Source organism: Drosophila suzukii, chromosome 2L (assembly GCF_043229965.1).
Source record: "Drosophila suzukii chromosome 2L, CBGP_Dsuzu_IsoJpt1.0, whole genome shotgun sequence".
In the NCBI taxonomy this organism is placed as follows: Eukaryota; Metazoa; Arthropoda; class Insecta; order Diptera; family Drosophilidae; genus Drosophila; species Drosophila suzukii.
In genome coordinates this window covers 21,779,650-21,847,114 of record NC_092080.1, presented here as the reverse complement: position 1 = coordinate 21,847,114, position 67,465 = coordinate 21,779,650, and the positions used below count along the sequence as shown (strand labels likewise).

The window sequence follows — 67,465 nt, the reverse complement described above, 5'->3', positions numbered from 1 at the left end:
AGATGTACCTTACCGGAAAATCAAGGTCGCCTTAGCACACAACACCGATGCCAGCGCTATGGCACCTAGCGGTCAGTAGCGGTACTGCTCACCGTTCCAAAGTTTGTTTAACTTAGTTATAACTTTAAAAAACATTGCGATTCTCAGCATTTAGATGGGTATTGTTCAGTAAAATCGATTTCAACTTACACTGAAAGAAAATTTTCAAACATGTGGGCGCCAGACTTTAGCGTTATCAAACAAGAATCTGTAGAATCTACACGCAAAATCCCAACTTTGTAGTTTCTATAGATTTCGAGATCTCAGAGCTAATACGGATACATGGACATGGCTAGATCGACTCGGCTAGTGTTCCTGATCCAAAATACAACCTTTCTTCTGCCTGTTACATACTTTTCGACTAGTCGTATATACTCTTTTACCCTACGAGTAACGGGTATAAAAATGAATTTGCTTAAAGGGAAAGCTTTCTTATGCCAAAGCTTTGGGGATTCCCAACTAGGGATTTACATCTGATCCGATTTCTACAAAACGTATTTGTGAAAAAGACTCTTACTTCTTATCGTTTTTGGAGCAGATTGCGAGTTCTTCATTGCGAAAATAGAATTTAAGCGTCATCAACCCCGATTGAACTCAGGATGTCCCTTTACCCGAAACAGCTCGGAGCCAGCATACTAATGACGGGGCTCCTAGTGTTGGCACTCACCTTGGAGGATGTTCATGCCAAGTGGAGTTTTAAGTTTAACATTTTTGGGGGCGGAAAGACCTCTTCGCTTCCTCGCTTATCAACTTCCCATTTGCCGCCCTCGATACCAAATTTCCACTTGGATACTGTAGGGTTGAGCTACCGAGGTAGACCTCATTCGCAGCCGTCAGTCCCTGACTTGCCAATTGGATGGAACGTCCCTATGAAGACCCAAGCTCCTTTGGGCGGTATTCACACCAACACTTACGACCGTCCGCCGGCCTACAACAAATCTGGAGCCACGCAAAGCCTTTCTGGAGAAGGGGACAGTTTCGGCTCAAGACGTTTCGTAATCGGATCCAATTCCCAGCCTTTAGACCCCATATACGAGTCTGTAGCCACACAAGCGCAAAGAAATAGGAAGCGCAAAAGAATAGGAAGAAGAAAAGGAATAGGAAGGAAATCCCAACCTGGAAAAGGCGCGACTTCCAGTTCAAGTGATTTTGACTTCGATGAACTTTTTACCGGCATTGAAAACACGGTCCGTGATATCTCCACAGATAAGAACGAAACTCTGCCCGCCGAAACTGTTCACTATCCAGAGGCGACGCAGCGATCTGGCTTGGGATTGGGTGAGTTTCAAAGGGCCATTTATTGCAAGAATCTCCATACTAATTTGCATTCTTTCCAGGAGCATTGGGTCACTCACTTACTCCCACCCACAACCGAGAAGTAGAACTTGCCGAAGGTAAGGGCGGAGAAGACAAGAATGTCAGCATACCCACCACCAGTGCCTTGGGATTGGACGAAACTGTGACAACTACCGAAGGAACCCAAGAAGCGTCTACTTTTTGGCTGCCAGTTGCAAGTTCAGCCCCTGCTCGTATAACCCGTGACATTTTTACAAATTCTCTACCGCACCCAAATGATCCCTTCAGGATAGCAGAACAGCTATTTGGAAATGTAAGCATCATCTCAGTGATCATTACTCTACTTGTGCGCTTTTAAGAAGAAATGATGGGGCATCAGGCAGACAGGTGTGAATTAAAACGGAAAATAGGAAAAAATATTCATTAATTAAGGACAGATAACAGGACAAAGGGACGGATTTCCGGAAAATTGAAAATTGAAATAAAGTTTTTCTGGCTATATCTTAAAAAATCAAGATACCACATAACCCTTATATGTGAAGCAGAAAACATTTTGGGTATCGGTTAAAATGCTGAATTTTGGTCACTCTCTATTTTCAGAAAATTACGCAAGTCAACAGCCTTGAGGTTATCACCATGTTTCATTAAAAAGCTATGGCAACTCTTTAACATTTCAGTACCACCAGCAAGCATTATTTACTTTAAAATCAAATGGTTTGTCTTCTTGCCTTGTTAATAATTTTATTCAATATTATATAATAAAATATTACATGTTATTATATCCGAAAACTTTGACAACTGGTCACAGCTATTTGAAAATTCAACAGGAACTATTAACGTTCGTTCCCGCTGCTGAAGTTTTCTGTTGAACTTTCAACAATTCAGCAGTTAAACAGCTAATCTGCTAGGCATTACCAAGTTTGCTTTTACTGTAAACCCATTCTTTAAGAGAATAAATATTATAATTAATAAACATATAAAAAAATATTTGCCAATAGGGAAGCGAGCACTGTTTTAATACCCACTAAATAAACCTTCTTTGGGATATTTCCTAGAAAATACCATGAACGCAGAGTTTCCACCAACTAACCTGCAACCCTAAAAAGATTTTGGCTAATCAAGTTGGCCCTAGCAAACTGTCAAGTCATTTGAAAGCACTTGAAAAATAATTCCTTTAACGATGGACAAGAAAACGAATTACAAGCTGTGCGAACGCAACGTGGACCTCCTTAATGATCTGGAGTTCGTGGACAAACTGGTTAAGGACCTTGGATTGGAGGCAGAACCGCAGGCACGTGGCGTTATCCTAGACCTGGCTTACAGTGAGTTAAAATCCGAAAGTAAAGCAAAGATTTTCAGTGATTTGCTTCAGCTTTGGCAAGGGACAAACTGGAGGAGGCCAAACGCTTCGCCACGCTGGCGAACCGTTCCACCGTGAGTGCCGAGGATCTGGAGATGGCGCAGCTGGAGCGGACCGACGAGCTGAAGGGAGAGTCCGGCCAGCAGGCGCAGAAGGTCCTGGCTCCCAACCAGGAGTCTCCGCCCATGCCGAGTACGAGCCGGGGACTATCGCTGCCCATAAGGCGCCACTGTCAGGTGGGCAAGATGGCCAATCTGAAGGACAAGGGCTTTGATCAAGCTCAAACGAAGCCGAAGACCGGAGGGCCATCCAATCCTTTGGCACTTGGTGCTGCGCTTTCGGGTGCTAGCAGCTCTAGCTCTCGTTCGGTTCCAAGTTCTTCTACTTCCGCTGCTGGTCCACCAGGAGCCGGTCCCCCGGTCTTTATAAAACCACGTATCCCAAAGTAGGGTTACCAAGAATGAGTAGACTATGAACGAAACCATATTCTACACCTAAAATATGATATTTTTTCAGTTAATAAATATATCTACCTATTTATTAACAAATCGAAAGTCATCACATAGTTGTTATAGGTAATAGGTATGTAGGAAATATAGGTATACCTAGTTCTTGAATGTAAGATTGTATACACTTTCTCCTAGAGTAAAGGTAGTGAGTATTTCGGGAAAATTAAACAAATGGAAGGAGCGTTTCTCATTTTTGATCTTGATCACTAGCCGAGTCGATAAGTCGATGTCCATGTAAACGCTAGGATCTCGGAAACTATCAGAGCTAGAGAGCTACGATTTCAGATTGAGATTCCTTAATTTTTGATTCAGCATAAGGCCCACAACGCCAAAGTCAGTCTAGCGCCCTTATTTTTAGAGATTTTGTTATATAGTAAATGTTATAGAGTAAATACTCATCAATTGTTGTCAATTTTCATATACAATTCAAAAATATTTTCAATCGGACTGTTCAATAAAAAGTCATAAGCAATTAAAGTAAAAGTTTGTGAAACCGGTTTAAGTCGACTACATTTTAAAAGCAATAAGCTCAAATGTCTCAAATAGAGTTTACTAGTAATTTAAAAGCCCATGATTGCATCACAAATGCCCATAACGCCAAGTTCTGTTTGGCGCCCACAGTTTATAAGGTAGAAAGCTAAAATTTGACATGAAAATTCTACTAGGCTGCTTGCTTCATCCGAGGCCCACTCGAACGCACACATACGTTTTTGGCACCCAGTTTTTTAAGGATTTTTTTCAGTATACATTTAATTGTGCCAAGATTAATACCAATCGATTGACTTACCCACTCTAAGGACCATACCGCTTAAATTTGTCTGCCGCCAATGACAATCTCGCCTTGCTGCTCGCATATCTCCCTTTGGCTCCCTTTAGCTGAGTAACGGGTATCTGATAGTCGGGGCACTCGACTATAGCGTTCTTCCTTGTTGAATCTAAAAGGTTAACATTTAATATTTAGTCCCTGTAAATAATTCGTTTGCTTCAGCGGGGTGCTATTTAATCCAAATACGAAGTTGGCCAAAAAAAACAACAAATAAAAGAAGGTTCTTCTTTTAAAATGTTTTTTCAAACTATTTACGAATTTTTTAGGTATGCATAATACTATACAAACTGTTAGTTGCGTCATGTGTGACGTCAACCATTTTTAAATCAATATATGAACGGCTACTATCGGACAGTGAGTAATAATTTTGACCGAAACAATGAAGCTTACAATATTAATTCTGAGTGGTATTTTATTGTCTTACTAATTTAACACTTAAAATAGAATAATGAAATGAATAATGAAATTCTTTATGGTGTGGACCACGGGTCTGGTGGGTACGCAATGACATTTTGAGTTTCATTTGTGTTTTTTGCACGGGTCAGACAATCGATGTGTGCGTGCCGACCTTTGGTTGCACGGCATTTTCTAAATGTCAGAGAACCAATAGAAATATTCCATACGCCGGCTTAATAGGAAGCTTCCGACCGCTGCTATAGATGCCATTATTAAAAGCAAAAAAGGGATTAGATTCTTGAAAATTAAGACTAGGCTAACCCTTTAAAAAACTCAACGAAGAAGAACGTTATTGTCGAGTGCCCCGACTATCAGATACCCGTAACTCAGCTAAAGGGAGCAAAAGGGAGAAAAAGATGTACAAGCAGCACGTTATGGGTGTTAGAGTGGGCTTTGCAAACTTTTTTTAGGTCAATCGAGACGTACATACATGTCAGTTAAAATTTTTTTATAGCATCAAACCTGTGGGCGTTATAATGGGCATGGCAGTTCGCGTAACTAACTTACGCTGCGAACAAAAACAAGGAATCTAAATCTGAAATCTCAACCCTATAGCTCTTATAGTTTCCGGGATCACAGCGTTCGCACTCGAACTTGATGCTGATCAAGAATATATATGGGGTCGAAGACGCTCCCTTCAACCTGTTATATATTTTTCCCCAAATGCAATATACCCTTTTATCTAATATATAATATATAAACATGTTGACGCCAAATGTTTCTTCACGGGGTACTGTATGACACGTAAAATTAACAACACAAGATATCATTTTCGGGAGGCTGTTTTGCTCATAAGTCTAAATATTTCTCAGACTTATGGGTACTCGGTATTGCATTTCCAATCGGCCATCCAGCGAGTGTGGTTCTGTTCTTTCGTTTCTCTTCTCAAAAAAATCTTATTTCATTAAGAAAGCTACATATCTTTATGTGCAGTATTAAGGTGACTTTTATAGGCTTTGGTAAATAAATCAAGATATGTTAAAGTTGTTTTTTATTGATAGAAAGAAAGAGCAAGAACGGCAAGCCAAAGTTGTAATGTACCGTGAGACTAAAATAGTCTCAATTCAACATACAAAATCTAACGACCGCATATGGGCAAATATTTTGGTATATATATACCCATATAAGATATACCTGTACTTATGATCGTACTTTTAAATCGTGATCTGCGTGTACATATGTATTTTTTTTCAACTTCTACTTTCCGAAGTTTAAGTCCTTTTTTTAATATACATATATATATATATCGCTTATTTTATAATACCAGGGACCGTAACAGTTATAACTTTTTTTTGTAATCGTTACCCATCAAATAGTGATGGTGATGATGATGTGTCATAAAATAACTTTTATTTTCTGACATTTTTATAACTATCAGAAAATAAAGGTTATCGTCTGATCGAAAAAAAAGTCAATTTCAGATATATATGTGCAGATTCTGTATTTCCTCAAAAACCAAATTGTAATGTCCAATACGCGTTTTAATACCGTTGCAGAGGGTATTCTGAAGTTTGCAACGTTTTCGACCCTATAAAGTATATGATTTTTGATCAGAATCACTAGTCTAGTCGTTATAGCCTTGTCCGTATGTACAGGATGAAAGTATCCCAAAAGTCTTAGTGGGAACGCTAATAAATTAAAATATCAGGATCGTTTTTATACCCGTTACTTGCAGAGTAAAAGGATATATTAGGTACGTCGGAAAGTATGTAAATGGTATTAGGAAACGTTTGCGATCCTGTAAAGCACATAGGTTATTGATCAGGCTCACTGGCCGAGTCGAACTAGCCATGTCTACGAGTAAATGCTACATAAATAATCAATAAATAATCGAACCGATTAATAATACCGTGCAGATCTCTAGAACTGTTCAAAAATCAACGCGTTTTGTTGTATTTTACAATGAAGTCATAAACTGTAACCCGAACATGGGTTTACCTGAAAAGGGTTAGATATCCTAGGCACTTTCAAAACCCAAAGATAAGCAGGAATGTCTGCGTGGGTCATTAGATAAGCGTAAATGTAAGATTCTCATGTTAGCTACGTAAGAAGATTGAATATGAATAAGGAAATCAGTTTGAAACACTAACTCAGCAAATGAAGACGTCCTAACTTTTGGTAGCTCTATTCATTTTGGTCATTCGAGCCGGAATATTTTCTGATCCCATTCTACTTCTGTATATCTAAGAATATCAATTGTCCTATGTTTAATAAATTTGACTTTGCTTTGACCACTTTTAGTCAAAGCCGTTATAATAGAATCACTCCATGCGTATATTTTGGCTGGATTATCAATAGATTCTTTGACTTTTTGTATTAATTTACTCAACAGAGGGGCTGCGCACAGCTCTAGTTTTGGAAATATTTTCCTAATTTTTTTCCTACTACCCTGCTTTTGCTGGGTACTATTGTAACAAATCTTCCTGCTTTAGCATACACTACCGCAAATCTGCAAATCCGTGCAGACGTGCTAATGGTCATGTCTCTATCAACTGACAAAATAATATTAATTATATTCAGGGGTGACACAGATACCACAGATAGTTTTGGGGACGGTTGGTTTAAAACCAAGCAGCTAAAACCTTTAAACTCACAGAATCTACAGAGCTAGCTTTTAGTGCTGGTCAAGCTAAAAAGTATGCGATTGCAGTTTCAAGGAATCCTTTTTCATATATTTTAAGCAAGGAAATAGCAAGGAAACTGACGATATGCATAACTACTTGGACCACATTCATACGTTCCCCAACTCTGAAAGTTTAAAATAATGTTTAACGGCCGCTGCTCCCGAATACTAAACTTGGGTATATACGTTTAAAAATCTGTAAAAAATCTATTTACCGACGGATTGTCGTGATCAATGGCTCATATTCTTCGTTTAGGTTTAGTCTTCAAGAAAAAAAATAAGACCAATTTCGGTTTTTAAGCGTGTATTTTTATAGAACCCATTTATGCGAACGTTTTTGCATTTGTCCAACTTTTTCAACTTTGACGAAGTGTATGTAGTTTCTAAACTAATGATTGGAACTCAATGCTGTGTATAATAAAGTTAAAAGGCATTCTATTACCTGTAAAATGAGTCTTTGACGACTGAATTTGGTTTATCAGAACTCAAGTTAGAAAATAAAAAATTGCGTAAAACGTTTCTTACACTTTAAAAAAAATTGGTAACATACAAATAATTTTAAGAGCCCCTCTCTTAACCAGGGAGATGTACCTTACCGGAAAATCAAGGTCGCCTTAAGGGCGTATTTCGTCGATTTTCTTTTGTAAACTGATGTACTATTCGTTACTGTGTTTCAAACAAAATAAAGTTCAAGGGGATTTCTATTAGCACACAACACCGATGCCAGCGCTATGGCACCTAGCGGTCAGTAGCGGTACTGCTCACCGTTCCAAAGTTTGTTTAACTTAGTTATAACTTTAAAAAACATTGCGATTCTCAGCATTTAGATGGGTATTGTTCAGTAAAATCGATTTCAACTTACACTGAAAGAAAATTTTCAAACATGTGGGCGCCAGACTTTAGCGTTATCAAACAAGAATCTGTAGAATCTACACGCAAAATCCCAACTTTGTAGTTTCTATAGATTTCGAGATCTCAGAGCTAATACGGATACATGGACATGGCTAGATCGACTCGGCTAGTGTTCCTGATCAAAAATACAACCTTTCTTCTGCCTGTTACATACTTTTGGACTAGTCGTATATACTCTTTTACCCTACGAGTAACGGGTATAAAAATGAATTTGCTTAAAGGGAAAGCTTTCTTATGCCAAAGCTTTGGGGATTCCCAACTAGGGATTTACATCTGATCCGATTTCTACAAAACGTATTTGTGAAAAAGACTCTTACTTCTTATCGTTTTTGGAGCAGATTGCGAGTTCTTCATTGCGAAAATAGAATTTAAGCGTCATCAACCCCGATTGAACTCAGGATGTCCCTTTACCCGAAACGACTCAAAGCCAGCATACTAATGACGGGGCTCCTAGTGTTGGCACTCACCTTGGAGGATGTTCATGCCAAGTGGAGTTTTAAGTTTAACATTTTTGGGGGCGGAAAGACCTCTTCGCTTCCTCGCTTATCAACTTCCCATTTGCCGCCCTCGATACCAAATTTCCACTTGGATACTGTAGGGTTGAGCTACCGAGGTAGACCTCATTCGCAGCCGTCAGTCCCTGACTTGCCAATTGGATGGAACGTCCCTATGAAGACCCAAGCTCCTTTGGGCGGTATTCACACCAACACTTACGACCGTCCGCCGGCCTACAACAAATCTGGAGCCACGCAAAGCCTTTCTGGAGAAGGGGACAGTTTCGGCTCAAGACGTTTCGTAATCGGATCCAATTCCCAGCCTTTAGACCCCATATACGAGTCTGTAGCCACACAAGCGCAAAGAAATAGGAAGCGCAAAAGAATAGGAAGAAGAAAAGGAATAGGAAGGAAATCCCAACCTGGAAAAGGCGCGACTTCCAGTTCAAGTGATTTTGACTTCGATGAACTTTTTACCGGCATTGAAAACACGGTCCGTGATATCTCCACAGATAAGAACGAAACTCTGCCCGCCGAAACTGTTCACTATCCAGAGGCGACGCAGCGATCTGGCTTGGGATTGGGTGAGTTTCAAAGGGCCATTTATTGCAAGAATCTCCATACTAATTTGCATTCTTTCCAGGAGCATTGGGTCACTCACTTACTCCCACCCACAACCGAGAAGTAGAACTTGCCGAAGGTAAGGGCGGAGAAGACAAGAATGTCAGCATACCCACCACCAGTGCCTTGGGATTGGACGAAACTGTGACAACTACCGAAGGAACCCAAGAAGCGTCTACTTTTTGGCTGCCAGTTGCAAGTTCAGCCCCTGCTCGTATAACCCGTGACATTTTTACAAATTCTCTACCGCACCCAAATGATCCCTTCAGGATAGCAGAACAGCTATTTGGAAATGTAAGCATCATCTCAGTGATCATTACTCTACTTGTGCGCTTTTAAGAAGAAATGATGGGGCATCAGGCAGACAGGTGTGAATTAAAACGGAAAATAGGAAAAAATATTCATTAATTAAGGACAGATAACAGGACAAAGGGACGGATTTCCGGAAAATTGAAAATTGAAATAAAGTTTTTCTGGCTATATCTTAAAAAATCAAGATACCACATAACCCTTATATGTGAAGCAGAAAACATTTTGGGTATCGGTTAAAATGCTGAATTTTGGTCACTCTCTATTTTCAGAAAATTACGCAAGTCAACAGCCTTGAGGTTATCACCATGTTTCATTAAAAAGCTATGGCAACTCTTTAACATTTCAGTACCACCAGCAAGCATTATTTACTTTAAAATCAAATGGTTTGTCTTCTTGCCTTGTTAATAATTTTATTCAATATTATATAATAAAATATTACATGTTATTATATCCGAAAACTTTGACAACTGGTCACAGCTATTTGAAAATTCAACAGGAACTATTAACGTTCGTTCCCGCTGCTGAAGTTTTCTGTTGAACTTTCAACAATTCAGCAGTTAAACAGCTAATCTGCTAGGCATTACCAAGTTTGCTTTTACTGTAAACCCATTCTTTAAGAGAATAAATATTATAATTAATAAACATATAAAAAAATATTTGCCAATAGGGAAGCGAGCACTGTTTTAATACCCACTAAATAAACCTTCTTTGGGATATTTCCTAGAAAATACCATGAACGCAGAGTTTCCACCAACTAACCTGCAACCCTAAAAAGATTTTGGCTAATCAAGTTGGCCCTAGCAAACTGTCAAGTCATTTGAAAGCACTTGAAAAATAATTCCTTTAACGATGGACAAGAAAACGAATTACAAGCTGTGCGAACGCAACGTGGACCTCCTTAATGATCTGGAGTTCGTGGACAAACTGGTTAAGGACCTTGGATTGGAGGCAGAACCGCAGGCACGTGGCGTTATCCTAGACCTGGCTTACAGTGAGTTAAAATCCGAAAGTAAAGCAAAGATTTTCAGTGATTTGCTTCAGCTTTGGCAAGGGACAAACTGGTGGAGGCCAAACGCTTCGCCACGCTGGCGAACCGTTCCACCGTGAGTGCCGAGGATCTGGAGATGGCGCAGCTGGAGCGGACCGACGAGCTGAAGGGAGAGTCCGGCCAGCAGGCGCAGAAGGTCCTGGCTCCCAACCAGGAGTCTCCGCCCATGCCGAGTACGAGCCGGGGACTATCGCTGCCCATAAGGCGCCACTGTCAGGTGGGCAAGATGGCCAATCTGAAGGACAAGGGCTTTGATCAAGCTCAAACGAAGCCGAAGACCGGAGGGCCATCCAATCCTTTGGCACTTGGTGCTGCGCTTTCGGGTGCTAGCAGCTCTAGCTCTCGTTCGGTTCCAAGTTCTTCTACTTCCGCTGCTGGTCCACCAGGAGCCGGTCCCCCGGTCTTTAAAAAACCACGTATCCCAAAGTAGGGTTACCAAGAATGAGTAGACTATGAACGAAACCATATTCTACACCTAAAATATGATATTTTTTCAGTTAATAAATATATCTACCTATTTATTAACAAATCGAAAGTCATCACATAGTTGTTATAGGTAATAGGTATGTAGGAAATATAGGTATACCTAGTTCTTGAATGTAAGATTGTATACACTTTCTCCTAGAGTAAAGGTAGTGAGTATTTCGGGAAAATTAAACAAATGGAAGGAGCGTTTCTCATTTTTGATCTTGATCACTAGCCGAGTCGATAAGTCGATGTCCATGTAAACGCTAGGATCTCGGAAACTATCAGAGCTAGAGAGCTACGATTTCAGATTGAGATTCCTTAATTTTTGATTCAGCATAAGGCCCACAACGCCAAAGTCAGTCTAGCGCCCTTATTTTTAGAGATTTTGTTATATAGTAAATGTTATAGAGTAAATACTCATCAATTGTTGTCAATTTTCATATACAATTCAAAAATATTTTCAATCGGACTGTTCAATAAAAAGTCATAAGCAATTAAAGTAAAAGTTTGTGAAACCGGTTTAAGTCGACTACATTTTAAAAGCAATAAGCTCAAATGTCTCAAATAGAGTTTACTAGTAATTTAAAAGCCCATGATTGCATCACAAATGCCCATAACGCCAAGTTCTGTTTGGCGCCCACAGTTTATAAGGTAGAAAGCTAAAATTTGACATGAAAATTCTACTAGGCTGCTTGCTTCATCCGAGGACCACGCCCACTCGAACGCACACATACGTTTTTGGCACCCAGTTTTTTAAGGATTTTTTTCAGTATACATTTAATTGTGCCAAGATTAATACCAATCGATTGACTTACCCACTCTAAGGACCATACCGCTTAAATTTGTCTGCCGCCAATGACAATCTCGCCTTGCTGCTCGCATATCTCCCTTTGGCTCCCTTTAGCTGAGTAACGGGTATCTGATAGTCGGGGCACTCGACTATAGCGTTCTTCCTTGTTGAATCTAAAAGGTTAACATTTAATATTTAGTCCCTGTAAATAATTCGTTTGCTTCAGCGGGGTGCTATTTAATCCAAATACGAAGTTGGCCAAAAAAAACAACAAATAAAAGAAGGTTCTTCTTTTAAAATGTTTTTTCAAACTATTTACGAATTTTTTAGGTATGCATAATACTATACAAACTGTTAGTTGCGTCATGTGTGACGTCAACCATTTTTAAATCAATATATGAACGGCTACTATCGGACAGTGAGTAATAATTTTGACCGAAATAATGAAACTAACAATATTAATTCTGAGTGGTATTTTATTGTCTTACTAATTTAACACTTAAAATAGAATAATGAAATGAATAATGAAATTCTTTATGGTATGAACCACGGGTCTGGTGGGTACGCAATGACATTTTGAGTTTCATTTGTGTTTTTTGCACGGGTCAGACAATCGATGTGTGCGTGCCGACCTTTGGTTGCACGGCATTTTCTAAATGTCAGAGAACCAATAGAAATATTCCATACGCCGGCTTAATAGGAAGCTTCCGACCGCTGCTATAGATGCAATTATTAAAAAAAAAAGGATGTTAGATTCTTGAAAACCAAGACTAGGCCACTAGCACGTTATGGGCGTTATAGTGTTCGTAGCAAACTTTTTTTTATGTCAGTTACCATTTTTTTCTTGCATAAAAACTGTGCGCTACGTACGAAAACAAGGAATCTAAATCTGAAATCTCAACCCTCTAGCTCTTATAGTTTCCGGGATCACACCGTTGGCACTCGGCTAGTGATGCTGATCAAGAATATATGTACGAGTATATGGGGTCGAAGACGCCTCCTTCTACCTGTTACATACTCTTCCCCAAATGCAATATACACTTTTATCTAATATTTATTATATAAACATGTTGACACCAAATACTTATTCTCTACTGTATGACGTGTAAAATTAACAGCAAAGCGGGGAAACACAAGTTATCATTTTCGTAAGGCTGTTTTGGTCATAAGTCTAAATATTTCTCAGACTCGGTACTCGGGTACTCGGTATTGCACTTCCAATCGGCCATCCAGCGAGTGTGGTTCTGTTCTTTCGTTTCTCTTCTCAAAAAAATATTATTTCATTAAGAAAGCTACATATCTTTTTGTGCAGTATTAAGGTGAGTTTTTCATAGGCTTTGGTAACTGAATCCAGATAAGTTAAAGTTGTGTTTTATTGATAGAAAGAAAGAGCAAGAACGGCAAGCCAAAGTTTTAATGTACCGTGAGACTAAAATAGTCCCAATTCAACATACAAAATCTTACGACCGAATATGGGCAAATATTTTGTATAAGACATACCCGTACTTATGATCGTACTTTTAAATCGTGATCTGCGTGCACATATTTTTGTCAACTTCTACTCTCCGAAGTTAAAGTCCTTTTTTTTTAATAACTAACTAAATCGATTATTTTATAATACCGGGGACCGTAACAGTTAAACATTTTATTTTTTTAATCATTTTGTAATCGTTACCCATCACTACTTACATGTGTCATGAAATAACTTTTATTTTCTGACTTTTTTATAACTATCAGAAAATAAAGGTTATCCTCTGATCGAAAAAAAGTAAATTTCAGATATATATGTGCAGATTCTGTATTTCCTCAAAAACCGAATTGTAATGTCCAATACGCGTTTTAATACCGTTGCAGAGGGTATTCTGAAGTTTGCAACGTTTTCGACCCTATAAAGTATATGATTTTTTGATCAGAATCACTAGTCTAGTCGTTAGAGCCTTGTTCGTATGTACGTTGTTATACCCGTTACTTGCAGAGTAAAAGGATATATTAGGTACGTCGGAAAGTATGTAAATGGTATAAGGAAGCGTTTGCGATCCTGTAAAGTACATAGGTTCTTGATCAGGATCACTGGCCGAGTCGAACTAGCCATGTCTACGACTAAATGCTACATAAATAATCAATAAATAATCGAACCGATTAATAATACCGTGCAGATCTCTAGAGCTATTCAAAAATCAACGCGTTTTGTTGTATTTTAACCCGAACATGGGTTTACCTGAAAAGGGTTAGATATCCTAGGCACTTTTAAAACCCATAGAAAAGCAGGATATCTGCATGGGTCATTAGATAAGCGTTAAGTAAGATTCTCATGTTAGCTACGTAAGAAGATTGAATATGAATAAGGAAATCAGTTTGAAACAGTAACTCAGCAAATGAAGACGTCCTAACTTCTGGTAGCTCTATTCATTTTGGTCATTCGAGCCGGAATATTTTCTGATCCCATTCTACTTCTGTATATCTACGAATATCAATTGTGCTATGTTTAATAAATTTGACTTTGCTTTGACCACTTTTAGTCCAAGCCGTTATAATAGAATCACTTCATGCGTATATTTTGGCTGGATTATCAATAGATTCTTTGACTTTTTGTATTAATTTACTCAACAGAGGGGCTGCGCACAGCTCTAGTTTTGGAAATATTTTCCTATTTTTGATTGGATTTACGCTGCTTTTGCTGGGTACTATTGTAACAAATCTTCCTGCTTTAGCATACACTACCGCACATCTGCAAATCCGTGCAGACGTGCTAATGGTCATGTCTCTATCAACTGACAAAAAAATATTAATTATATTCAGGGGTGACACAGATACCACAGACGGTTTTGGGGACGGTTGGTTTAAAAACCAACCAGCAAAAACCTTTAAACTCCGGAATCTACTGAGGTAGCTATTAGTGCTGGGCAAGCTAAAAAGTATGCGATTGCAGTTACAAGGAACTCTTTTTCATATATTTTAAGCAAGGAAATAGCAAGGAAACTGACGATACGCATAACTACTTCCACCACATTCATACGTTCCCCAACTCTGAAAGTTTTAAATAATGTTTAACGGCCGCTGCTCCCGAATACTGAACTTGGGTATATACGTTTAAAAATTTGTAAAAAGTCTATTTACCGACGGATTGTCGTGATCAATGGCTCATATTCTTCGTTAAGGTCCAGCCTTCAAGAAAAAACATAAGACTAATTTCGGTTTGTAAGCGTGTATTTTTATAGAACCCATTTATGCCAACGTTTTTGCATTTGTCCAACTTTTTTAACTTTGACGAAGTGTAGCTTCTAAACTAATGATTGGAACTCAATGCTGTGTATAAGAAAGTTAAAAGGCATTTTATTACCTAAAAATTGAGTCCTTTACGACTGAATTCGGTTTATCAGAACTCAAGTTAGAAAATAAGAAGTTGCAAAAAACACTTTAAAAAAATTGGAAAAACACAAAAAATTTTAAGTGCCCTTTTCTTAATCAGGGAGATGTACCTTACCGGAAAACCATGGTCGATTTTCTTTTGTAAACTGGTGTATTTGTTACTGTGTTTCAAATAAAATAAAGTTCAAGGGGATTTCTATTAGCACACAACACCGATGCCAGCACTATGGCACCTAGCGGTCAGTAGCGGTACTGCTCAGCGTTATGGCCGTTTGTGGGCGTTAGAGTGGGCATGGCACTTTGAATCAAACAAGAATCTGTAGAATCTACACGCTAAATCCCAACTTTGTAGTTTCTATAGATTTCGAGATCTCAGAGCTAATACGGATACATGGACATGGCTAGATCGACTCGGCTAGTGTTCCTGATCAAAAATACAACCTTTTTTCTGGCTGTTACACACTTTCGACTAGTCGTATATACTCTTTTACCCTACGAGTAACGGGTATAAAAATGAATTTGCTTAAAGGGAAAGCTTTCTTATGCCAAAGCTTTGGGGATTCCCAACTAGGTATTTACATCTGATCCGATTTCTTCGTTTTTGCGTCATCAACCCCGATTGAACTCAGGATGTCGCTTTACCCGAAACGACTCAAAGCCAGCCCACTAATGACTGGGCTCCTAGTGTTGGCTCTCACCTTGGAGGATGTTCATGCCAAGTGAAGGTTTAACATTTTTGGCCGGTTAGACTGCCGCCCTCGATAGCATCTTTCCATTTGGATACTGTAGGGCTGAGCTACCGAGGTAGACCTCATTCGCAGCCGTCAGTCCCTGACTTGCCAATTGGATGGAACGTCCCTATGAAGACCCAAGCTCCTTTGGGCGGTATTCACACCAACACTTACGACCGTCCGCCGGCCTACAACAAATCTGGAGCCACGCAAAGCCTTTCTGGAGAAGGGGACAGTTTCGGCTCAAGACGTTTCGTAATCGGATCCAATTCCCAGCCTTTAGACCCCATATACGAGTCTGTAGCCACACAAGCGCAAAGAAATAGGAAGCGCAAAAGAATAGGAAGAAGAAAAGGAATAGGAAAGAAATCCCATCCTGGAAAAGGCGTGACTTCCAGTTCAAGTGATTTTGACTTCGATGATTGAAAACACGGTCCGTGATATCTCCACAGATATGAACGAAACTGTTCACTATCCAGAGGCGACGCAGAGATCTGGCTTGGGATTGGGTGAGTTTCAAAGAGCCATTTGTTGCCACAATCTCCATGCTAATTTGCATTCTTTTTTACAGGCACTGGCCTCTTTCCAGGAGCATTGGGTCACTCACTTACTCCCACCCATAACCGAGAAGAAGAGCTTGGCGAAGGTAAGGGCGGAGAAGACAAGAATATCAGCATACCCACCACCAGTGCCTTGGGATTGGACGAAACGGAGTCAACTACCGAAGAAACCCAAGAAGCGTCTACTTTTTGGCTGCCAGTTGCAAGTTCAGCCCCTGCTTGTATAACCCGGGACATTCTTAGAATACCTCTACCTCACCGAAGTGATCCCTCCAGGATGGCAGAACAGATCTTTGGAAATGTAAGCATCATCTCAGTGATCATTACTCTGCTTGAGTCCTTTTGAGAAGAGATATCCCCATCAGGCAGACAGGTGTGGAATAAAACGGAAAATAGGAAAAAATATTCCTTAATTAGGTACAGATAACAGGACAAAAGGACAGATTTCTGAAAAAAAAAACAAGGTACCACATAACCCTTATATGTGAAGCAGAAAACATTTTGGATATTCCCCAAACGGTTAAATTGCTGAGTTTTGGTCAGCTGTGTATCAGCTGCTCCAGACAAACTCTATTTTCAGAAACCTAAGCTATTCAACAGCCTTGAGGTTGTCACCTTGTTTCATTAAAAAGCTATGGAAACTCTTTAACATTTTAGTACCACCAGTAAGCATTACATACTTTAAAATCAAATGAAAACGTATTCTTTATTTATTCTTGCCTTGTTAATAATTTTATTCATTAACTTATAATATATAATAACATATTGCATGTTCTTATTTCCGAAAACTTTGACAACTGGTCACAGCTATTTGAAAATTCAACAGGAACCATTAAGGGTCGTTCCCGCTGCAGAAATTTTCTGTTGTTCTCAACAATCCAGCAATTCAACAGCTAATCTGCTAGGCATTACCAAGTTTGCTTTTACTGTAACCCCATTTTTAAAGAGAATAAATATTATAATTGACTTGAATCACATTATTTTAACCTACTTTATGAACAATTGAAAATTTAATAAAAATACCGCAGTACTTTTTTGACAACCGAGTATAAAAACAACTTGAAATCACTTAATATTTGATTTTGTTTTGGTTAACTTTACTGCACTGTTTTAATATCCACTAAATAAACCTTCTTTGGGATTATTCCTGGAAAATACCATAACTGCAGAGTTCCCACCAGCTAACCTGCAACCCTAAAAAGATTTTGGCTAATCAAGTTGGCCCTAGCAAACTGTCAAGTCATTTGAAAGCACTTGAAAAATAATTCCTTTAACGATGGACAAGAAAACGAATTACAAGCTGTGCGAACGCAACGTGGACCTCCTTAATGATCTGGAGTTCGTGGACAAACTGGTTAAGGACCTTGGATTGGAGGCGGAACCACAGGCTCGTGGCGTTATCCTAGACATGGCTTACAGTGAGTTGAAATCCGAAAGTAAAGGCAAAGATTTTCAGTGATTTGCTTCAGCTTTGGCAAGGGACAAACTGGTGGAGGCCAAACGCTTCGCCACGCTGGCGAACCGTTCCACCGTGAGTGCCGAGGATCTGGAGATGGCGCAGCTGGAGCGGACCGACGAGCTGAAGGGAGAGTCCGGCCAGCAGGCGCAGAAGGTCCTGGCTCCCAACCAGGAGTCTCCGCCCATGCCGAGTACGAGCCGGGGACTATCGCTGCCCATAAGGCGCCACTGTCAGGTGGGCAAGATGGCCAATCTGAAGGACAAGGGCTTTGATCAAGCTCAAACGAAGCCGAAGACCGGAGTGCCATCCAGTTCGGTGGCACGTGGTGATGCCCCTTCGGGTGCTAGCAGCTCTAGCTCTCGTTCGGTCTTACCCGTGACGTCTTTCCTTTCGGAGGGCTCTAAAATACTTTCCATTAATCCAAGTTCTACTTCCGCGGCTGGTCGACCAGGAGCCGGTCCCCCAGTCTTCAAAAAGCCACGTCTCCCGAAATAGGTTTACCAAGAATGAGTATACTATGGACGAAACGCTATTCTACACCTAAAATATGATATTATTTCAGTTAATAAATATACCTACCTATTTATTAACAAATCGAAAGTCATCTCATGGTTGTGATAGGTAATAGGTATGTAGTATATATATGTACTTATATACCTGTAGGTATAAGTAATTCTTGAATCTATAGAAACGTAAGTTTGTATACACTTCGCTCCCAACAAAGTATAAACATTCTTGATCATATCTTGATATCTCCCACATTTTTTAAGATTTTGTAAAAGTGTAAATTAGGTTCAGTTTTGATTGTCAATATTCATCTATCTACCCATTCAAAAATATTTCTAATCGGTCTGTTCATTAACAACTCATGAGCAATTAAAGTAATGCCAGCTAGTTTGTGAACCCGGATTAAGTAACTCTGGCGACTACATATTAAAAGCAATATGGTCAAATATTTCACATGGACTTTACTAGTAATTTAAAAGCCCATAATTGCATTACAAATGCCCATAATGCCAAGTTCTGTCTGGCGCCTACATTTTTTAAGGTAGAGAATTAAAATTTGACATAAAGATTCTACAACGCTGTTTGCTTCATCTGAGGACCACCCGCACTCGAACGAACACACAAATTTTTGGCACCCAGTTCTTTAATGATTTTTATCAGTGTACATTTTATTGTGCCTAAATTAAATTAGTTAGCTGATGATAGTCAAAGCACCCAGTTATAGCGTTCTCTCTTCTTCAATCTGAAGTTTATATATTATGGACAGGGACTAAAGCAATTTTGCCTCAAATATTTTTGTATTACGAGTATCTCTTAAAAAATAGCTGTATCTCAGTTTGAAGGGTATGCAGTTATGGTGGCTTTTATTTTGAGCCATCTTTAGGGTCGGTAACTACTTCTTCATTGCTGTTCACCAAGTCGTCGATGCCCTGCTGCAAGTCTTCCGAGAAGCGGTTGTAGTACAAGGGCACCTGGACGCCCAGGGCGTTGAAGGTCTTCTTGACTGTCTCGTTCCAGGCATCCACCATGGACTCCTGCCACGGTTTGACCTCCACGTCGGGATCGCACTTTTCGCAGCGCCAGCAGCAGAATCGGCCCATCAGGTCCTCGGCAAAGGGACTAACCTCCCGCTTGGCGTCTTTGAATAGCTCCTGTGTGTGGTCGGCACTTTCCCAAATACCCAACTCTTGGGTGCCATAAACCGCACCAGCCACCAGAGCCAATCGGAAAAGGAAGAAAGCCATAGGATGAAGATAGTTTCTTAAAATTTTGAAATACACCAATAATTTGTTTATTTTTTGAAAATTTTGACAACTGATTTGGTTGCTTTTGGAATCACAAACTTCCCTTCCTGTTATCTATCATTTTTACCATAAAAATGTTAATACTATCTAGACATTAAACAAGTTTCGGTTTTGGTTTCATTTATTGAAAGCTATTCCTTAGGGCATGAATATACCTAGTCAGAGGAACCAATGCTCAATCTAAACGTGGGTTCTTGAATCTTAAATTCAAGTTTTTCAATTTTTCTAAGCAGACTGTCATGTTTCTCCTTCAATTCCTGCACACGATCCCGCTTCATCAGAATAAAATTCACTGTTAGATCGAAATCTGCTAATAACTTGGGATAGCACATAATCCCACCTTTTTGTCGGACTTCTTTGATTTTGGCGAGAAGTTTGTTGTGTCTTAAGTTGCTGATGTATAATTGGTCCCGTAACTCCAAGTGTTGCTGCTGTTTCTTACGCAGCTCTGCTTTGGCAACCAGAAATTTGCGACTCAGCAACTTTCGCCGACATCTCAGATGGGAGGTAGTATGAATTTTGGACTTTATCAGGGCATACATTCGATGCAGTTCTGTATTTCTATCTGTATAGAAACAAAATAAAAGATTGAACTTATAGATCAAGTTTCATAAATGTATATATTTTTATTTATTTTATACTCACTAGTTAGTGTATTCGATAACTGCTGAACGTCCGTTTCAGTTGAGAGATACGTATCCATTTTTACTTCTCCAGAAATGGTCTCTGTTTCATCTATTTTCTACAGAAAGACACTTTTAGTCACCCAAAGTTCTTTTTACCAGTATTTCTTACCTGTTTAATGTAGGCATTATTATGCTGCTTTATAATTAAAACAAGACGTGTCTCGGACATAAGATCACGCTTTTTTCTCATTTGACGTAATGCGGTCTCAGTTACCTATTTAATACGTTTTTGGAGAAAATAAAATTATTTATAAGTCTTAGTTATGTTTGTTCAGTAGAAAAGATACATGTGTCATGTAATATTTCTAGATGAAGCATGTTTAAACATAAAACTCATCAAAAAATGTTTAACACCTAGCTCCAGTTAAACCATTTTATAAATACTAAGAAAATATCTTCTAAAAACTACTTACGACTTTAAGGCGATCTGAGGCTTGAGGCAGGCAGAAGATGGTATTTCTTATGACCTGCTCCATCTCCTCGACCCTTTCATTGTCCTCCGACTGCATCTGCTCCAATTCTCCGAGAAGCCGATCCCTCTCCGCCATGTAGATTTCCTCAGCCTCCCGTTCGCGCTGAAGCCAGAGGTCCAATTCGAACAGGGCACTCATATAACGCCCTCGATGGGCCTCGTTGACCGAGATACCTTTGCTCGGCGTTATCAGGGAATATTTAAACCGGCGTAAGTAGTGTTCAGTCAGACGTTTGGTCAGCAATTCGTTTTCGTACCTTTCCCAGGTATTATCGTCAACTTCCTTCAAAAGCTGTTCCAGGAGCTTACTTTTGTCCAGACTTTTATCCCGCAAATAGACCGGATTTTCAAACTTATACACCACTTTTTCAATCAGTCCATTCAAATAGCTCTGGACAACCTGATCGATGGGAAAAGTCACATGGGAACGAATGCGAGTAGAAGTCTGGGAGGACCAGGACCCGGATGAAACTTCGGTAAAAGTAGGTATAAAACTTGATTTTAATTTCGTTTTTTCCGATTCCCAATCGCTGTCGTCATCAGATTCCAGCTCTGAGGTCGAGAGCGAAGGCAGACTTAGCACATCGGAATCATCTGACTGCAAAATTTCCTCGTATTCGGGGTCTGTTGACTGTATGCTATTAGCTAAACTGTTAGAGTTACTGGCTAAAGGATCCCGGAACCTCCCGAGGTCATCATCGTCCTCCTTCTTCTCCGTTTTTATCTTTCCAATCGTCGAGGTTGTACTCAGTTCGTCCCAGTTAGGTATGCTCCTGAGGCTGTTGAGCAGGGTTAATCGCATCCTCATGTTCGAGTCTGAGGATACACTCATCTGGCTTTCGCGCATACTCGTGATTGCATCTTCGGAGTCGGTCCTTTCGTCTTCACTCTGGACTATTTCACCAAGACGTTCATCCTCCGAAGTGGCATACGTACTCGTATATTCATCTTCATTATCGTCACTTGGCGTGGCTCCAGGTATTACCTGCACCATTTCGTTAGTACGATCTTTTTTGATCTTGTATAAACGGGATGGCTCGACAAAATTACGTAACTTTTTGTTGACCGCTATAATCGATTTTCCTGGGACTATAGATGAATTAATCGAGATCTGCGACATCCTAGCAGGTTTCTTGATACCAGCCGATTTCGCCATTCTAATGGAATTTTTCCGCGGAGAGGGAGTCACATTTGTTGGGGTTGGGGTATTCAAACCACTTGTCATGGCAGATGGAGTAAAATCCTCCGAATCCATACTTACGCTCAATATGGATTGCGATCTTATGGGAATTAAAGAACCCAAAGCTGAAGTCCTCTCAAACTTTTTTCCCACATCCTTAACGATTTTTGGCTCTGGCTTAGCCTGCAATTGTTTAGATTTATTCAATTTCTTCTTTCTGCTTCTATCAGGAGTACCACTCCTGACGTCTACAACTTTGGACTGTCCGATCTTGGTCATTTTCCAAAAGGCGAAGAACACGTGCAGTACGTGCAAAAACAGCACGCTGCAAATATGTAAAATTACAAAGAAAACAAAAACAACAAACAGGTAGAATTAAATAATGTGTAATGTGAACATGTTTGATTGAAAAATCCCAAGAAAAAAGTTTTTTCCTATAAAAGTCGCATTGCATGTTATGAGGCACCCTATTGTGCATCAGATAGAAAAACACGTGTGGCATTTCTTGTTTTAAAGATTAATACACATTTAAATGAATTGGAAAATTATTTGTTACTAAGTCAACTATAATGGACTTTTATTGAAAATTCAAAATGCTGGCTTACCCTTATAAAAACTAGATTAAACATTCAGGGTGTCAGTTAGCTGTGTACCTACATATGTAAACCGTGCAACAATATTGTGCGAAATAGTCTTTAAAAAGTCGGAAAAATTCTTCTTGTAAATCTTATTTTGCTTTTCAGATTTATATAGGCTGTTTTTCTGAGCATTACTCAATTTGTGACACTAAATCATCCGTCTAAGGACGCTGAAACTTGTTTCAATAAATACCACATATATTATTTTTCATATTTGTTAGATTTAACCTTTCTGAGAGCTCTATAAATGTTGTACATTTTTTTGTATTTTTATTCAATAATTTATTAAAATTTAAGAATAGGTAGTACCTACAGTGAGCTTCTGGGTATGCAACAGCTGACCCTGCCTTTATTAACCTTCACGAAGAGGAGCTCAGCAATCTACCATAGAGAGAAATATTTAAGTTTGTATGTATATGTTCTTAAATTGAGAGAGTTCGATCTTAAAAACCGTGTAAGTACATTTTGGTATCAACGTTCTCAATATCAAAACAAAATGGTGAGAAGAGAAAAGCTAAATTGAGTTTACTTAACAACTTTTTGGTAAGTATGGATTACTGACTGGTCTAATAGATTAGTTGAAAATTCAACTTGATTTAAGCACATTGAAAATATTTTCCACTTTTATAATGTTCTTCTGTTCTTAAGAACAGGACGCCGACAAGGAAAATAAGCTGTACGAGAGTATGTACTTTTGGGAATGCGTTTATTTTACATGAACTATGTAAATTGTTCAAACTTAAAGGTACATATACATAAATGTATGTGCGTTGTCATGGAAGGATCACTGTTTGTCTACATCGGGGTTTACGGAATGGTTACATGAGTCCATGTTTTGTGGCCTCACCCTTAAAACAGGCGCCGTAGCTTTCGGCGGCCTCACAGTGGTCATCCGGCACACTAATGGCCGCACATGTGTCGCCAATCTCGAGAGCCAGTTTTAACTTCGCCGGATCGTTACCCGTGTACTGCTTGGCCTTCTCATGGGCGGCGTCCGTGTCCAGCTTGCCGTCGGCGCCAATCAACCCAAAGTTCTTCATCACGCAGGCGCGAAGGCACTTGCCAGCATAGGTAGAGGCGGGCTGCCTTTTGACCAACTCCTGCACGTCGGCGTCGCCGGCATCCACTTCAGCCATACAGGCTTCTGCTGACTTCATGATTTGGGCCAGGGCTTCCTTTTCGTCGAAGCCGCGCACCAAGGTGGCGCCAAGGAGAGTAACTGCCACCATAATAAATGTGGAACAATGCATGATGTTGGCCTGATGTGTCCGGACTGAACTTGCTTGTGGTGATGGCACTCCAAGCGCTTATATCTGAATCAGCGACTCGCTCGGCTGTGAAATAATATGGTACATTGTTTAAAAAACTTGCAAGCGACCGTTCTTGGTTTTTTTCAATTAATGGAAAAGCCAATGAAATCAAGACCGTTGACCGCCCCCATAAGGCACGCACCCCCAGACCTCTAACTGCTGACCGCCCCATTGGAGCACGCACGGAGTTTTAACAACATCCCACAACGATTGACAAACATAATAAAACAAAACAATTCGCGTCAATTAAAAACAATGACCGTAGTTGTAGGCGTTTAGTTGATAGATTAGTCGCGAAATTTTCAGCTGAAGATAGTTCAATATAGTCTCAAGTACGGCCATAACGACCATAAATCGGAAAAATAAAATCCTCTGCACAGAAACTTTTTAGGAATTTACATACAACAAGAAAGGCACTAACTAACTAAAATATTTATTTTAGAATCGTGTATAAATATACTATGACATTCGGAAATCCTTAAATATCGCTATACTCCGAAGTAGAAGAGAATAAGATAAAAAAAAACTAAGCTATGATTTATTTCATATTTTCTAAAAAAAAAAAAAATAAATTTAAAAAACAAAAAAAATATCATTCTTTTCTACCATTTATCTGCCAACCTAACCTAAAAAAAAGTATAAAGCGATCTTTACGAGGACCTAAAAGACCCTTGGACCCGAATTTCACAAAATGCTTTCTTAGTAAACCCCTCTTTTATAACACGATTATTTTTTCCGTAATATTAGCTCATATGTGTTGGGGCTGGGTGACCATGACGGAAATCGACTTTTACTTTGTTAAGTAATTAGGATGTAGCTTAAAAAGCCAGAACAAGGCACTTAGTGTTTTAATTCAACAAAAAGTTGAAAAAAATCTATATTTTAAGTGTTTAGTCGTACTGCAATTTTTCAATTAGGTACATTAAAAATAACAATATTATATTTTTAAATAAAATAGAAAGGGTCCATTCTATTTGTTTTGAATGTTCGCGCCAATGCGCCGCCTTTTGGGCCAGCAAAGAACTACAAATAATAACAAATTTATGAGTCGGCCCACCAGGTGGAGCACTGTGGGATACATTTGGATTTATTTTTTTTATCAATCGCGGTGAGGAAGTCACTGTTATTATATTACACTATATATCACTATATTATCATAGAAATACAATAAGACAAAAACTGTTTAACCAGTTGCCACTTTAGTGCCGTCTGTATGCGCAAGAACTGGAGCTAATAGTCACGGTGATTTGGTATTTTTGAAAAAATAATATTGGTATAAAAGTATATTTCTTCGAGCCGGACGGTATCATTTATCGATGATGCCGCGGTCACACTGGCTGTAGCGGAAAAGTGACGTTTTCGTGAAGTTGTGTTGTTTTTTTTTTATTTTATTTCATTCGTTTTTCGTTGACCATTCGTCATCGCTTCGAGCGGGTGTCCTTGGAAAATTGTCTGTGCGCCGAGCGCCGTGGAGATTGACCTTTTGCCCCGCGATTTGGGGAGCGGAACTTCCGGAATCCGGGTGCCCGAGCGAAAACGGTAAAAGTCGGCCGTCCCGTTCTTCGTCCGCCTGTTGCATCTCTCCCTCTCTTTCCCGCCGGCCTGGAATTGGGGTGGAGCTCGCCCCCTCTCTTTCGCTCGTCCATTCAGCTGTTGCGTTTGCGTGCGTGTGTGTGTGTGTGTGTGTGAAAGACTTTCGACCAAAAGGAACATACGCAATGTTACTTTTTTCGGCCCAATAAGCTGGCTACTTGGCCAAGATAAGTGCCTGCGGAACGAAACTAAACTCCACTCCGAAAGGCGTTTATATAATTCGCTTTGCTTTCCACCTTTGTGCGTTTGGCCAGCTTTTCTTCTCTTTCATTCGGCCAACTTGTTTTGCCCGCACTCGAGTGTGTGTGTGCTGGTGTGTCGGTGAGTGTGTGTGCGAGTGTGCGTGTGTGCATACATGTTGCTATTAATTTACGCTTTCTGCTCGGCTGCTTCAATTAATTCTTTGGCTTAGTCCCGATGCCCTAACTCGAGTGCTTAATTGCCACACATTTCGTTTTCGCAAGCACTAACCGCTCGAAAAAGCTCCAAAATCCAAGGTACCTACTCTGAAACCCCCTCCCTTCCCCCACTCCCGCCCATTTTCCATCCCACTCTGCGGTTGTATTTAAATTTCATTCGTTCAATTGTGAAAATCGCGGTTTCACAAAATTTGTGAAAGTTTCGTTTTTCCAGTGCTTCAGTTTTTCTACTTGCTCTCATGCCTCAGATACATACAGCAGTGGTCAATAAAACAATATTTTCCAGGCTTAAAAGCCTATGTTCGATTTCTTATACTATGTGCTAGATGAAAAAGAAAAAAAATTTAAAACATTTTAGTTTATCAACACCAGCAACAAGTTTTGGCCTACCATAATTTATAAAGATTTTTCTTAAATATTTACAATTATTATTCTAACCATTAGGTTAGTCCTAAAGCTTTTAAACTTTTATTATGAAGTTTATGACCAACCAAATAATTGTGTTTTATAGGCAATAAACAATTCAATTATAAACATATATTTTAAATTTCCAGAATATCGAAAAAAAATTTAACACAGACCCAGTTTCAAACAAAAAATATTTAATACCTCTTTTTAGATGTATATTTTCCGAAAAAAAAAATGTTTTCCCTTTGGATCATAACAATGCTTCCTTCAAAATAATAAAATACATTCCTGTAAATGTAGGTTTAATAGAAATTTTAAAAACATTTTTTAAAATGGTTATTTTTGTCATGTTACTAATATCTTGACCACGGCTGTTGTGTTTAAACGAAGATAATTAATGCAGTCACTGCTGTTGGTGTGCTTTAAACAATAAGCATAGTGGGATTAGAGTTTTTGTTACGTTACGTTTGCACTATCACCGTGATCAACAGGTACAAGCTACGATTAAATATTAAATTTACAATTGGACCATATCAAATGGGTATCATTCAAATATTTAATCTTTACTTATCGATTAAATCTCCAATTGGTACCCTATAAATCTAAGCTGCTATCTGGCAAGGATTTTAAGTAGTTGTTAGGTAGATAGGAATTCACACATATGAACGTACAATAGATTGGCAAACTAGGCCAGACAGTATAGTATCAGACTAAATTACTGACCCCTATATATATATATTATTTAGGTTTTTACATTAGAGTTTGAAAATAGTTTTACAAGTATCTTACATTTAAAATGTAAGCCCTGATCCAATATGATATTTAAAATCATCAAATTGATAATCTAACTTATCATAGGTTATGTTTGCTTTTACTTTCCAGCTTAACCTTCATGTTAAGTATGAGCTAATTATGCTGTGATGGCGAAGATGGCATCGGGAGATCTTTCGCTGACCAGCACGAGCAGTCAGGAGGGTAAGTCTGTGGATCTTTTAGCAAGCAATATCCTCATCTAACTTTACCCGTGTTATTCCAGAAGAGAGCTCGGAGTACGCGGGCTATGATAACACCCTCCGTCCGCCGTCGAATTCCAGCGGCAGCACCACAGCAGCCAATATGGCCAACAACAACGGGCCCTCGAAGGGCGTCAATAGCGGAGTGGGCGTGTCGGGCGTCACCGGCGGAAATGGCACAAAGTACGATCTACTGCAGACGCAGTACAAGTCCGCACTCCTGGAACTGAACACCCTGCGCCATCAGCACGCGAGCACCAAGCGGCGTTGCGATGAGTTGGCCACCGAACTGAGTCTCTACCAGGAGCACTACGTGGCCGATCGCAACAAGTTCACGGATATAGTGGAGGAGAGCGCGCGGCTCAAGCGCCTGCTGCTCGAGACCCAAAACCAGCAGAGCCAGCAGGCCCAGAATGGAAACAGCCAAGTGCCGCCAGGAAGTAGTGGGAATCCCTATTACTTTGGGAAGCCTCAGGGATGCGATGGCAGCTGCAGCGAGAAGCTGGCCGAGCTTAAGAAAGAGCGCAACATGGCCGCAGTGGAGCGCGAGAAGTACAAGAAGTCCTACATTGAGCTGGAAAAGGATCGTAACTACTACCGGGAGCGGGGCGACGAGAATCAGACACTGAAGGTACTGCTCTCCAAGGAGACCAAGAACGTGGTCTCGCTCACCGAAGAGCTCAACCAACTGCTCTCCGAGAAGGACAACGTGCTGCAAGAGCACCAGAAGATGTCCGATGATCTGGTTCTGGCCAACAAGGAGATAGAACGTCTAAAAAAGGATGAACAGCTCGCGAGGGGAGAGATCAATGCTCTGCAGTTGGCCAACGCGGAGCTCAAGAAGCGCGATCTGCTGAAGTCGCGCGAGAGCTCTTGGTCGAAGGAGTTTCCCATTGGAAAGGAGCTGGAGAACAGCAAAGAATTGGAGAAGCTGCGCAAGAGTCTGGAGAAGGCTCTCTCCGAAGTGGAACGCTCCAGTCAGGATGCGGAGGAGGCCAAACGCGTTCGGGATTGGGCCATATCACAGCGCGAGAAGATTGTGCAGGAGCGGGACTCGGTGAAGACGCTCTGCGACAAGATGCGCCATGAAAGAGATAAGGCTATATCCGATTCGCTGATGGCCATCAGGGATAGCGAGAAGATTAAGAAGCAGAAAGACGAGGCCCAGAAAAAGATTGACTTGCTCAAGGAACAAATGGAGCAGCAGGAGCGTCACAATCTGGATAGTAATGCGTCCGGATCCCGACGCAGTTTCCGTCTAAGCAGTTACGAGGGTGAGGACCTACTGGAAGTAGAGCTGTCCGGCTACGAACACACCTCCGATCTGGGCATCATCCTGGATGACAGCAACAAGCGGAAGCTGGTGTGTGGCGTGACTAGCAGTTCTCCTGCCTGCGGAAAGCTTAAGATCAACGATGTGATCTGCAAGGTAAACAACCTGGACTGCCAGTCCTTGTCGAAGCGAATGGTTCTAGATGAAATCCGCGCATGTGCTCCACGATCCCTCCTGCTGGTTTCCCGCACTCGTCATAGTAAGCGGCACGCTTACTCTGTTCAGCTGAAGACCAGGGATCGAGATTGCCCGCATGGTCTGCAACTCGACATGGGCGTGTTCATTGCAAAGATCGAGCAGAACTCGCTGGCTTTTTACGAACCGGAGCTGGACGTTGGAGACCGAGTGCTGAGCATTAACAATAAGTCAATGGACTCGGTGCAGTCTATCGAGGAGGTGATGCAGGTGCTTAACGACCCGCGCAGCGATGGTCTTAACCTTTTTGCGCTGAAGTACGTGCAGGACCAATTGCCGCCAGGCATGACCACCTCGTCGGCTCAGACGGATTCTATTGACTCCATGCAGCATGTTTCGGGTAGCGGTGGAGGTGGAGGAAGTGGGCCCAGTAGCGCCACCAAACATCCGTCCAAATTCGCTGAGTTTTTCTTCCGAAAGCTCAAGTTCAGCAAGCCGGGAACACCGGAGGATAACTTTGAGCAGGAGCACGATGACGCCATCGCCGCTCTTGATTCGGTGCTCAGTGAGAACAGCTCAGAGAAGAGCAAGGAAAACTTGTTTAACCGCAAAAAACGCACCAAGAAAGAGAAGGAGACCTCCAAGAGCATGGGCACCTGGCCGCGGACCAACATATCACACGATAACCCAACAGGAACCATGCGGGGCAATCAAAAGAAACAAGCCCTGATGTCACTCTTCACAGCCGGTCCCATCAACGTGGACAAGGATGATGAACTTGTGGGTGAGGTGGGAGTACCGGAGAAGCAGCCGCCAGAGTTGATGCAGGAACAGCTGCCTCCACCGTTGCCCCCACAGATGTCCAAGCCCTTGGCCCACATCCGGGGAGCAAATGGGAGCGCCATTAAGGCGCATCCCAACCGCAACTCCAATCCGGTGAGCTCGGGAGTCTCAGCACTGTTTCCCCCTGGTTCTTCTGCAGGCATGACCATGACCGGTTATCCGACCCATCCGAGACACTCGCTCTACACTCCCGAGGAGATTAATCAGAAGCCAATGCAGCGGGCACCCCTGATGGGCGCCAATGCTAGAGTAAAAATTCCCTCACAGGAGCGCTACGGATCCAGACCGCACAGTAACCATCGCTTGTCGCTGAATATCACACCCAGTGGCGATTTTTACCAGCCCAAGACCAGTGGTCAGCAGGCCCAGCAGCAGGTGATGAATGCCTCGTCGTCTTCAGCGGGCTTTGCAATGGGATCGGGATCAATGGGTGGAGTCACGGGTCCGGCGGCCGGCGAGTTTCCAGTGCGCAAGCAGCAGGTCTATGACGTCTTCCACCCGCTTCCACTGCCTAAAAACAGCTCTGGATCCAATCCCAACGCCTTGTTCATGCCGCTGAATCCCCCGAGAGGCAGTCATCCGTTGCCGGCTGGCCAGCCGCCGGATGTGGTGTCTCTGAAATCGCAGAACTCCATCGAGTCGATACTGTCCGCCAAGAGTCCGGCCGTCAGCGAGTACGGCGTGTACGCCAAGCGCCATGTGCCCATGCAGGTTAGGCATGTGCCCAAGTACCCGAGCGACAGTGAGAGCATTGGCTCCGGAATTCACGGGGGCTATGGCGGGTTTCTCCAGTCCAACCATATCCCGGGGAACAGGCACACGCAGCTGTTCCCCACTTTTGGGCCCGGGGGGAGGAGCAACCGCAGATCCAGTCCCCTGACACTGCCCTCTCCACCGCCTCAACAGCAGTTGCAACAACTGCCTCCGGCTGTGGTACCGCACGACAGCGTTGGAATACCCACCGACCTGGACTATCATCCGCACCATCATGCCCAGACCAACCCGCTGCCACACCCCCATCCACTTCCGCATGCCCCTTACCTGGACTACGGACACGGGCCCTACCCCTACATGGGCGTAGGTGGAGGAGGAGTCTCGGGAGTGGGAGGTGTAATCTATGAGGGCGGAACCTTTCCGCGCAAGAAAGACAATCAGCGGCTGAGAATTCCGTCCAATCCCAGTGTGGCCAGCAAGAGCGGCAGCATGGTTAAGAACAGCTCCGGTAGCATCGACCATCACTATGTGACACACACGGCTCCGCCTTCCGGAGGGTCCATGTCAGCCTCATCCTCGGATCGCGCACCCATCTCCCTGATCAGCTCCAGCATTCACAACAGTTATGGTGCAAATATGGCTGGAGGAAATGGAACTGGATCAGGAGTTGGAGTGGGAGGAGGCGGAGGCAGTGGACGCGGTTCGCCCATGCCGCAAGTTCATGTGGAGATCCTCAGCCATGGAGGCGGCGGAAGTGGAAAGCGAAACTCCAATGTGCCCGCGGATTTTCTCTGCCCCGGAGACCTTAGAAGAGTCACCATCGACAAGCGCGACAAGTCGCTCGGTATCACCATTCAGTGCAACAATAACGGCGGAGGGATCTTCGTATCCACCGTCGCCGATAAGAGCACAGCGATGCGTGCCGGTCTCCAGGTGGGCGATCAACTCTTGGAAGTATGTGGCATCAACATGCGGGCCGCCACGCAGGAGATTGCGGCCAACGTGCTGCGGCAGTGCGGCGACTCCTTCACAATGCTCGTGCAGTACAATCCGGAGAGTATGTATATCATTCTTGCGCGATCCAAAATCTCCGATCTAATCGCGATTCTTCTTTCAGAGTTTCCTTCGATGGAGTACGAGGGAGTGCACAATCTGGAACCAGAATCTCCCGTCAACCACTCGGGCTCCCCAACTCCGCGCAACTCACCGCGACCACCTGCTCGCAACTCGCTCTTCCCGTTGCCTTTGCAACCACAGGTTCCATCAGCGAGGTCCGGCTCGAGGGCTCCGCTCTCTCATCAATCCATCAAGGACCAGAGCTTCACCGACAGCCTGGAGAACCAGTCGGATATCAGCAGCAGTCAGGACATGCCCTCGTCGGCGGCCACCACAACAACAACGACCGCATCGGCCACGTCGACGGTCTACGATGAGGAGCCCAAGCCCGCCTTGCCGCCTCCGCCTGCATCCGTTCCGGCAGAGAGTACGTAGCCACAACACTCCACCCACTACTAACCACACTCCCGGGGTAGTAGCATGTTCCAATATTTCTATCCTTCGACGGAGAAGGTAACCGTGCAGCAGGAAGCGTTTCCGGCTGTATAAGGTACATATTCTCAGGATCGTAGCCCAAAAAGTCAGGGTGATTAGAATTAGTAAGGAACATGATTATTTTCCGGCCAAGAAAGGTACAAATCTAGCACAGAAAACTCTGATTTATGACACCCCATAAAGAAACCTCCGAATCTTCGTCCCTACTAACAAATCCTATCATGTTTTGATTCTTTCATATAACAACGAAAACTTTTTATTCCAGCTCTGAGGTACGTGACTCTGCACATGGACAAGTCAAAGAACCTGGGCATTAAGCTGTTTGGTGGCAACAAGGTAGGCATCTATGTGCACGACGTGGCGACCGGATCGCCCTCGGATCATGCAGGAATACGAAAGGGGGATAAAATACTGGAGTACAACGGGGTGGACCTGAGCGGAGTTACCGCCGAACAGGCGGCCAACGAGATTTCAAAGCTCACGGATACGGTCACTATGCTGGTGCAGAATAAACTGCACAGTGAGTAGCGAATGATCTTTATTTTCGTTTCAAGCTTCATTTATCTACTTATATTCCACGCAGCTCTAAAACAAATTAAAGACGAGCCTGGCGACTCCTTTTACATTCGCGTGGGGTTTGACCGGACTGGTGAGTTAAACGAGGACGATTTGCGTTTTGTGAAGGACGAGGTGCTCTACGTGGACAACACAGTCTTTAACGGCACCTTTGGCTTGTGGCGGGCCTGGAAGCTGGATGCCATGGGTCATCGGAAGGAGTGCGGCATAATACCCAGTCAAATAAAGTAAGTTTTGAGAGAGATTAGGTTGCCTTAACTACTTCACATTTCATCCCCCAGGGTGGAAGAGGAACTACGTTCGGGGGAGGTGGTGGACTGTGATACGGGAACCGCCAGACGAGGCAGCACTTCGGCCAGGAGATCGTTTTTTCGTCGCAAGAAGAACCAGCGCAGCTCGTCCCGCGACTCCACGGAGATTGCCAGCTTCAGCAATACACAGCTCAGCTTCTTTCCAGACCTAGGCCTACTCAACGATGATGGTGGAGCCCTTAGCTACCAGCGTGTGGAGCTGCTGGACTGTAAGATACCATTCACGAAATATAAATAAATGATTTAATACTATGATCATCTTTTAGCGCCCATTCGCCGGCCTGTGCTGATTATTGGACCGCTGTCAGAGTGCCTTATGGACCGCCTGACCATCGACTTTTCCAACCTATTCAAGCTGTGCGAGGTGACTGCCATGGACTGCTCGCAGGAGGCCATGGAGGAGGGTCTGAAGGAGAATATCTTTGTGGACTACCGGCGGAGAGGCAACAAGTTTGAGAGCACCACCGTGGAGGCCATCAGCAATGCCTGCAAGAATGTGAGTAATAATCTTTCCACGCCTTAGATCTTCTGTAAGCTCTAATTTTTCCCCGCAGGATCGACGTCACTGCATCTTGGACGTTTCGATCTCCGCCGTGGAGCGCCTGCAGCGTCTACAAATCTACCCGATTGTCCTACTGCTGCGCTTCAAGTCCGCGAAACAAATCCGCGACATTCGCGACTTTGGCACCGACAAAATCTCGGCCAAGGCGGCCAAGGAGATGTACGAACGGGCCATGAAACTGGAGACAGACTACAAGCAGTACATATCAGGTAAGAACAATTAATAAAAACCTCGGTTTTCTAATATGTTAAACGCACTTTATTATTTCTTTCAGCCGTCATCCCCGGCGTCAGCATCAAGCACATGTGCACCCAAATCAAGGATGCCGTCGACAAGGAGCAGGACAAGCTGCTGTGGGTGCCCGTGACGAGTGGCTGATGCGATCGGATCGACTTGCAAACCTGGACTTGGGGTCTTCTTAGTTTTAGTTATTAGCACACAACGCGACACTCACGCCTAGTATTTTTTCAACGCGCATCAATAGTATCGAGTTCGTATTTGTTTTGTTCAACGCAGAGTATTCAATTGGCGTCGATTTGCAACTGATGAGTTTGCAATTAGGGCGCGGTATTTCTACCTGTTTCTTGTCTCTGTCACCTAATTTATGTCTGTAGATGTAGTCTTTGTTCGCGGTACGTCTGTCCGGTGCGGCAGATAAGTTCTGTCAAGCTTGATCACAAACAAGGAATGCTTCCACAATTTATATATCATATTTATATATACCGTCTGGAACTAGATTTCCTTCTAAGGCGACATTCTAAGCCGAAAGTCTGTTTGTATGCAATTTATTATTATGTAATTGTAAGTAAAAACATTATAGATTTGTATTTTATTTACCTTAACGATTCGATAAACTCGGTGGCAATAGAGTTTGGCTTTAAACCCTTCAACTGTTCAACTGTGTATATTAAATAGTTTCAACTAATCCAATTTTCTCTGAGAACTGCTTCTAAATCGAGCTTTACTTACAACTTTACTTATTCTGGCAAGTGCCTTTGGCCGACCCTGAAAATAAAACATCGGCTAGTTAAGAAACAATAGAAGTTTTATTTAATTGAGTGATTGACAAAAAAGCTATCACTAGCCTTAAGTGGTAAACGGTTAAACTGAAATGAAGTGCCTGAAATGCCTTCAAATTTCTTAGAAAGGAAACCCTTTTCTACACATAAATACAATTTATAAATCTAATTTATCAACATACCCTTGTATGCATTAAAGAGTAACAGTAATATATCAACGTATTAAATACAATAAAATCTATTTTATACATACGTAAGCATTCTAAATATACAGACTACATATATGATCGCATACCTTTTTGCAATAAATATTTTTCCAAAACGCCTACACTTTAATCTGGGCTACTTTTGAAAGATTTGGGGTTAATGTTATGGCCACTTTTATGGTAATGCTTAGACCTACGATCTGAATAAATAAATAAATAACTCTAGTAAATACCATCGGACGCAGCTCAATGGCCGCGATTCGTTCGCAAGTATTTCAAGGTACATTCGCTCTGTAATTTTTTCCTATCTTGGGCATTATGTTGGTCTATATTTACATTAACACAATGCCGCTTCTTAAAGTAAGCTTAGGGTTATAGATAGTAGAGTTGGGTAAATAATGCACTTTTAGGTGAACATGTTCACTTGTTCTTTTTTTAAATGAGTCAACTCACTCATTTTGCTCACTTGTTGTACAGCTTATTTTTGTCAAGTGAACAAAAAAGATCAAATAGGAAGGAAAATATTCACTCACTCAGTTTAGTGAAGAACTCTTTTTTGTTCGCTCACTCATGAGCATCCCAACACTATTAGATAGAGGTATATAGAGTTGATTTCGGGTCTAAAAAGGTATATGATTAGGAAAGGGGAGACTGATTGAAGAAAGGTAGTGTGTAGCTCAAGGTTATAGATTAAAGGTATAAATAGTTTGTTTTACGGAACATTTATCAAATGAGGGGGAAGTTGGTTGGAAACGAGCACAAAAAGATATGGGATTTGGAAAGGGGGTTAGTTATAGATTAATAGAAGGGGGAGTCTGATTGAAGAAAGGTACTGTTTCTTATTGCTATAAAATCTAAAACTACTGTACAATTGATTCCGTGGTTATGCGAATGGATTACCCCTCCAAGAAGTCGAACTCATCGCGTGGGCGGTACCACTCATCCGTGGCATGTTCGTAGATGGCTCTCTGGACCTCCGCCTCCGCAGCCTCGATGGGATCGGATTTTGGAGCATCGAAGCGGCTGTCGGATCTTGGACTGCGTGAGGTGGCCCGGAACTCCATCGGGATGTTGTAGCACTTGCAGATGCAGCTGGACGGGAAGCGGAACCAGTCGGAGAAGATCCCTCTACACTCGTTGTGCGGATCGTAGGCCAACAATCGGTGCAGCCGGTACTGCTGCTCGCACCTGCATCCATCCCGGCAGAACATCTGCTTGAACTCGTGGGTGCACTTCTCCCAGTGGACGTACTGCTCGAAGGGATACAGGTTGAGCAGGGCCAGCACTTCGCCTCGGGTGTTGTTTGCCCAGAAGGGAGCCACCACTTCATCCTTGACGGGACAGGCATTTCTGAAGGAGTAATCAAATTGTTAAAAATGTTTAAGGGAATGAGGTTAGTAACTTACACTCCGCGCAAGTTGCTGGCCACTGCCACTGGCTCCTGCTTCATGGCATCCTGGAAGAGTTGACCCTCCCTCAGCAGGCCCGACTTGGTGGCGCTTCCAGTGGCACCCGCTGGTACACCTCCTGCCACTGGAACTGGGACAGGAGCTGGAGCAGGAGCACTTGTACTACTGGTGGTCAGGGGCCTGCGCAGCTTCTCCGGACTGAAAAGCCCACTAGAGGTGCCGGAGAAGAGCGAGGCGAAGCTGATCGGCGTTGTCACGGATGCGGGTGAGTACTTGGTGACATTGCGGCGGGTTAGCAAGGTGGCTGTTGTTGTGGTCGGAGGCAACATGGAGCTGGAGGTTTTTGGAGTGGCTGCTGTGGTGGTGGTCTCTGCAGGCTTCCTTCTCCTGCTGGGCGAGGCTGCCGAGCTCTTGGGCAGCGATGTGGGCTTCGGAGTTGTGGCAGTGGCTGGTTCCTGGGATGGTATAGCCTCTCCACTAAGATTACGCAATCCCAGCTGCGGTGAGTCGATGATCTGTATATTTTCGCCCCCAGCAGGTGAAGGTTTTGCAGTGGAAGTGGTTGATGGAGCTGAAGAGGGCACCACTTCGTAGACGCTGTTCGACTCCGGACTGGGTTGTATCTCCACAATTTCCGCCTCTACCTCAGGATGTTCAGGCGAGGGTGGAACAGACGTAGTGGTACTCATCGTACTTGTGGAATTTCCAGGCGTTGTGCTGGTAATCTCACTGGGAATCTTATCCGTAGTGCTGCTAATTATTTCGGGAGCAGCTGTGGTCGTCGTCGCCTTAGTTGTACTCGTTGTACTGGTGGAAACTGGTCGAAAATGCGGTTCCATGAGCACGTCATTGTTCTTATAGCTCCCGAAATCATCACGATCGCGATCCCTCCCGTTCATAAGATACTTGGCACTACGCCGTCCCCCATCCTTGCTGTACCGCTCCGCCGTCTCCTCCATGTCATCCGCATCCACCTCGTTGTTCTGGATCTCATCTCGAAGAATGGAAATGTGCCGCACATCGCCGTACATGCGCTTCATCAGGCCCTGGTTCTCGTGCACGAATCGCCGGACTGCGTGCCACGGATAAGCTGATCCGGGCAAATGGCAGAAGGCCTGCTGACCCAGGTCACAGGGAATCGCCGCCAGCATCTGGGCCCGACCACGTCGCGACATTTTCCCATTGGGACTGCACGAATTGGCCGAATCGAAGCCAAAGCCCGCGGAGACTAATGGTAGAGCCACCGCCAAGATGACCAGCAGACACCACATGACATCGCACTGTAAGGGGAGAGATCGGAATTTTAGTCAGTTAGCTAACAAATGTTATATTTTGTGTATATAACAAATTTTTTTAGGATCCACCAATATATTTTGATACAAATTATTTAATTTAAAAAAAAACAAAAAAAGGATTAAAAAATTAAAAATATATTGACATAAAATATTTTCATCAAGTTAGGAATGTAACATCGGCAAGTCGAAGTTAATATGTATATTATATTATTGTCTTGTACATAAATACATCGATTGTTTCTGTTACAGCTATATGATATAGTCATCCGATTCTGACATGAATAATTATATCATACTATATTATTTTTCCGGTCAATTGTATGGGAACCATAACTATATATATATTATAATATATAGTTATCCATTTCGGATGGCTGTCACTTATATTCTTCCTAACACAGAAAAAAGACTCTTGGGAAAATTTCCTGCCGTTAGTTTTAAAAATTAGAGACCACTTGGCTTAGAAACGGAAGGAAAAACAGAAACGGCTAGATCAACTTGTCTAGTGATGTTGATCAATAATATATATGCTTTATAGGGTCAGAAACATCTCCTTCAACTTCTGATTGATATCATAATACCCTCTGCAATGCTATCAATATGTTAAGTATAAAGTTGAAGACTATATCTTACACTATAAAGTCAATGAACAAATGTAACAATGTTTTAAATTTAAAATATTAAATTCATAGACTTATGGGTTAAGAAATGGTTTGCTGTTGCAAAGATGAAATAAAATGAATGAAATGACCCTAGATTTCACTTCTTTCTTTTATAATGGCTTGTAGATTTATTATTCAATATTGTAAACTGTGTGAATTTTGTTTTCTTCATTTCCGGCTTTTGGAAAGGCTTTTCCTTACAGCTGGGTAGGTTGGGCTAATGGAAAGACTCAGCGGCTCCAGCTGAGTAGAGGAAATCTTAATTGAAACGACAGGCGCTCGCTGATAAGCAAATGGCGTGACGCTAAAACATCATTTTTTGTGGCGGCGAAGTGGAGTCAAGTGGGCTCAATGCACCTGGGATGGGAGGTCTGAAAAGGCCAGGCGGCTCTCACCCGGCCAAAACGAATTGCCAGAGCCGTATACTCGACTGCAGCCGGTAGAAAATCAAATTTTACTTTCACGCAAAGCCAACTGGACAATCACAAGTCATAAAGATGATCGATGTGCATTTGCATGCCACCTCCAGACTGCAGCTCAAGAGAGAGAATGGCCGCAATTGCAGCAGCCATTACACTGGGAGAACGTTTTTAACCTTTTCCAAACTGCATTCGAAATAAGCATAAAGGGTAAAAATTATTACAACAGATGTGATAATATAAACTCTGTTGCAAGCGAGTGGATAATTTATAAATATATGTCTTACACATTTTTCTTGAAAAGGATATATTATATATTGCTATTCACCCACATTAGAATTCTTAAAATCTTAAATAATAATTGAATCCTTCCTTTTAAAGTAATAATTGTTTTATTCTGAATCGTAATATATTTGATATTTATGATAAAAAGAAAGAATTTTATACAAAAAAAAATCCGATTTCCAACAAAAATAAGGTATACAAGTTTTATCTTATTGAAAAACATATTTAAAACATATGTTTATGCTACGAATTTCATGTATTTTCCAACAAATGAAATGAAAATAGCCACTGTTTGAAGAGCACAGACAAATTCGTGAAATTATATTAGCTGAACTGTCAGTTTTTTTGAAATTTTTATAGAGCTCTATAGAACAAAGTAGGCCCTAGCAATTCATGCATTGGGTCTGAATTGAGAGTCAACTTTTGATGTTCTCGAATTCATGAAATGGTGTTTACACACGAATTTGCTCATTTCATGAAATAGACAATAGACTATCATTATTAAATAATTCAAAGTTTAAGAAAAGGAGCAAATTGTCGCAATGGTATAAAGAACTGCGCATACTTTAGACATTAACTACCTGTTTTTCTCTCTCTGCATGGATACCATCGCGCCAGACTGGCCGCCGACCGATCCCCAGCACCCTGCACCACCCTGGCCACCCCGCACCACCCGAGTGGCTCACCGGCAACCAGCAACCGACAAAAAACAACCAACAACCAACAACCGGCAGCTGGCGGCGGACAACTTGCAACTGGCCACCGGCCACTGGCAGCCGGCAAAGTGAAATGCAAAGAGCAATCAAAAGCGAAATGGGTTACCCAAGTAAAAGTAAATTGCGGCGCGCTGGAAAAGCCATGGCATTTCCCGCCTCGCCTCCCTCGCCCAGGGGCCCTTTCAACTTTCCTTTTCGGTTGCACAATTGCCGCCAGAAAGCCGGGATAGTGTACCTCAGGTCGGTCCTAATAGGGTCTCTCGGACCGAATCTTCGGTCTTTTATTCGAGGGGCCCTGGTAACCGAACCGGTTGGCCAAAACTGATGTGCACTCGGTATTTGGTTTTCGGTTATCTTTCGAAGCCCGCAGCCCCAATCACATGTGGCGCACACAAATCGATCGCGGGTGATTCACCAAAGAAAAGAAAGTGATCGGCTCCCTTGTGGGCCGTTCGCTGGCGGATGTGTGTCCAAAATGTGAGCACAGCACGATTGGCCATGCGGTTAGGTAATATCCATCACTGATCTTTGGCCATCTCTTGTTTCTGGGTTTCGGGAAAATTCCAGCCCCATTTGCATATGCAAGCAAGGTCAATGCTTGAGATATTAAGTAATACTTTCAGGGAATTTTCAAGTAGCCAAAGTCTATCTTATAATTTAAAAAAATTGTTTTAAATTAATAAGTTCAAAATCATTACGATTATTTTGGGAAAAAAGTGTATAAAATGTTATAGAAGAAAAAGAAAATTCTTAAGCACTTGTAATAATCAAAGTTATTTGAAAAGTATCAGACGTTTTTAACGTTAACATCGTGATTATATGGTAATATACCCATTAAGGTCGAATTGAATCTTTTGTTAAGTCATTGTATCAAATCTATCACTTACAATATTGAATTAGAACGCAATGTATCCATAATTAAGGTTGAAAGTTTTCTGGGTTTCAGTTCAGAGAGGTTTGGGCAAATAGTTCTCATACATCATCTACTCGAATCAAATTTAAATATCAATGACAAGGTGGAATTCCTTTCGGCACTAATGCCCATTTCTCCCATTTGGAAAAGTACTTCAATCAAGTGCTCCACGGCACCCAGACCATGGCAATTACGAGAAGAAAGTGATCCGAGGTCTGAGTCTGAGACCGGAGGATGAGACCGCAACTTGGGTGCGAAACAAATGGCTCTCTGCGAACTAATTTGTGTTGAAAATCAAATCAGGTCACACCGCAAGAGAAGACGCCTGAAATGGAAAGCAGAATTACTTTCGCTTTGTTCGGCAAAAAATAAATAAGCCAGCTGGCATTAGTGTCGATTGTCATGTGCATCGAGACAATTAAGCCGAATCCCATTCATTAACATTGTCATATTTCTTGGAAGCGAAGGATCCACGGGGAAATTGGAGCAAATGCTGCTGTCAGCAGCCCAAGTCGGCGAAACAAATCAATATGTATATGTCCAATCAGCCGTGAGAGCTTGCAACCACTGGAGGCAGTGGTGGCAGAATGGCCTTTTTTCAGTCAGAATCATACGATTTCACAAATCTAGATAAGTATAGATTTTGATTAGCCTTGGATTTGGAAATATTCAACATTAACAAAATTTCCTAAAAACCCTTAGTACAGAAAACTAGGCCCTTTCTTTAAGACTGAATTTTAACACAAATTTAGCCATATTGTTGAATACAGTCTAACTGTGGGTAGGTCATCATGAAAAAATTAAAATATATTGTAGGTATATAATACTATATAATAATAAGACACAACCTACTTCGGATGACAATTTTATATATATTGGTTTAGATTTCAAAATAAAGAAAGTATCCCATGTTATGTAAACAAACGCTAGCTATCATAAACGGAATAATGAGAATGAAATGCTAGTATTAAAAATATTTAACGATCGTGGTATTAGATACAGGTAGCTGGCTTTTTTTGCTGGCTTCTAATAGCCGCTTCTTGAGGCTTAAAGTTGGCAGCACTGGATGCAGCGGTGCAGTGCAAATGGGCATTAAGTCAACTCGCATCGAGGAAGACATTTGTCAATCGCAGACGATGCCGAGCTGTCGTCAGAGAAACGTATTGCAACACTTTAATGTGTCAGCGACTTTCTACGAAAACCCAGTCTGCCGGGGGACAGGAGGGGTGCGGGGCGGGGGAGGAAGGAGGGTGTCTCGCGGAGGAGACGTTCCAGTCTATGTCTTCATTTCCCAAATACAAATACAAGTTGCCCGCCCGTCCGTCCATCCATCTGCAACTCTCTTGGCGAGTGGCTAGAATGAATTATTTATAAATTCAATTGGCTCTGGAAATGAAGTTGATGTTACACTTAACCAAATTTGGCTTTGCCGCTGCTGTTTCTGCTAATTGCCAGGCGAGCAGCTGGCGAGTGGTGAAATTTTCCCCACCAAAACAAAAGACTCAGGCGACAAACTCGACGAGGCTGCAGTGCAGCCCAAACAAAAGACTCTGGCAACAAACTTGACTTGCCTCGCTGCAAGCTCTTCATTTCCCTTCCCAGACTTGGGCAATGCATATTCATGGCAAAATGGCTAATTAAACAAAAAATTTCACTGATTGGACACCGCCGGAAAAGGCCGCGAACTTCTTCGCATCCCAATTTTGGCAAGTCGATATTTTGGGCAGCCGATTCGCTTTCGGTTTGGTGTGGTTTTAGCTGTAGTTTGGCTTTTGGTTTTGGCTTTAGGCTTGGACCAAATCCAACGAGTCGATCCCAGGCCAGCCGCATTGCTCTCGAAGAAAGTGAAACTTTTTATTTTATTCCGTTTCTCTCTCTTTTTTTCCTCCTCTGTTTGGGACCGGCAATGCCAACCACAACGGCAAACACAGCGGAAACTTTGAGCATTTTCGTTGTTGGTTATGCTTTTATGATTGCGTAGTCATGCGTTAAAAGAAAACAAAGCCCACTCGCACTCGGGGGGACAGAAGTTGTTAATATGCATAAAACGCTTAGCCCAACGTTGATCGATTTCAACACATTTTTAAAAAATGACGGGGACGTGTGACCATCTTTTAATTGCGATTTCGTTTTCATCAATGGCTTCTGGCTTCTGGACACTAATATTGAAATATTCCGATCTGCAGTGAGTTTGAGTTGATTGATTGATTTTTGTTTGATTCAAAAGGGAATCAGTGTAAAACAATAATATAAAGTGGGAGTTTAAATGCGGTAAAAAAGGTTTAAAAATATAATTTAGTTATTGATTTGATTTTATAGAGATTCGGTGTAAAATAATAATATATTTATTTTATAAACCTTAATTCCGGTAGGAAAAATAAATAATATTATAATTATCAAAGCATTTTAGCCAAATTGAATTTAATTATAACCATTAAACGGATAAGGGCAACATAAAACTTTCTCATATCATATATATATCATATATCATATGTCATATATCGTATATCATGTATCACATATTATATATCATAAGCATATCGTCTAGTGTGTTCTATTAAAGCTCAAATTCACTTTAAATAAAATTAATAATTACTTTTTAGGGATAGAAAGTAGCATATCGGATACGCCGAATATTTGTGGCTTTAATACCTATTTGCGGTTATAAAGTAATTTCATTTTTATATAACATAATTTTACCTATTGACGTATTGTATTTGTTTTATATTGGGATTGTTAACTTTTTGACACTTTGTTATGCAAGGCAATCGCCATGGGCCAACCCCACTTACCGTTATTGGTCTAGTGATCCGCGATCGCCTATCCATTTGGGTGCCCATGCCCACCATTGTTTACTTTCACTCGATTGACACTCGCGTCGATGGCAAATGCCAAATGCCGAATGCCGAATGCAAAATAGGTGCAAATAGAAATCTGTCGAAGGATTTGGCAATGTTTCACGCAGATTTCACACTCGCACGCTCACACACACTCGCAGGGCTATGAAAATTAGTGGTAAAGTCCATATTTCCACACAACTGCAAATCGTATGCAGTTTCCGCGACCTCTGGGGTCCCGCTTCTGTTTTTCTCTGGGCAGGGGGCTTTTCCCACTGCGCCGAAATCGAGGAAATCGAGGAGGACCAGCGAAAAGCCTAAAATCACGTTCACACGCCTCGAACTCACGTTTGCAACTGCGACGCCACCAGCGGCTGATCGAGCCCCAAAGTCCCACGGCAAGACGTCGGTCTCTCTCTTTCTCTTCCTCCTCCTCGCACCCAGCTCCACTACACTGGGAGAAACTGGCCAACATATTGAAATAATTTTAAATAATTTATATTGTTCTTGGGCGTATGTAAGTTTCAGTTTTGAATATTTCATTATTTATTAAGAACAATATTTTGTTAAGTTGGATGAAGAATTCATAGAAATCATTATTTTATTAAAAACACTAGTAACTCCTTATGGAACATATATTTTTTTTAAATTTAAAAATTAGATTAAAAAAAATTTCATTTACAAATTAGATTTATTTAATAGTCATACATGTATGTACCTAACTAATGGTAATTAACCATTTCCAGGCTAAATAAAAATGTTTTTCTTATATAGTACATTATAAAGAATAGTTTGGGGTAATAAAATGAAAATAAACTTTTAAAGTGTCAGATCACCCGGTTATTAGAAATAAATAAAATGGCACAAAAAGTATTATTGTTATATTATATTATTGTTATACTATATACATATGTTAGTGGTTGTATGGTATTCATATCTGCTAGTAATTGCTATTCATATCTATATCTGAAAAATAGACCTCTTTTTTCCCAGTGTAGAGAGGAAGAGTGACGAAGAGAAAGAGGCGGTGCGATCGGTCGATGGATCTCAGCTCTGCGCCAGCGAAAACGCTTTTTATTTTTACGGTTCGGCTTGCTTTTGTTTTTGCTTTTTGGTTTGCTTTTGCAGGAAAACTTTTTCTTATTTATTATTCGTCGACAAACGCTGAAAAACGACCCAGCGCAAAAAAGAAAAAAACAAAAGGCCAGAAAGCAGAGGAGTACTATACAGCGACAAGAAAAAGCGCCACACGCAACGAAGAACCGAAGACAGTCTTCGGAGCTCGGGAGCTCGGCAGCCAGAGCCCCCGGTTCTCCCCAGTTCTCGTAGTGCTCAACGCTCCCAGGCGGAGAGTGCGTCGCGCAGTCTTCTTAGTAGGTCAGTGGTGGACCCAAACATTTGTTGTTGCGCGGGCTTTGTTTTGATTCATTTGCGGCCGCTGGTGTTGCAAGTGCTGTTGTAGTTGTTGTTGTAGTTGTTGTTGTTGTTGTTGTTGTTTCGTAAAGTCGAGGATTAGACGCCGCGCCGAGAACAGAGCTTGTTTTGGCGCGCATCTTCGGGACTTGATTGCGGGAGCTGCTTTAGCGAGGGGTGACTGTGTTCTTGTTCGGCTGATTTGCAAAACCTCTTCATGTGGAACTTCAAATTTATTTAAGTCTTTTGTCTACCACCAATCTCTTACAAAAGGTTTGATTAATTTTATATTTGAAATATATAATAGCAATATCGTCTTCGCCAATGTATTCACCAAGTCCATAAACCTATTCAATAATATTTAAAACCTACAAATAGTAAATAGTAAGTATAAAGGAATACACTTGTATTAAAACACAATGTAAATAACATCTTCCCTGATTAAGGCCCAGTAGCTATAGCTAGAAAAAAGTGGTTGGAGGAAATTTTTAATCGTAAATAATGTTTATGTTTTAATTTATTATGGACCGTTAAAGAACTGATGAGACTCCATAATACCAACTTATGTTTATGTTTACTTACAAAATGTTTTGATTATCTTATTGATTTTGATCTTTTTAATCGTTTTTCTAAGTTTGGCAAATGATTAACGTTAACGAAACTAACTTTATTTAAGTCTTAGAAAGTTAGTGATTAAATATTACGAATCGATAGGAATAACATTTATATGTTCGAGTTGAGTATCAAGGCCTTTTCTTTGTATACAAAGATGTTAAAAATAGTAAACATATATTGCGATGAGTACTTAATTAATATTAATGGTTCCGTTCAATTAAATTATATATTTATTGATGATGAGTAACCATATAAATGGTTCCCTTCAATTAAATTATATATTTATTTTAAAGTTTTTTTTGATTACTTTTCGTTTTCTTTGACCGACCCTCGCTGCTGCCAGCGAACTGTTGAAAGCGGTCTGTTGGCCGGGCTAACCGCAGTTTAATTATCGTTGTGTGTTTATTATGTCCTCGCCCGCCCCTCGTAGCCGCCCACCGCCCACCGATGTCCCCATCTCCGCCCACAAGACGCGGCACGAACAATATTGTGTTACTGCAGTTCCTCATCGTCCGTTTTTTATTGGCCACGAAGACTCCCATTGAGTAAGAATTGCGCCACCAGGTAGCGGTGGGTGGTGAGGCGGTGAGGTGGTGGGCGGTGGGTTTTTCGGTGGAGAGAGTTCGGGTCCACCAGTGGAGTGGGTGGTCGCTGATGGATTTTCACTCCCTTTTCCAGCCAGCCCCCTGTCCTGAACCCACAAAACTGGTTTTCATTGGCGATTGCCAAATAATTGCGATTGCGAAATTTTTGCCATGGTGGATGTGTAACCAACATTCAAACCATAAAAGATTTAAAGTAAAGAATCATATGTATTTCTTATTTTTTTCTTTAAGAATTGTTTAAGATTTCATAATAAATATGTCAAGAAGCAATAAAAGTATAAATTCTATATAAACTTTTCATCAGCGGACCCTGTTTTAATATTAACTTTAGGGTGATTTAGTGAAGGTGATACCGAAAAAAGAATCGAGTCTCCTCACTGCCATCGATATTTGGGTCAGAGCAAGTGAAAGTGCAAAAATAATAACTGCGGCTGCGGTTGTGCCTGAGAAGCAGGTTCACTCCAGCTGAACGATTTAATCGGAGGTCTGGGCCACAGGAAAGTAAAGTGCGTTTCAAAAGCGTAAGATGCGTTGGAAGCTTTTACCAGCAAAAATACTTTTACAATAGGGACAACTTTGAAGACCTAAAATCATATGGGGGAACTTAGTCTTCAGAGGATTCTAATCCATATTGACAAACGCCGCAAATACAAATAGGTTTAACTCTCCCAAATACCTTTGAAAACACTTTTTTTTGGGGGTAATAACATAGCAGTCAGTAAAGATGTATTAGACATTTTGTTGAACTAAATACGATTTTAAAATGAAACTCTAATAAAAGCTTTAGATTTTTCAAAATATCTGTGCTGGCTCGTAGGCAAACCGCGAATTCTTAAGATGGTGACATTATGTGCGGTGCCAATTTAATTTACATTGGATTGAATTAAATTGGTCATAGCTTCAGATTTCATTGACCTCCAATTAATTAATTATACAGTTTTTCATTATTATTATAATTTGTAATGGAAAACAGTCAGTAGCATTATACTTTTCAATTGTAATAAAATATTTTTCCATTAGAATTAGTTTGGCCAAAAGTAACGCATTTTTTTTCATTGAATTAGAAAGTAATGAATTGTTTTTTCATTGGCATTGCTGAAACCTTTTTTCAAAGTAATGAATTAAATTTCCATTGACATTACATTCTCAAAAGTAATTCATTATTAAGCATTACTTTTTTGAAAAAAAATGAAACCAGATTATATTAGCATTTGTGTTTTTATTTATAATGAAATTACCAAATAATTTCGAATGTACTTTATTAGGAACAACTCTAAAATAGTTCCATTGTTTGTGCACATAATTTTGAAAAGACGTTAGCTGACTGACATTTCGATAGCATTTTTCTCACATTTGCGTCGTTATCGATATATTTTGAAGTCATCGTTACGTGTGGAGGGTGTCTCCGCTAACGATATCTCACATCTCTAATCAGCTGTTTTTCATAGGCAATTTTCTTAGCGACTACAAATTGGATAATTTCGGAATTTTAACCAGAAACAAATGGATTTTCCGGACAAAATGGACCTGGAGAATGAGAGGGTGCTGAAGCTGATATTTCCCGACGGAGTGCCGGGTGAGTTTGGCACTAGAGAGCTCCGAAATGGCCAGAGCTCATGCATGTTTTGTGTGCCCACCAGACAACCTGCGTGGCAATCCGGAGTTGGACAACTACCTGGCCAAACTGGGCACCTGCAAGGTGGAGCAGCTGAGGAAGGAGCAGACGCGCCTGGCAGACGAGGCGCGCAGCATCCTGGAGCAGACGCAGGACCTGGCCATCTCCAACTACAGGACCTTCATCACCACGGCGGAGAACTCGCGTTCGATCTTCAGCGAGTTCCTGCGCTCGGAGCAGCAGCTGGACACGCTGGTGGGCAAGCTGCCAGATCTTAGTGTCCAGTGCGAACGCTTCCTGCAAGACTCTGCCGAACTGAACGAGCAGCGGCGCCTCAACTCCATTACTTTACAAAAGAACGCCCAGTTGTTGGAGGTCCTGGAGCTTCCGCAACTCATGGAGCGCTGCATCCGCGAGGGTCGCTACGAGGAGGCCCTGGAGCTGGCCGCCTATGCCACTCGCTTGGGCCAGCACCAAGGACACATTCCCGTGGTCAAAGTGGGTTGTTCTTGTCTCATCCTACCTTTGTAATCTAAGCTAATCCTTTACAGAGCATTGTGCGCTCGGTGGAAGCCCTGTGGCACACCATGCTGGTGCAGCTGGTGGCACAACTGCGGACCGACCTGCAGTTGCCCAAGTGCCTGCAGATCGTGGGTTATCTGCGCCGGATGCAGGCCTTCGGGGACAACGAGCTGCGCCTGAAGTTCCTGCAGGCAAGGGACGCCTGGTTGACCTCTTGCCTGGAGGCCATACCCACTGGAGATGGTAAGCCGGCACTAGATTTGTACAAGGAGCTTTTTGGATTATAATCCTAAACAATTTATTTTTTGCACCTTTAATCCTGTCAACTGTGATTATTCACGGATAGGAAGAGCTAATCTAAGTACATTTATTCAAAACTGTAAACTTCTTTTTCTTCCCACAGCCCAGCAACACCTATCCAAAACCATTGAGATCACGCGCATCAATCTTTTTAACATCATTACCCAGTACCGTGCCATTTTTCCGGAGGAGGACGGCAGCTTGAAGACTCAGAGTTCCTTGAGACCTCTTCAGGGGGTGAGCTGCAATGGGGACCGACTTTTCCAGGCCTGGCTGCACAACAAGGTGTATAGTTCATAGCCACCTTTTAAAAATTGTGAAATACTAATTGTATTTCTGCCTGCTTCTTTAGATCAACGACTTCTTACAAACGCTGGAGAAGGATCTACAGCTGGGAGTGGGCTCTGTTGAGACAGTGCTGGGCCAGTGCATGTACTTCGGGCTGTCCTTCAGCCGCGTGGGAGCCGATTTCCGTGCCCTTATGGCGCCCATTTTCGTGGGAGTGATCCGCAGACGGTTTGAGAGCAGTGTGGAGCAGGTAAACGAGCAGTTCGAGAGGGAGTTGGAGAGATTCACGCTGATCAACAAGGTGGCACTGCACTCGCACGCCCGCAAGCAGCTGGATCCCGAGCAGGAGTCCTTTGCGCCTCCGGAAACCCTCTTGGATTTCTATCCCCTAGCAGCCCTGTGCAATGGTTATCTGACTGCCTTGAACGAGCTGCGTCTGTGTGCTCCCTTGGCCCTGGCTACCGATGTGACCCGCTGTCTGCAGCACTCGCTGCAACTGGCCTCCCAGCGAGTGCTGGCCTTTTATCGGCAGGAGCAGCAGGCCTTCGCTGGCAGCGAAAGGGAGGCTTTTACTCGACTCTGTTCCTGTCTGGCGTACGACCTGGTGCCCTATATGCAGAGGTGCATCCACGGCGTCTTCCCTCCGCAGTCGCTGACCGTTCACTTGGGGATTAGTCTGCTTCAGCTGGAGCAACAGCAGCTTACATACCTAGAGCAGGCACGCATCCTGGAACCCCTGAAGCACCTACTGCCCACCAAGGCGCTGGTGCAGCCGCAGGAAGCCCCCATTGAAACGAAGACAAGCGTTGGAGTGCCTGTCACTGCCGAGGGATAAAGCAAACCAATCAACACGTTAATAGGAGTAGTATAACAATATATGCATTAGTTGTAAAATATATTCCAATATTTATGTATCTTTAAACTGCTAAGTTTATTTCTTTTTAAAGAAACTTATTAAATCAAAATGTTGTGTATTAATGAAAAGTATAGTCGTTAAAATTTTGTGATACTTTGTCGTTACCATCCGATACTCCACTGTAATGTCATTTAATAAGCAAGGCTTTAAGGGTTGTGAAGACCCTTATCCTTGCTTTCATATGCCTAATTTACTATTATATGACCGTGCCCCAACCATATTCATCCATTTAAGGCTAAACGTGGTAAGAGGTTTAAGCGGTTCTTCCACTCAATCGTTTTGTTAATTTACAACATTTTCCGGTGAATAAATTCGCGATTGGGCGCGTATGGTTTTTCGCGGGGCTCTTGTGTGCTGACCCACTGGGGAACCCCTTTTACTGGGGGCCACGAGAGTGTAATAATATTTTTACTTAGGCGTCCGGCGATCAGAAAGCGGCTCGCTGCGGTTGGCCAACCACCAAAGCCAAAGCCAAAGAGTTGCAATCAGCCCCACTCACTCCCTTCCATTTGAATTTGGCCTGACTAAAGCGTCGACATGGCAGGTCAGATTGGGCAGTCCGGAAAATGGGAAAGCGGCCGGGGCGGTGGGGTCGCGTTTATAAGCAATTTCGCGAACAATGACTAAATTTCGGGAAAAGCGAGCGCCGTTTGTTGCTGTTGTTCCACTGCTGTTGCATCTGAACGAATCTGAATGCAACGCAGTGCGCCGAAAATTGGAAAACATGGCAGCTGAATGGACAACTGGTGGGGGAGGGGGCGGATCACAAACGTATGCACTGCGCAAAAAATAAAATGTTTGCTTTGTTAAAAAAATAGGTATCAATTTGTTGTTTTGTTCTTGGTTTTAAAATATTTTATTTTTAGGCAAGTATATAATGGTGCCTAAAAAATTACAATAAGTTTGAAGTCACTGATAAGTGTGATGTAAGGTGTCTAAAAGTATGCGTTGTCTAAATAATAGTAGTTTTTCAATGAATCTATTGTACTTGTATTCATAAAATATATGGTTGCATATTTTAGACGCCAAAAATGTTATTTAAAATATATATTTAATCTCCAGATAAACCCTCGATAATGTAATTTTCAATATTAGTCGAAAACCAATTTCGCTTTGTGGTTAAATGTTTATTTCATATGAACGATATCAACTGAAATGCATGAATGTATTGCGATATTTTAAGGTAACTTACGAAAAATGTATGTTAAATTACTACACTATTCCTAAAAGTTTTGAGATCATTTTTACAGTGAAAATAGATCATCTTTTGAAATGCTTTTTCGCACTACACAATAAATCCATATAAATTGTTGCATACTTTTGGACACCTTTATTTCAAAACCCTCATATGTTTTTTCTGAGTGAAAAAGCATAGGAATAGGACATGGAAATGGGCCTAGCCGTTTGGCATTCAGCGGGACTCATCGTTCAACGTCAGCGCCGGATGCGTTTGTGGCCACGGCCTTTGTGGAGTCCCACTTTTCGGGGGTTCAATCAAAGGGGTTGGATCGAGGAGGTGGCTGCAGATACAGGCCGATCGGGACTGGGGCCTCTGTATTTTTAAGTCCACCACTAAATACAAACGAAAGCACTCAAGCACAAGTTGGCCACGATTTCCCAATCGCAGTCTCTCCCAATCTCCGGCCTACTCCACTCCACACACGCACAAATAGCCGTAGTCCAGAGTCCGGGGTCCGTAGTCCGTAGTCCGGAGTCCATAGTCCATGGTTCGGACTCGTCATAGTACAAATGGAATTTGGGATTTTGATTGCGAATCGAAATAGATTTTGTGGTATTTGGCAAGCAGTGCGAAACAAGCGGCTAACAACCTGAGTCTGTGTGCGTCTGTGTTTGCGCTCCACGTGTGCGTGTGTGTGTGATGCGTTCTGGTGTGTGTTCATTTGTTACTTTGGCATGGACAACACTGCGTATACGCGCTTTATACCGTCCGTTGATTGATTGAGTTTGCGAGGCCTTTTACACGCTCGCTGCCTTCGTTTTTGCCAGCCCCTCGTTTATTTTGCATTTTTCCAAAGCCCCCACATACGTACACCCCCTTCTGTTTGCCTTTCTGCCTGTTTTTGCTGGCCACTCGCTTTTCGGTTCGTTTTAATTCGTTACCAAGTTGATTTTGTTAACCTGAAAAGCCGATTTTCCACACCTGAAAAGTGTTGTCCCCAAAAAATGAACAAGGAGCAAAAAAGAAACTGTGGGGGGAATCTTTAGAGGAACAGAAATAGTCTTTAATAATACTTATTGCTGTTAAAATATAAGTATAAATAAATATTTTTGGAATACAAGGTTGATATAATTTTTAAAAAAATTTTAATAAACTGTGTTTTTATAATATTATAATTCAATAAGCAACAAAACCAGAAGATAATATGGCTAAAACAAAATTTTTTCTGTTAAAGAACTAATATTCATTTTATTTAAGTATAGGATAATATTGTTAGCCGTAATATTTCATTTTCTGAGATTACCCTTAAGATTAATTTATTGCAATATCAAACTAACTAAAAATGGTAAAAATTTATAATATTATCAAACTAAATACCAGTTTTAACTTTTAAGTTATAAGGTCTTAAGGGTCCTAAGGTAACTGATCTTTTTCTGACACCTAGTAAAATGGGGACACTTTTCGGGAGCTCTGCTTTTAACTGAAAATCTGAAATTGTTATGTTTTTAAGCTTTTGTTCACTACCTTGCTCACTCAGTAATATCCCTTTATTCTACAACATATACAATTTGCGATTGCAGTTTGTAAGGACTAAGATACATTAAAAATATCACAAGTGTGAATTGTAAAATTTTCTGACCCGTGCTAACCTACATACAGGCTTAATCCCTTTAAATAGCAAGGTTAAACCGCATAAAATCGCCCAGACAATCGAAATCGCTGAATTCAGAGACTTGAGCTAGCAACCCCTGTTAATTTTCCCAAAAATTAAGGACGAAGTAGAGGGTCAGTGTGGGTGGTTGGATGGCGATGCGACGCTGCTGTGCCATTGTCCGGCTGCTAATTTATCGGGATAATTGCCAAATGACCAAATGGGGAGTTTTATTACAGTATCAGGCAGTGGAGGAGGGGGCAGGGACAGGAGCAGGGCAGGATCAGGACTGATGAGCAAAGCACAAAAATGGCCAGACAAATATAGCCGAGGGTAAGCACCCCAAAAAGGGCGGACACATGTGGCCTAGCTCTATGTCCTCTGCCCTTGGCGCGTTTTTAATTGTAATTCATAAATTACATTATTTACCGACTCCGGGGCAGGTTAGTTAATGATGCTGCCTCTGCCATGTGGGGATTGCTCGTCCTTCTCCGCCCTCGAAAGTAGCTGGAAATCGATATACCCCACGGTCCAAAAACCTCCATAGAAATGGCGTCTCATAAATGTCAATTCGGAGCTGTAAACTGCCAGCGAAATTGAATTTGCCACTTAACACCGCCACCTGGCTCTTTGCTCCACTCCCTGGGCGGATTCTATTTTGCACTGATTCAATTTGGATACTTTTACTTATTCAACTTATTCGTTATGCAAAATTATTGCCGCGGCGTATTGAGTGGTATGGGTTGGGGGAAAAAAGGAAAAGAAATCGGGGAGCTGCTCAACGAGTTGGAAAACACCCTGGGAGTTCTGGGGTACGCAGTGTGTACGTATGTATGTAAATTCGCAAACAAATCACTCGAGCTTGCGAAATACCCTTAGGGGAATCCTTTAGTTATCCTTTAGCGATTTTTCAAATAAACATGCAACACATTTTTTAGAAATCCACTCCCCTCCAGGCTGCCAAAGTTTGACGCGCTTTTCGGGGAAGTATCAGATTTCTATTCTTTTTTGGTACCAGTGTTGCTAGCAATGGTTTTTGGGTGAGAAAAGTATTAAAAAGTTGAATATTACTTGAAAGATGTTGAAAAAATAGTACATTAATAAATCAGATCAACTGTAAAAATAAAGTAAACTAAATAATTAATAACACCATAAATGTAGTCAATTTGTTATGCTTTGATTTAAAATATTCTAGAGAAACTGATAACCACACCACGATTTTTGGTGTCCCAACTATATAAATCCATAGATTACTTCATGTATAATTTAAAACCGCGAATTCTTTAGATTTTGAAAACATGGAACACTTTCAAAGATGTCAAAAGTTAGTGAATTTCAATGTCAAATGTTAAATTCGTAGAAGATGTTACGATACTACTCATACTCAACGAGCCTAAAAAATTCCGGATTTGGCTCGAAAATATCCAGCTTCTCAGCACACTTTCTGGCGTTTCCTGGCTTCTGAAATGATGATGATGCTGATACTCCTGTGGATAGCGATGACAACGGGCGGAGTGCGCCTCGAGGACTTTCGGCTGACATGTGTGGGCGCTTTTTTAGGCTAATGGCCTGCGATGGAAGCCGCGGGGCAAACGCCTGTGACTTTGACGGATTTTCCTAGCAAATTTCGTTAGGCTTGCCTGATTAGCTTGTGGGGAATTTACACACGCATCCTCAGGGGGAGCGGATAAATTTTCACTCGTCATATCACAAGGGGAATATTTAGGTTGGAACGCTATCTTCATATCGGGTCGTTTTTAGATTTAGACAACAATTTTTGTTGTAACAATCTATTTTAATTGCAAGGAAAAACTATTAGCCGCTCATCAACACTGTTTCTTTATAAGTTCATAATATTTTTAAAAGGCTATTTAATCAAACAAAATGTATATGATATATTGATATACATACGAGTATATACGTTTTTTTGTTAAAGCTTCACTCTCTATTGCTCCTACGAAGAGCATTAAAATGCCGTGAACTACTAATAAAATTTCCATAACTCACCATTCAGTTGAAACAAATCGTAAAAAATGGAATAGAAACACAATTAGATCAAATATAAGATATTCTGCCAAGAAAAGATGAAACCACTGATACTTCTTCTTTTTGTTAGTGGGCTCTCCTTTATGTCCGGAGCTCCAATCTGTGAGTTTATCTAATAAATATAGCCCAATTTGACTTAAGAGGATAATTAAAAGATATCTTTTTTACAAATCGGTGTAAGCATCTTGCAATACATATGTATGTGTTCTCAGTCTAATAAGCAAATAATAAACCGATTTTACAGTGATCAGCCACGAAGTCATGAATATATTTTTGCTTTTTTTATCCACACAGTGATGGCCTGTGATCAGCCAATAGCGGATCGAGGTCCCTGCGATTCCAGCCTTCCTCGATGGACGTACCACAAGTCAATGAACAAGTGCGTCGTGTTCACCTACGGTGGCTGTATGGGCAATCGAAACAATTTTCGCACTCGCCATGAATGCAACTATAACTGCGCCCAACTTGTTAGGAAAGCATCGAGACTCCATTTGCCACCGGCTTACAAAGGCAAGCACGATGAAATACCTTTGTGTAAACAAACAAAATATAAGAAAAACGATCCAAAATTTAAAAAATGGGTAAAACCAAGAATGGATTGCATTATGTAAATCTTACTCCGTTTGTCAGAATCGAGTTTAAATGGCATTGAACACAATGTAGAATAAAATAATTAAACAAAATCTAATATTAATAAAGGAAATACCGTTGATTATTTAAAACGGTATTAAAATGATTAATGATAATGGTAATATTATTGAAATCAACTATTGCAAAAAATAAAAACTCATACTTTTGACAAAGAAATATCACTGTGGACGGCATTCGACGTAGTGACGAAGCGCTCCAGGAGGGTGGCCGAAGGCGACTACAATATATACACGAAAAAATGAAAATCTACAGTGATGTTCCGATCCACCAATCGTAAGGAATCGCAAAAACTAGAAGGACTGCATACCACAACTTTCAAAATTGAAGAACAGCGGTGAAGGTGAAACAGTGAAAATTTAGAGTATTGGAACATTTTCTCATTCGGCACGCTGCAATAGAATATGCATTTGTATGCGAAAAGCTTTAATATTTTGCTGAGGCGGGCAGAATGAAAACATTTTAGAAAGTGTATTTACAAAGTCAAAAATGTAAAAGCATTTTTCGTCACATGATTTGATTTCAGAACTTTTGTTTGTTAAAGGTGCAGTCGTCACCTCGCTATGAAAAATACTTCCCAAACCGACTTCTATGTAGTATTATTATCAAAGTAAAACTAAATTTTTAATTTTGCGGCTTTAAATACTTTTAGATCCCTTGCGAACACTCCCGGTGCGATTCGTTATTAAGCGCACTGACGAAAATGCTTACTTAAAAAATATATTTAGTTACTTAAAGTAAACAATTCAATTACTTTTATAATACTGTATATATATATGTATATATATGTAATTAAAAGATTATTTAATGTGTGAATTCTTAAATAATTATACGACACCAAACAAAATTAAATTCTTCTTTTCTTAATCTTCGGTTTCCCTTTTTTTCAGTGTTGGTTGTCTGAAAAGAGGACTTCCCATGACTTAATTAGCGAAAGGCGGGCAGGCAGAAAGAGCTCCTGCAATCCACAGCCAAGTGCACAGGAATGCGCGTCATTATGACAATGGCGGCCACCCACTTTCGCCCACCCACTCACCCACCACCCCCTTAACCCCGATGGCAGAAAAATGTCGCGTTGCAACAAAGTTGAGTTAAAATCTGCCCTCTCAGTCCTCGCGTTTCCAATAGTTTTCTATGGCTTCCACCTCAGTTTTTCTCAGTTTTTCCGCATTTTCCTTTCACTTCACAATTTTTATTTCACATATCCGAGTCTGTGTGGGTGTGTGTATATTATATTACTGCAACGCGAACCAATAACCATCGAGCGGGCAGCTGGAGACGCTGACGCTATAGAATGCCATTGGCTCCGGGTCTCATCCTCGGACCCACTCCCAGCGCCCCCGATGACCTGATTCACCTGTCCGCACCCGAGTATCTTACGGATACCCACGGCGGATGCTTTCTTTTTTCCGTTTTTGTTTGTTGCCCACCCAGTTTCTTTGTATTGTGGTTATGATAGCGGACCTGGCCCTGGCCACATCCCTCGTCCACGACCCGTCACCCCGACCTCTGACCCCACCAGCCCCTCTAGTTTCCTTTCTGTGGTCCAGAAGCAATATAATTTATTGAAGTTCTGGCATTTTTCAAAATGAAATTCTTTTTAACGATGATTGAACTACGTACGTGTGTGTGTATCCCATCCCGAAGCTCTTCGAGTTTGGGTTGGACGGTGGTCCTTTGTTTGGGTTTAGCACGTTTGGCCTGTCCATTGAACGCCATATTATTGGTCGATTGAAAAGTAAAACATTTTTTATTATCCGCACGTGTGCCAGCTCCCATTCGATCCTCCTTGCACCCTGTTTTTATGACTACGGAAAAAAGCGGAGAAAAATATGTGAAAGACGGGTGGTTGGGCGGTGGGCGGTGGCTCAGTGGGCGTGCTCTGACCACCTGTCGTGGCGGTGGGCATCCATAAAACTTTCGACCCAACTACCCCAGGTGAGCTCATGGCTTTTATGATACCAACGCCCCACAGCCCCACAGCCGCACCACCCAAAACCTCGACCCACTTTCGGTTCCTTCATATTTGATAAGCAAGTTGGCGTTTCTTTTTTCCTTGGGTTCCCTTTTACTGTTGCGCCCCATCAATATCCTTCAGCTGCCCATCTCTTTCTCTCCCAGTTCGCCATCTCTCTCCATCTCTCCTTCTCTATATTTCCCTCTATTTCCTCTTTGCTTGGTTTGTGTGTGTGTGTGTGGTTATAAAAATATTTCATTCAATTTTTTATTCCTGTTGGCGCTCGCTGCGTCTCTTTCCTTCTTGGTCAGCTTTGCAGCTTCAGCTTGGCCTCTCTTTCTTCTTCTGCCCCTTCTTCCATCTCGCTTGCACTCGCCTGGCTTTATGTCCGGCGATTTATTTTGCCGAGCCAGCGGACCACACGGTTTCTCATTTTTTCCAGTGTGTGTGTGCGTCGCTTTTCCTTTTGTTATTCTGTTGTCCTTTGCTCAGGTCGGCGGTGTCCTGTACACCAGACCACCAGCTGAGCCACCCACTGACCAACCCACTGACCCCACCCACTTGCTCCGTTAGCCTCCCACGTCTTCAGCTTCATAATTTCCCGCATTTCTGGCTCGCTCTCTCCAGAATCTAACTTTCTCGCTTGCGCAGTGTTGGAAAGAACTTAGATAGTGGACTTTGGGTACACTTCTAGGTACCAGTATTGAAAAGTGACATATATATCCTGTTCTAAAATATATTCAACTTTGACCAGACTTGTACATACATACTTGCGACATACTAAAGTTAAAAAATAATGGTATTAAAATACTAAAAATGACTATACTATTTTTTAATAAATACTAACTTTGTTAACTCATTAAAAATAAATATATCTTATAAGATTATATGTTTTTATTTTTATAAACTTTGCTCCAGGCTGTTTTTATCAAAGTTTGGTACTTTGTAACATGACTTGTTATAAAAAATGTGGATCCTACGTTGTTGGGAACTGTACCTTTCGTATCTCTAGTGGGTGGTGCTAAGAAAAAATTGCGCGTTTCCTCGTCGAATATTTCTGCGGTCGCTGCTCCTGAATCCCGGCTCCTCGTTCTGGTCAAGCTGTGGACTCGTTTCACTTCGCCTCCGCCCAGTTTAGCTAAATTCTCTTCGGTTTCGGCTCGGTTGGGTGGTATTTTCTCCTACAACTCCCCCTGCCGGCCATGTTTGTTTGCACTTTTATAACAATGTTGGCCAGTACGGGCTTAGGCCATGTCGTGTGGTTTTCTTTTTGGGGAGAACGATGAGTGGGGGAAGCGGAGGATGGTGGACCCTAAAATATGATGTCATACTTCAACAGCTTGGGTGTTGCTCTGCGCTAAGTGCAATATATAACTTGGATATAAAGAGAATGGAACCAAGGTATTTTGATTATATTTATTTTCTGTATTTCTAAAGAACTTTCCCACCCGGAAAGAATTAAATAAACAGTATTATAAAAGTTTGCACATAAGGATCTCTAAAATTTATAGATTTTAAGTATTGATAGATAATAAATGATTGATAAATAATAAATTGATATAGTTACACTGAATTGAAAACAATGTAAAATCTGAAATATAATATGTCTTAAAATGTGAAGAGCTTAAAAGTTTTCAAATATTTGTACAAGTCTTGGACGACCGTGATTAATCATTTGAATAATCCATCCCAAAAATACTCCATTAGAATGCATTGGATCAGCTTGGATATAAAACTGGAATAAGCTGTGAACAGCAACCTGAAACTAATTAAGCTTAGCACTAAATTGAATCGTCAAAATAAAAGCAACTCAAATATATAAATATGTTTGTTTGGATATGTGGTATATCCATTTGTGGGAATGTGTTTCTTTCAGACAAAGAAATACAGAAACTTTTACATCTACTCACGGGAGGGCGAGTGTGTGCTCTACATTCAGTCAGGGGCCACTCTGCTGGCCGGGCTAGTTCTGGGCAATTTATTTGAGCCATTAAAATTGTATGATAAAGCGAGTCCATTAATTGTGTTGCTTAATTTTCGTTTTAACGCATTTTATCAAGCCAAACAGCGAACGTCGTATCCTTGGGTCTGCACTGCCCTTCTACCCTGGCCTCATTTCTCCTTCTCTTCATAAATGAGGTTCTTAGCCGGTCTAATGTGTTTTTATATGCCGCTAAGGGAAATCAATGGGGTCCAGTCAGGGAGGCGCTGACATGCCATATGCCACATGGAAAAGTCCAAGGGAAGGATGGGACTCTCCGTGATCTGTTGCGGACTTTTATTCAGCAATTGGATTTGGGGTAGTATTTATAAAAGCACTTTAAACTGCTTTATTACCAAGATAGGAGGTATAAGAACGTGAAATGCTAGAAAAATATTATTATTATTCTAAAAAAATATATAAGCAAAACTCTAGTATACAAAATTTAACTACCAATAAAAAGGACTAAATCTAAAAAATATAACATTTACTTACTTCCCAAGTTATGTCTCGGCTTGCAGATCTCAAATCAATTGTCTAATATATGATATAACTTTAAATATATTTGACAAATTTGGTATTCTATATTATTTTCCCTTCAAATTAGTTTAAAATGCATTTCCAATGATTTTAAACCGTAAATAACCACAATAAAGACAACATAAAAAATGTTTAGACAATTTAGTACATTTCTTGTAATGTTTGTCTTTTATTACAGGAGGAATTGACCATTGACATCGGGGAAAGCATTAAAGATGGGTAGTAAGGGGAGCCTGTATTCCTTGTGGACACTCATATCTTAACGGTTTTCGTTTATGTTTATATAAACCCACATAGGTACATACAAAAGGGGTGGTGGGGGCTGTGAGTGTGTCTTATGTGCGGGTGGTGAGGGGCTATGAGTATATATGATTTTTATTGTTATTGTTTTGTCCTTTTATGATGTTGCACGTATCGCAGTAACTTTGCCCGAACGCTTGTGCGTACGTGTATCTTGCGAGTCTTGGCTATATCCCACATAAATACAAACATACTCGCTGGCACGTACATATATAAATAGAAGAAAAATCGAAGGGAAAACGGGAAAAATGAAACAATAACAGAGCGAGCAGCTCAAATAGGCCACCCATGCCACCCAGCGAAGCACAGACTTACCCATACGGTTATAATTGGGTGGCACTGAGGGTGCTGCCGCCTCACTTGGTATTTCACCCCCAAAAATCGCTTTCCTTTGGGTTTTTCCCCCTCTATTGTTGACCTAAGCGAAATGTGGTGGTGTGCGTGTGGGTGGTTGCTTTTTAAGGGCTGATTCCCCCTCCTTCGCCCCCATTTCCGTTTGTGGTTGTAATTTGAAGCCAACGACAACATAGCCTTGTAGGTTTTTCTTTTTGTCTTCAGAGGGGGTGTATGGCACGTTATGGATTATGATATATACACATAACTTTATGCAATAAGCGCAGGTTCACAAAGCCCTTCCTGTGGTTGGCTGGCAGAACGGGGTTCATTTGATTGGCCGAGAGGAGGAAACATATTCATAATTTTTGCGGTCACTTTCATAACTCCCCACCCAAATGGCGTTGCGGCACATTGCGTATGCGCAATATTTCCCAGGGGTTGGAGAGAACAGACTGTATTCTAGGTGAGGTCATCCCATTTCCACTTTCATCTGGTTATCTGATCCAAAGGGGGGCATAATATTTCCCATTTGACAGGCTGCTCTTCCTATTTCCGGTACTCCCATTTCATTTTTATTGCTTCACTTCGCCTCGGTTTGCCTTGTTTCCTTTTTATTCTTGCCTCAGCGGATTACCAGCTCCCCTGCATCCCCATTGCCGTTATTGGTTTCCACTTTTTACTCCCTTTGAACTGGACACGGCTACATTCGGCCCTTTTCCCCTCACATGTGCACGACTTTTTGTATTAAACTCTCTCCTTTTTGTCTTTTTTATTTGACGGGTGAGTTTTTCAGTTTTTTCCCAGAAAAAAAGTGGATTTATTATAGATATTTTATAGTACAGACTATGTAGTCCAGAGGTGGAGGAAGAGAAAAGGAAGAATCTTGTGGCTACGTGAAAGTCTCGCCGCTGACACGCCCATTCAAAAGGACTGGTGAACGTGATCCGATACAGAAAAATCCAGACTGTCCAACAAAAATAAAATCCAAAGAAGATTTTCCAAATATTTATATTCTTAGGTTGGCAGAAATCCAAATAACCTTAAAGGAAGTATCATAATTAGATTATGGTAATTTTAATTGAGAGAATAAGCATAACTTAGGCTAAGTTTTTTACACCCGTAAAAATTTTTGATTTCAACAGGAAACATTTTTCAGATAAGACAAGTAGGTAAATTTTACATTTTTCAATATAATTTTAAAACGCTACCTCACTTACATTTCTGACGGTGTATTGGGGACCCATTTCGCACTTCTCAGGTGAGTTGAATATTTTTATGCCATTTTTATTTGTCCGCAAGTTTCTTCTGGCTCCTCATGGCTTTTTTATTCCGATTTTATTTTTGTTGCAATTTTTTGCACATTTTTATGGCGCAAATTGCTAGAAGACGAAGCAGTGAGAAAAGTGAGCGACGCAAAAACAAATTCGCCACAAACTAAATGTGTTTGTGGTGTTTGATAGCGTCAGCAATGTTGCCGCTCGGGTGGGTCACCCTTTGGACGCCACCCACTTTCACCCACCCACCCACTTTCACCCACCAACTTTCACACACCCCCTTCGCCGAGCCACTTTTCTGTTATCCTTGAAGGAAAAACGCGAGTGGGAAGAAGACGGCAGGTGAAGTAAATGGCAAAAAAGGAGAAAAATTAATTTTATCCTTTCCATTTCCGCTGTTGCGTGCATCAGTGTGTGTGCGGTTTTCCCTCTCGCTCTTTTCACAAGTGTGTGGGTGTTTTTCCCGCATATTTTTTTAGTCTTCTTCACCTTTTGCATTATTTTAACGTGTGCTATTTTCTCCCACCCTTTACCCTTACCCTTATTTTTTTCCTTCGTTATAAATCTTGAGGTTGAGCACTCGACTGGACGCCATTTTTTATTTTTCACCTTCAGCCCCCAACCACCTGAAAAACCACCCCCCACCCCCTACCCTCTGAGTCGCTTATTTTTCAATTCTGTCAGTTGCGTTGGTCAGAAAATGTCGCTGGGGAGCGGTCGACAGCAGCCTTTTCTCCGATTGCAAAAGTTGAGATGGGGTTTGGGCCCCCAGCCTCTGGACTATATGTTTTATCTGCGAAATAATTTATAGAAGACTGGTCCGAAATGGACAGAATAAAGGGTTCCGTTTCCTTGTTTATCCCACTTTTATGTGGCTCGCTTATTTCATTATAGATACTGAAATTTGAGATGGAAGTGTGGATCCCAATATGATGGGAGACAAAAAGTAGTGCAATCGCTTTTATAAAACGAAACTTGGTATTTTCCAATATTTTATAACCTTTAAGGATTACGGTTTTTCTTTAATCTACTTAAAAGATGACGTTATTCCTATATTATTTAGGTATGATACTTGAATCAAATGTATCTGTGAAAAGAAAGGAGTAAAAATAGTCACTTCAGAAATGAACTATATTTTTTAATCAAAATAGTATTATTGTTTACTCATGAGTACAAGATCTTTATAAAATAATCCTTGAGCTAATGTCGGTGATGCTCGTGATGATCGTGGTGTCCGTGGTGTTCACGATGTTCATGATGTTCGCGGTGATGATCGCGATGATGTTCCGGATGTTCAAGACGATCCTCGTGAAAATCGCTAGGTCTAACTGGATTACCTCCATAATAATTACCAGCTCCAACCGGACTACCTCCATGAAAATGGCCAGATTCAACGGGACTACCTCCATGGACATTACCAGGACCAACAGCACTTCCGTAACCGGGTTCATAGCGATTTGGTGGGCCTTGTGCAGCATATCCGCCCTGACTCGGAGGTACTCCTCCTTGACCAATTCCTGACTGCGTACCAAATCCTATATTACCACCAAATCCTGCTTGACCGCCGAGTCCTCCGAATACTCCTTGTCCACCAAATCCTCCGAAGCCGCCTTGTCCACCAAACCCTCCTTGTGTCCCCAGACTACCTAGTCCACCGAATCCTCCTTGCCTTGCATTTTGAGCGATAACAGTGACCACCAGCACACTTAGAGCAATCTACAAGTTTTGAATTTTAAAAGTGAGTCCTTAAAATAATTTTTCACAGCAAGACAACGCACCAGTATTTTCATTGTGGAAGATATTTTAGTACTGAAGTAGTTTCGAGAAATCAGAGATATTTATACCAGAGCTGAAAAGTCAGGTAGGTAACGGAAAATGCTACCTGCCTGATGGATTTAAATGGGATACCATTCCATATGCGTTTTAAGGAAACTGTGTATTAACTTTCTACCTGAAAAGAAAATGTATACCCACAACAACGCTGTTCTGTCTGGTCATAACGATAGATACATTTTAAACAGGGAAAACATAAAATAAAGTAAGGCCAGGTATTTGGAAACTCCTCAAAACTAGTTTGTTAAAAGGGTTTAGGTTTCTAAGGCAGCGGATGTCTACAAATTATAACTTATTAAACAACTAATAATTAAATAGAATAGAGTCCACACCACAATTGATATAGTTAGTAAACCTGGATTATTTATAAGGGTACGGTGAGCTTAAAAATCGATTTATTCGGGTGTAAATTTGAGCATTGCCAAAATTAATATTATATACATTTTGACGACATGCTTACACTTATTTTACTAAGCTTATTAAATGCATTTTATGATCTTGCTAGAATCATGGATTCCTAAGATCAATGATCTCGTATTTATTCTTGCCGGGTATCTCATTACTAGGAACTCCCACATCAAGATTTGGGGTTTGTGTGCTGTCTGTGTTTCCGAAAGCATTGTTACCATGTTGATCGTTGTTCGGGGTTTCGCCAGGGGGTGTTTCGATCCCGGGATGTCCACTCTGAGGTGGACCGCCACCTGGACATCCGCAATAGTGACACCCTCCACCTGGAAGTCCAGAAGGTTGTGGGTGGTGGTGAGGTGGTGGCGGCGGTGGGTATCCCTGCCAATAATGACCTCCATAAGGATATCCCCAAGGAGGTGGGCAATGGGGCGGGGGAGGAGGAGGAGGAGGGGGAGAAGGACCGCATCCATCCCAAAAGTGACCACCATGGCCATGTGGACGATGGTGGGGTGGAGGAAGAGGATGATGGGGTGGTGGAGGGTGATGTCCATGTCCACAGTGTCTACCTCTGCGATGACCGCCACGATGATGATGGGGAGGCGGACCGCCTCCTGGGTGGTGTCCTCCACCAGAAAACCGGCGACAACCCATTTGATCGAATCTCAGAAGATTGCTTTTACGATCTATAATAAAATGTTCAGAATATGCTTATTATCATATATAATGCTTATAATAAAGTCAGTGAGTCACCTCACACCAGCTATATTTCAAATACATATATGGGATTAGCTGATAACTGGCTGAATTCCACCAAATTTTATAATAAAACAATGAACACGTTTTGAAAAGTCAAAGTAAGAAGTTCGATTTTGATTATATTGATTCTTGCTGTTACTAATGATATTTATATTGACCCTTATATTCTAAGAACAACGGGTATAAATATACAAATTAATTTTTATTTATATCATGATCAACTTTTGACGTCAAAATAAATAAGATAAATCAAATAAATGTTTCGCTATTTTTTTCGTAAGTAGTCCTACAATGTATGACAAACTTTATTGACTGAAATTATTAGTTTAAACAAGTTTTACATTTAAATTATTTATGCAAATCTGTACATATGTATGTATATTTCATTATACATATGAAACACAAATTATATTATATTATATTATTATTTATATGTTTTTATTATGCCTTACATTTTTCTCCTTTAATAAGAATTATTTTTCAATCGAAATAAAAGAGAACGTAAAATGAGAAACATTACCCAAATTTCTCCTTTGTTTATTTTTAAAAACAACAAAGAAGCGATCAGCTGATAAACTGCCATTCACAATACGGTGCCGCATAGTATTCGTTTAGTTAAGTAACCGATAGCATGATCAGCAGAATAGTCGATTGCCAAAAACATATCGCCGCAAAAATACTAACAAAACATGTAAAATAATTTTACGTTAAAAAGATGCTAGTTCAAAATATGGTGGTGGTTCAAATTATTAAAACAAATTGATTAGTTTTTGGGTTTAATCCAAAAAATTAGATTTAAAATTTTTTGAGTAATTTTCTTTTTAATTTAAACAAAAAAGTACCTTTTAAAAAAACATTTAAGACTTTTAAAATAATATTAAAAAGAATTATTATTTGGAAATTTTATAATAAAAGTTAAAAAAAAACGTCCGTTAAAAAGGCGTATAACATTTACGGTCCCAACAGCATTCAAAGAGGAAACGTCCTTATGCAATGAAGCCCTTTTGAGTGGAAAGTAAACCCGGGGGCATAAAGTTATGTGCGCAACGCTAAAATTTTAATTCCAAATTTAATTTTCAGCCATTTTCTTCATTTTCCCCGGATGAATTTGTCAGAGCGTGTCGCATTCGGAAACCGCTGGCTGGGGATTGGAGACAAAGACATCTCGAGAAAGGAAACATTTTTTGGCTTATGCCAAAATTACATCAAAAAGCGCTGCGGGTATGAAGGTATGTAGACAGACGTGGCAAGTCCCATCTTAGGATTGAGTAAAGTGGCAAAAGAACGAGGGAGGGGTGGACCTGAAGGATTGCCGAGGTTCAAAAACGGGAGCTGGAGTGAATGCCGGGCCGTGAAGAAATGTCAGGACCCTTGGAGGAAAGTTGAGCGGACCGAGAAACGGGGTTGGTGATTGCTATCTTCATAATGACTTTGAAGTGTCAAACAATTTTGGGGAATTATCAACGCCCGCCTAGTCTTTTGCAAAGGTGAAAATGAAAATTGTACTTTTTGTTTGACTGAAACTTGATGGGGCCAAACTGAAGATATAATTATAATTTAATTGAAATGAAATTGTCGCTTAAGTCAAGTGGAACGGCAATGCGGATTTAGTAGATGGTATGAGGAAAGCCTTTCAGTTAATATTTTGCTGGGCAGATGTGACCAACTCAAGCAAAGAACTTTATGAAGTGAGTCAATAAAATACAGGATAGGACAAGGTTTCCAACTATTTACTCACCAATTTAATATGCGACACAGGCAAGTTGAAGTAGTTCGCTAAGCTGAAGTTTCCTGAAGGATTCGAGCAAAAAAATCCTTTTCGAAATCCATAGGGTTGTCAAAAGACCATGAAGGGCCAAAAAGAAAAGCGAACCGAACTTTAGCACAGGTCCGAACAATGTCCGCGGAAAATCAATTTAATTTTTACTCATGTTCATGGCGTGACCCCTCAGAAGCCCAAGGAAAAGGGGCCGCCCGAGGTGGAAATTTCACTTAAGTCACTTTCAACTTTCGCAAGATGCCATCAAAGTTGGCTCCAAAGTTACTGGCCAGTTGATTTTTCCACCTCCTGGGGCGTGGGCCATTACAACCGATATTTACATTTTACCCAGCCCAGGGGAAAACCTTTTCTCGAACACGATCTTCCCCAGTGCTCTTCAAACTTATGAAAAGTTTCGGTGAATTTCTGATGAGGCTTTTTTACCAGGTGTGTTTACATTTAACTTCAGCGCACGTGTGACAACTTTTTCATCATATACAGTCGACAGTTTTCCCAGCAGCAGGTGGATTTTCCACTAGTATAAATTATTGAAGTGTTTTACAATATGTATTTGGATTTATTTACTAAGCCCCAGTTTTTGATTGCTTAATATTATCGCACTTGTAATTAACAGTAAGAAAAAATTATAAAAACTATATTTAAATATGCGAAGTTCTATCAACTCCATACCTTTTTTAAAGCATTATTAATTTTAATAAGAATATATTACAATATAAATTACATCACATGTTAGGGGTAATTGGTTTAATGTTTGCTAGGAAAGGTATTCAAAAGAGAAGGGGGTCATTAAAGTTGTTACTTTAGTATTTAGTAAATAATCAATACTGTTTTAAGGCCAAGCTTAAATGTATGATTTTAGATTGGCACATCCTATTCTGAGAGAAATGGGTATTTTTCTTATAGGCTTGAGTAGAAAATATTGTGAAAATCAATTTTATTGCCCACTGTGCCCCGAAAAGGAAAAACAAAATGGTATACTTGTACTGTATGGAAGATGAAGATGAAATTGGAAAATCTGACCAGGCCGAGAGACGAAAAGGGGTGTGAATGTGGGTGGCTGGCACTTACATGACATGACAATAACTTTGACTTGACCATTCGACCGTTGCTCATATCTGACCATCTGACCATCCTTTCCATCTGCCCACGACTCCAGATCCTTGTGCCTGTTTGTTTGTGCTGGTGCAGGGGTGGGTGCAAAGGGGGTGGCCAGACAGAACGGGGGAGGGGAGAGATGAGTGCAGACCGGCAAGGATATACAGGTACACACTCGCACTCACGTGATGCTCTTTTTTGGACCCGATGCTATGCC

General features: G+C 41.2%; 12 protein-coding genes across 14 annotated transcripts; 6 read left to right on the top strand and 6 right to left on the bottom strand.

The window, feature by feature from the left end:
* The first annotated feature begins 2,445 nt into the window (after positions 1 to 2,445).
* Positions 2,446 to 3,144, top strand: LOC139353942 (transcription initiation factor TFIID subunit 9B-like). Its single transcript, XM_070998144.1, has 2 exons — positions 2,446 to 2,657; positions 2,708 to 3,144. Exons 1-2 carry the CDS (start codon positions 2,516 to 2,518, stop codon positions 3,142 to 3,144), a joined length of 579 nt encoding a protein of 192 aa, XP_070854245.1. The 5' UTR covers positions 2,446 to 2,515.
* A 7,086-nt stretch (positions 3,145 to 10,230) lies between these two features.
* LOC139352320 (transcription initiation factor TFIID subunit 9B-like) lies at positions 10,231 to 11,025 on the top strand. The gene is made up of 2 exons (XM_070994421.1): positions 10,231 to 10,439; positions 10,490 to 11,025. Exons 1-2 carry the CDS (start codon positions 10,298 to 10,300, stop codon positions 10,924 to 10,926), a joined length of 579 nt encoding a protein of 192 aa, XP_070850522.1. The 5' UTR covers positions 10,231 to 10,297; the 3' UTR covers positions 10,927 to 11,025.
* A 5,257-nt stretch (positions 11,026 to 16,282) lies between these two features.
* Positions 16,283 to 17,123, top strand: LOC139352450 (uncharacterized). Its single transcript, XM_070994557.1, has 2 exons — positions 16,283 to 16,363; positions 16,426 to 17,123. Exons 1-2 carry the CDS (start codon positions 16,309 to 16,311, stop codon positions 16,758 to 16,760), a joined length of 390 nt encoding a protein of 129 aa, XP_070850658.1. The 5' UTR covers positions 16,283 to 16,308; the 3' UTR covers positions 16,761 to 17,123.
* Positions 17,124 to 17,618: 495 nt separating this feature from the next.
* Positions 17,619 to 18,417, top strand: LOC108019138 (transcription initiation factor TFIID subunit 9B). The gene is made up of 2 exons (XM_017086922.4): positions 17,619 to 17,832; positions 17,884 to 18,417. The coding sequence occupies exons 1-2, from the start codon at positions 17,691 to 17,693 to the stop codon at positions 18,366 to 18,368; spliced, it is 627 nt and encodes a 208-aa protein (XP_016942411.3). The 5' UTR covers positions 17,619 to 17,690; the 3' UTR covers positions 18,369 to 18,417.
* Positions 18,418 to 19,087: 670 nt separating this feature from the next.
* LOC108012044 (MICOS complex subunit MIC13 homolog QIL1) lies at positions 19,088 to 19,721 on the bottom strand. The gene has a single exon (XM_017077327.4). The coding sequence runs from the start codon at positions 19,622 to 19,624 to the stop codon at positions 19,244 to 19,246; it is 381 nt and encodes a 126-aa protein (XP_016932816.2). The 5' UTR covers positions 19,625 to 19,721; the 3' UTR covers positions 19,088 to 19,243.
* A 63-nt stretch (positions 19,722 to 19,784) lies between these two features.
* On the bottom strand, positions 19,785 to 23,204 carry LOC108017312 (uncharacterized). The gene is made up of 4 exons (XM_017084339.4): positions 20,784 to 23,204; positions 20,480 to 20,584; positions 20,330 to 20,426; positions 19,785 to 20,249 (listed from the first exon to the last, which is right to left on the bottom strand). The coding sequence occupies exons 1-4, from the start codon at positions 22,299 to 22,301 to the stop codon at positions 19,840 to 19,842; spliced, it is 2,130 nt and encodes a 709-aa protein (XP_016939828.3). The 5' UTR covers positions 22,302 to 23,204; the 3' UTR covers positions 19,785 to 19,839.
* Positions 23,205 to 23,349: 145 nt separating this feature from the next.
* On the bottom strand, positions 23,350 to 23,951 carry Obp28a (Odorant-binding protein 28a). Its single transcript, XM_017084367.4, has one exon. The coding sequence runs from the start codon at positions 23,908 to 23,910 to the stop codon at positions 23,479 to 23,481; it is 432 nt and encodes a 143-aa protein (XP_016939856.3). The 5' UTR covers positions 23,911 to 23,951; the 3' UTR covers positions 23,350 to 23,478.
* Positions 23,952 to 25,290: 1,339 nt separating this feature from the next.
* Positions 25,291 to 34,699, top strand: Dlg5 (Discs large 5). Of its 2 annotated transcripts, XM_017084319.4 has the most exons (10): positions 25,296 to 25,509; positions 27,273 to 27,365; positions 27,427 to 31,485; positions 31,546 to 31,911; positions 32,245 to 32,499; positions 32,563 to 32,782; positions 32,837 to 33,075; positions 33,133 to 33,362; positions 33,421 to 33,637; positions 33,703 to 34,699. In XM_017084319.4, exons 2-10 carry the CDS (start codon positions 27,311 to 27,313, stop codon positions 33,804 to 33,806), a joined length of 5,745 nt encoding a protein of 1,914 aa, XP_016939808.3. In that variant the 5' UTR covers positions 25,296 to 25,509; positions 27,273 to 27,310; the 3' UTR covers positions 33,807 to 34,699. The 2 variants fall into 2 exon arrangements, 1 of the variants encoding a protein (XP_016939808.3); XR_010653433.2 differs by lacking the exons at positions 32,563 to 32,782; positions 32,837 to 33,075; positions 33,133 to 33,362; positions 33,421 to 33,637; positions 33,703 to 34,699 and having other exon boundaries at positions 25,291 to 25,509; positions 31,546 to 32,034; positions 32,245 to 32,384.
* A 677-nt stretch (positions 34,700 to 35,376) lies between these two features.
* On the bottom strand, positions 35,377 to 43,539 carry spz4 (Spaetzle domain-containing protein 4). Its single transcript, XM_017073645.4, has 3 exons — positions 43,145 to 43,539; positions 36,060 to 37,342; positions 35,377 to 36,003 (listed from the first exon to the last, which is right to left on the bottom strand). Exons 1-3 carry the CDS (start codon positions 43,199 to 43,201, stop codon positions 35,550 to 35,552), a joined length of 1,794 nt encoding a protein of 597 aa, XP_016929134.3. The 5' UTR covers positions 43,202 to 43,539; the 3' UTR covers positions 35,377 to 35,549.
* A 3,698-nt stretch (positions 43,540 to 47,237) lies between these two features.
* On the top strand, positions 47,238 to 49,531 carry Cog8 (conserved oligomeric Golgi complex subunit 8). Its single transcript, XM_017070146.4, has 5 exons — positions 47,238 to 47,398; positions 47,463 to 47,935; positions 47,989 to 48,202; positions 48,363 to 48,544; positions 48,612 to 49,531. Exons 1-5 carry the CDS (start codon positions 47,326 to 47,328, stop codon positions 49,380 to 49,382), a joined length of 1,713 nt encoding a protein of 570 aa, XP_016925635.3. The 5' UTR covers positions 47,238 to 47,325; the 3' UTR covers positions 49,383 to 49,531.
* A 12,962-nt stretch (positions 49,532 to 62,493) lies between these two features.
* On the bottom strand, positions 62,494 to 63,295 carry sala (spalt-adjacent). The gene is made up of 2 exons (XM_017086792.4): positions 63,155 to 63,295; positions 62,494 to 63,092 (listed from the first exon to the last, which is right to left on the bottom strand). Exons 1-2 carry the CDS (start codon positions 63,164 to 63,166, stop codon positions 62,577 to 62,579), a joined length of 528 nt encoding a protein of 175 aa, XP_016942281.3. The 5' UTR covers positions 63,167 to 63,295; the 3' UTR covers positions 62,494 to 62,576.
* Positions 63,296 to 63,580: 285 nt separating this feature from the next.
* Positions 63,581 to 65,021, bottom strand: LOC108012713 (uncharacterized). 2 transcript variants are annotated; one of them, XM_065868877.2, is made up of 2 exons: positions 64,894 to 65,021; positions 63,581 to 64,300 (listed from the first exon to the last, which is right to left on the bottom strand). In XM_065868877.2, the coding sequence occupies exons 1-2, from the start codon at positions 64,973 to 64,975 to the stop codon at positions 63,717 to 63,719; spliced, it is 666 nt and encodes a 221-aa protein (XP_065724949.2). In that variant the 5' UTR covers positions 64,976 to 65,021; the 3' UTR covers positions 63,581 to 63,716. The 2 variants fall into 2 exon arrangements, with proteins under 2 accessions (XP_065724949.2, XP_016933634.3); XM_017078145.4 differs by having other exon boundaries at positions 63,583 to 64,300; positions 64,826 to 64,958.
* Positions 65,022 to 67,465: the final 2,444 nt, after the last annotated feature.

What these genes read in the sequence shown, in the direction of transcription:
- LOC139352450 (XM_070994557.1), top strand. Translation starts at nt 16,309, where the DNA reads ATGAACGAAACTGTTCACTATCCAGAGGCGACGCAGAGATCTGGCTTG. An exon ending in GAGATCTGGCTTGGGATTGG is followed by an intron (nt 16,364 to 16,425) that starts GTGAGTTTCAAA and finishes TCTTTTTTACAG; the next exon opens with GCACTGGCCTCTTTCCAGGA.
- Dlg5 (XM_017084319.4), top strand. Translation starts at nt 27,311, where the DNA reads ATGGCGAAGATGGCATCGGGAGATCTTTCGCTGACCAGCACGAGCAGT. An exon ending in TGCATCCGTTCCGGCAGAGA is followed by an intron (nt 31,912 to 32,244) that starts GTACGTAGCCAC and finishes TTTTTATTCCAG; the next exon opens with CTCTGAGGTACGTGACTCTG. An exon ending in GCGTGTGGAGCTGCTGGACT is followed by an intron (nt 33,076 to 33,132) that starts GTAAGATACCAT and finishes ATCATCTTTTAG; the next exon opens with CGCCCATTCGCCGGCCTGTG.
- Cog8 (XM_017070146.4), top strand. Translation starts at nt 47,326, where the DNA reads ATGGATTTTCCGGACAAAATGGACCTGGAGAATGAGAGGGTGCTGAAG. An exon ending in GACACATTCCCGTGGTCAAA is followed by an intron (nt 47,936 to 47,988) that starts GTGGGTTGTTCT and finishes AATCCTTTACAG; the next exon opens with AGCATTGTGCGCTCGGTGGA. An exon ending in AGGCCTGGCTGCACAACAAG is followed by an intron (nt 48,545 to 48,611) that starts GTGTATAGTTCA and finishes CTGCTTCTTTAG; the next exon opens with ATCAACGACTTCTTACAAAC.
- LOC108019138 (XM_017086922.4), top strand. Translation starts at nt 17,691, where the DNA reads ATGGACAAGAAAACGAATTACAAGCTGTGCGAACGCAACGTGGACCTC. An exon ending in TATCCTAGACATGGCTTACA is followed by an intron (nt 17,833 to 17,883) that starts GTGAGTTGAAAT and finishes GATTTGCTTCAG; the next exon opens with CTTTGGCAAGGGACAAACTG.
- Obp28a (XM_017084367.4), bottom strand. Translation starts at nt 23,910, where the DNA reads ATGCATTGTTCCACATTTATTATGGTGGCAGTTACTCTCCTTGGCGCC.
- spz4 (XM_017073645.4), bottom strand. Translation starts at nt 43,201, where the DNA reads ATGGTGGGCATGGGCACCCAAATGGATAGGCGATCGCGGATCACTAGA. An exon ending in GGATCACTAGACCAATAACG is followed by an intron (nt 37,343 to 43,144) that starts GTAAGTGGGGTT and finishes CTCCCCTTACAG; the next exon opens with TGCGATGTCATGTGGTGTCT. An exon ending in GCCAGCAACTTGCGCGGAGT is followed by an intron (nt 36,004 to 36,059) that starts GTAAGTTACTAA and finishes TTACTCCTTCAG; the next exon opens with AAATGCCTGTCCCGTCAAGG.
- LOC108017312 (XM_017084339.4), bottom strand. Translation starts at nt 22,301, where the DNA reads ATGACCAAGATCGGACAGTCCAAAGTTGTAGACGTCAGGAGTGGTACT. An exon ending in CCTCAGATCGCCTTAAAGTC is followed by an intron (nt 20,585 to 20,783) that starts GTAAGTAGTTTT and finishes CGTATTAAATAG; the next exon opens with GTAACTGAGACCGCATTACG. An exon ending in GTTATCGAATACACTAACTA is followed by an intron (nt 20,250 to 20,329) that starts GTGAGTATAAAA and finishes GTTTCTATACAG; the next exon opens with ATAGAAATACAGAACTGCAT.
- LOC139353942 (XM_070998144.1), top strand. Translation starts at nt 2,516, where the DNA reads ATGGACAAGAAAACGAATTACAAGCTGTGCGAACGCAACGTGGACCTC. An exon ending in TATCCTAGACCTGGCTTACA is followed by an intron (nt 2,658 to 2,707) that starts GTGAGTTAAAAT and finishes GATTTGCTTCAG; the next exon opens with CTTTGGCAAGGGACAAACTG.
- LOC108012044 (XM_017077327.4), bottom strand. Translation starts at nt 19,624, where the DNA reads ATGGCTTTCTTCCTTTTCCGATTGGCTCTGGTGGCTGGTGCGGTTTAT.
- LOC108012713 (XM_065868877.2), bottom strand. Translation starts at nt 64,975, where the DNA reads ATGCGGCACCGTATTGTGAATGGCAGTTTATCAGCTGATCGCTTCTTT. An exon ending in TAAACAAAGGAGAAATTTGG is followed by an intron (nt 64,301 to 64,893) that starts GTAATGTTTCTC and finishes ATTTTATTATAG; the next exon opens with ATCGTAAAAGCAATCTTCTG.
- LOC139352320 (XM_070994421.1), top strand. Translation starts at nt 10,298, where the DNA reads ATGGACAAGAAAACGAATTACAAGCTGTGCGAACGCAACGTGGACCTC. An exon ending in TATCCTAGACCTGGCTTACA is followed by an intron (nt 10,440 to 10,489) that starts GTGAGTTAAAAT and finishes GATTTGCTTCAG; the next exon opens with CTTTGGCAAGGGACAAACTG.